A 71467-nucleotide genomic window follows, 5' to 3' on the forward strand; every position below is an offset into this window, starting at 1 on the left:
TGGGAAGTGTTTATTCAAGGAAAACAGCAGAAACTCAGTAAGAATAGAATGCAGTGTGTTTTACAATGCGTTCCCATCCCGCCTCTCAAGCTCCATGGGAGCCTCACGCACTAAAAAGTCCCCAATCACAGCGAAGAAACAGCGACCTGATCGCTACTGGAAGCGGCAGAATGGGGTTGGAGCTTTTTAAAACCTCCATTCCCAGAGAATTTTTATCATTATTTGTTCTGGCTGGTGGTTCCCTGGAAGACCCTGCTTGCAGGGCTAACTTTATTTGATCTTAGTCAGAGCTCACCCAGTGTGAAAGGTCTTTTCCTTGAGGGTGTTTGTTAAGAAAAATTACAGGAAGTTATCTAAATTTATAACTAATAGTTACAATGGACGTCAAATAATCTAAAAGGAAAAACTGGGGATGAGATGTTCACAGGGGCTTTGAAAAGCTCCTAGGAATCCAGAAAGCTACTAATAGCTAAGAATTTAAAAAGCAGAAAACAAACAAATAACAAGTCACCTCTCCCAGGTTTTACAGATTGATTCTGTGTGTGGGTATTCCTTTATAGCTTAGCCAGGCTATTTGCATTCTGCCTTCACCTTCACTTCCTGTTTGTACTGAGCCTGGAGATGAAAGCTGAGGATCTTCTCATGTCTTTTCTGTGTCATGTGTCATGCCCAGGTTATATACATGTCTTTCTAAATTACCCACTATACACAGGCACTTTTGAATGCCCCAATTTCCTAAAGAGACTCCTTAGCTTTTCTTCCCAGGTTTTGGCATGTTTATTATTTGCCTCAACTGTAATCTTGAACCAGGTTGCAGCAGTTTGTTCCTTTTCCTTACAACATTTTTGACGAATGCCCTCTATGTAGCCTATTTTCAGGTCTGAGAGAATTCCAAATGAGGTGAAACAGACAAGCACCTCTATCAGTCCCTCACGTAGTCTGTGAGAGGTCAAAGCAGACAAACATTTCATTGCAAATAAGGTCTTCTCTGCTCCCTCTAGAACCAGGGACTAGGGTTCCATGATGGGAATGCAGGCTGCCTTCTTCAAGACTGCTGCCGAGCTGACAAGGGGAGTCGGTCAAGTACAAGTAAAAATACTACAGTGCTTTCCTATCATTTTAAAATTTACTTTTTTTATTCGGCATTCTTTTAGTGGCTTGTAAACCTGTTTTCAGCAATTCTTACAATTTACAATGTTGATTCTTATAATTTTTGCTCAATTTTTCAGTGTTTCTGTAGAGGTATGGGGCTTGGGAACTACCTGCTCTGACATTTTTGCTGATACCACCCCTTTAGTATTCCTTGTAAGGCAGCTCTGTTACAAATGAATTCCTTCAGTTTTTGTTTAACTCAAAATATATTAATGTTCCTTCATTTTTGGAGGAAAGTTTGTTAGATATAGAATACTTTAGTTGACTGTGTTTTTTTTTTCTCTCTCAGCACTTTAACTATGTCCTCCCACTGCCTTCTGGCCTCCATGGTTTCTGATGAGAAATCAACTGTTAATCTTACTGAGGCTCCCTTTTGCATGATGAGTTACTTCTCTGTCACTGCCTTCAAGATTCTTTTATCTCTGGCTTTTATAATGTATCTAGTATGGATCTCTTTGAATTTATTCTTCTTGGAGTTTGTTGAGCTTCTTGAATGTGTATTTTAATGTTTTTAATCAATTTTGAGAATTTTCTTTTTTTAAAATTAAAGTTTATTGGTAAAGTTACATAGGTTTCATGTGTACAATTCAGTAATACATTATCTCTATCACATTGGGTTGTGTGTTCACCACCCAGATTCAGTTCTCCTTCCATCACCATATATTTGACCCTGTTTACCCTCTTCTACCACCCACCTCCTCCCTGCCTCTCTGGTAACTGCTAAGCTATTGTTTATGTCTATGAGTTTTTGTTTCTTTATTTGTTTGTCTTGTTCCTTTGTTGCTTTCAGTTTTATATCACACATATCAGTGAAATCATATCGTTCTTGGCTTTTTCTGTGTGACTTATTTTGCTTAGCATAATAATCTCAAGATCCATGCATGTTGTCACAAATGGCACTATTTCATCTTTTCTTATGGCAGAATGGTATTCCATTGTGTATATATACCATATCATCTTTCTCCAACCATCTGTTGAAGGACACTTTGGTTATTTCCATATCTTGGCCACCATAAATAAAGCTGCAATGAACATCAGAGCACATATATCTTTATGGATAAATGTTTTCATATTTTTTGGGTAAATACCCAGGAGAGGGATTGCTGGGTCATATGGTAATTCTAGTCTTAATTTTTTGAAGAACCTCCACACTGCCTTCCATAACGGCTGCACCAGTCTGTATTCCCATCAACAGTGTATGAGGAGGGTTCTTTTTTCTCCATAGCTTCCCCAACACTTGCTATTATTTGTCTTGTTGATGATAGCCCTTCTAACTGGTGTGAGGCAATATCTCATTCTGGTTTCTATTTGCATTTCTCTGATGATTAGTGATGTAGAGCATCTTTTCACATGTCTATTGGCTATCAAACTAAAAAGCTTCTGCAGAGCAAAAGAAACCATCGACAAAATAAAGAGGAAACCAACCAAATGGGAGAAGATATTTGCAAACAATGCCTCCTATAAGGGGCTAATATCCAAAGTGTATAAGGAACTCATACAACTCAACAACAAAAACAAACAATCCAATTAAAAAATAGGCAGAGGACCTGAATAGACATTTCTCCAAATTTGAGAATTTTCAGTCACTATTCCTCAAATGTTCTTTCTGCCCCTTTCTCTCCCCTGTCCTTCAGAGAATCCATCTGTGCATATGCATGTTATGCATGTGCTTGATGGCATTCCACAGGTGTCTCCAAGCTGTGTTCTGTTATCATCATTACTTTTTCATTCAGTTTCTCAGACTGGATAATCTCAATTGACATATCTTCATATTTTCTGATTCTTTTTTCTGCCACCTCAAGTTTACTATTGAACTTTTATATTGAATATTTCATTTCAGTTATAACTTTCAAATCTAGACCTTATATTTTGTTCTTTTTCATAATTTCTTTCTCTTTATTGATTCCCTCTATTTGTTGAGACATCATTCTCCTGGTTTCCGTAAGTTGTTTTCCCATGTTATAAAAGGCCTAGCTAAGTAATAAATGAGTACTCCAACACAAAGTCAATCTATGAAGAGTGGGGAAGTATTATTCATTCATTCATTCTTTCTTTCTTTCTTTCATTCATTTATTCAAATAAATATCTTTCAAAACAATAGTTGACCATAAATTAAAGGAGCAGAGGCCAGAGACTTCAGAGACCACACCCAACAAAAAATAGACTTTACAAAAAGTTTATAAAAGTCACTAAACAAACTACTACATCCCATAGCAAGTAACAAAAACATACCCTAATGAGGCAGAAGAATCTGGTTTCCAGAGTTACCATATTATACTATTTAAAATGTTTAGTTCTCAACAAAAAATTACCAAGTATGCAAACGAACAATGAAGTATGACCCATTTACAGGAGAAATTAAGAGCCATTTGTCCATGAGGAGGCACAGACATTGAGTTCGCTAGACAAAGATTTTAAATCAACCGTCTTTTTTCTTTTTGAGCTCACACCATGTTGTGTTGGGGAGAGTATTTATAGGGGCGGGTAGAAGAAGGTGAGTCATGGAGTGGAGGACATTGTGGGTACAAGGCAGACAAGGGTTTACAGAATGGCCTCTGCACCCACCCCAACCGTGGGAGGGGCAGGAGAGCAGCTGGGGCCCGGGAAGATGGGCTGGGAAAGGACCGTGGTGGGGACCGAGTGCCTGGGCTGAGGGGCTCAGGGGCTTGTAAACATTGACCACTCTCAGAAGGGGATAGGGTGGGGGAGGATGCCTCCTAAACTTCCTCACAGGGTTAAGGCCTCTTCAGGATCAAGGTCTCTAGCTAAGGGTATTGGGAAGGAAAAGAGGGAAAGAGTGTCCTCCCCCTTCCCCTTGCACTGGCTTCAGTAGGGGTGGAGGTAGTTACATTCAGTCACAACAGTACTGCCCCCAACACTTCTAATGCTGTCAAATACTAGTGCAAGGAAAAGGGGAGCTGGAGGGCCAGCAGCAGCAAGTCATTTCCCCCAGCCCTTCACCCTCTTACTGCTTGAGAGAGAATATTGTCTTTTCACAGATGCTAACACTGTTGAAACCATGGAGAAGCAGATAGAGGGAGCCCCTCCACCCTGGAGGCCAGCTTTATCCCCCAACACTGACCCAGTTATCACTTTGGTGCAAACACACACACACACACACACACCACCACCACCACCACCACCACCACCACCACCAACAGCAACAACAACAACAACAAGTGGTCTCTCTGGGAATGGATGGGTGGTGGGGAACACTGTGGCCTCTCCCCATTTTGCCAGGGTAGGAAGCATAAATACATTTGTGGGAGGGTGGCAGTGGCAGAATCCTGCCTTAATATTGTACTCTGAGCAATGAGATCAACAGGAGAAGTTAGATGAGAAACCCAAAAGACACAACAAACTGTTAAAATCAAACAAACACCCCACAAATGGAGATAAACCCAAGCAGGTGACTGGGGATAAGTTGGTGAGCAGTAGAAAGACCGCCTCCCCCTGACCCAGGAAAAACAGACATTTCTATTCTTGACCGCCCTCCCCCCACACACACACACCTTATCCAACGCTAAAAAACATGTCAGGAGTAGAAAGGGGAGAGGCCACTCACTCCTCTCCAGTTTGGTCAATGGAGGGGTCAGGGAAGAGCTGGGTGGTCCACATCCCATATACCCAGCCAGCTGTGGGGGGCCTCCCCTCTAATAGCCCCCCTACACACTGCAACCTGAAGCCCCAAGCTGCCCACTCCCTTGACCTCCCAGGCCGTTCCTCTTGTCTACTTCACATTCATTAAGTGGTGCCTCTCTCTCCACCTCCTGAGGGAAATTGCCCCCACCTCACTCCAGGTTGAGGCAAGGGGTGTTCAACTCTCTTACATATAGTCGAAGAGTTACAGGAAACCAGCAGAGAAAAATGCCTCAACGTAGAGTATTATATAAAGAAATCAAACATATTCTAAAGCTGAAAAGTACAATAACTGAAATGAAAAGTCCACTAGAGGGTTTTGACAGCAGATTTAAACAAAAGAGTCAGAGACCTTGACAATAGGATGATTGAAATTATCAAGTCCGAGGAGCAAACAGAAAAATAAACAAAAGAGAACAGAGCCTAAGGGACCTGTAGGACACCATCAAGAATACAAACATATGCATTATGGGAGTCTCATAAGTAGGAGAAAAAGAAAGGGGCAGAAAGAATATATGAATAATCAAAAACTTCCCAAAATTGATAAAATTCATGTATCTTCAAATCAAAAAAGCTAATGAACTCTAAGTAGGAAAAACTCAGAGACCCATACCAAGACATAATTAAAATATCACAAGCTAAAGAGAGAGTATATTGAAAGCAGCATGAGAAAGAAGTGACTCATCCTCAATAAGATTAACAGCCAATTGCTCAGTAGAAGATTCCTTGGCCAAAAGGTGGCATATTTAATAAGTGCTGGGGGAAAGACACTGTCAACCAAAAATTCTATATCTGGCAAAACTGTCCTTCAAAAAATGAAGCTCAATTAAGATATTATGAGATAAGCAAAATCTGAGGAAGTTTGTGGCTACTAGACATGTCCTTCTTTATAAATGCTAAAGTGTGTGTCCTTCAGGTTTACATGAAAGAACACTAGATAGTAACTGGAAGCCACATAAAGAAATGAAGAACACTGGTAAACATAACTACTGAAGAACAAAGGGAAGAAAGGACAATTTTTAAAAATAAACAGTGCTGACATAATCAGTTATCCATATGGGTACCCAAATTGTATGCAAGTATCAATTCCATGACATGTACAAAAGAAACTAAAACATTTAGAAGAGTGAACATATAGAATACTTTTTTACTGTGTGGTATGTGAGGGTTGCCTGAAATCAGAATAGACATACAGAAATCAGTATAATCATATTTTTGGCTTTTACTCTTTATTTTTTTCCTATATGATTTAAAATATGTGTAAAATAATGACTAAAGATCCATATTAATGGACACCAATGTATAAAGATGTAATTTGTTAAGCAAAAACATAAAAGGTGAGGGATGAGCTATATAGGAGGACAGTTTTTGGATACTATTGAAGCAAAAGTCTCCAGATGTCCCCAGAAAAAATTTTATGATCAAAACCTTCTTAATCCACTTTATATGTAATCACAATCTTGAATCTCATGACATTCATTGCTTTGCTTCATGGTTTTAGCCCCTATGTTTACATCTGTAAACAATACAATTTAGCTTTGCTTATTTTTGAGTTGTATATAGATGGAATCATACTAGATTTTTTTTTTTTTTTAAAGATTTTATTGGGGAAGGGGAACAGGACTTTATTTGGGAACAGTGTGCACTTCCAGGACTTTTTCTCCAAGTCAAGTTGTTGTCCTTTCAATCTTAGTTGTGGAGGGTTCTATTCAGCTTCAAGTTGTTGTTCTTTCAGTCTTAGTTGTGGAGGGCGCAGCTCAGCTCCAGGTCCAGTTGCCGTTTCTAGTTGCAGGGGGCACAGCCCACCATCCCTTGCGGGAGTCGAACCGGCAACCTTGTGGTTGAGAGGACACGCTCCAACCAACTGAGCCATCCGGGAGCTCAGCGGCAGCTCAGCTCAAGGTGCCGTGTTCAATTTTAGTTGCAGGGGGCGCTGCCCACCATCCCTTGCGGGAGTTGAGGAATTGAACTGGCAACCTTGTGGTTGAGAGCCCGTGCTCTAACCAACAACTGAGCCATCTGGGAGGCAGCTCAGCTCAAGGTGCCGTGTTCAATCTTAGTTGCAGGGGGCAGAGCCCACCATCCCTTGCGGGACTCGAGGAATTGAACTGACAACCTTGTGGTTGAGAGACCACTGGCCCATATGGGAATCGAACCGGCAGCCTTCGGAGTTAAGAGCACAGAGCTCTAACCGCCTGAGCCACCGGGCTGGCCCCTAGATTTATTTTTTTTGTCTTCTTTTGTTCAACCTTCTGTAAGATTCATCAGTGTTGTTTCATGTAGCTCTAGTTTATTTGCATTGTTTATTATTCCTGTTGTATGATTCTACCACAGCTTATTTATCCATTCTACCATTTGTGAATTTTGGATTGTTTCTAATTTGGGGCTACTATGATGCTTTTATGAACAGTCTTGTTTACATATCATGGTTCGCTTGTCAAGAGCTTCTCAAAGGTACAATTTTAGGAGTGGTGATAGAAATATCTCCAACTTTACTACTTAATAACAAACTGTTTTCTAAAGGGACAGAACAATATGCACTATCTCCAGTGCTGAATGAGTTCCTGTAGTGACATACTGAACAACACTTGTAACTCTCAAGCTTTTTTTTATTTCTTCCCAATCTGAGGGTATAGAGCGGTATCTCAGCATGGTTTAATATGCACTTCCTTGAATAATAATGGTTTTTAAGTAAAATTTCATATAATTTGGCCATTTTATGAAGCACACATTTTCTATTTTTTGCCTGCTTTTTTCTCATTGAAGAGACTTTGGAATATATTTTTAAATTTAGAAAAAATATACATATATACTCTACATTTTAATTCTTTGTTGTTTATATATGTTTCAAATATTTTCTGACACTTCTTACTTTGTTTTCAATTTTTAAATGGTACTTTTCATGTATAAAACTTTTAAATTTTAATTAAATTATAAATCTGTTCCTTAATGGGTAGTTCTTTCATGACCAATTCAAGCAACCCTAACATACCACACAGAAAAAAAATATTATTCTATATATTCACTCTTTTAAATGTTTCATAGTTTATTTTGTACATGTCATGGAATTGATACTTGGATACAACTTGGGTACCCATATGGGTAACTGATTATCCCAGCACTGTTTATTTTTAAAAATTATCCTTTCTTCTCTTTGTTCTTCAGTGCCATTTCCCTGTGATATCATTCCCATATATTCATGGGTCTGTTTCTGGGCTCTCTATTCTTTCACCTTGATCAGTCGATCTCTCTCTCTCTCTCTCTCTCTCTCTCTCTCCCCACCAATACGGCACTGTCTTAATTTTATTTATAGTAAGTGTTGATATCATACCTTAATATCCTTTTTTTTACTATGCCTTAGCTATTCTTAGCCTTTTGCATTTCTGTGTATGTTGTAGAATCATATTATCAACTTCAGAAGGAAATGTGTTGAGATTGCTTTGAATGTGTGTGTGTGTGTGTGTGTGTGTGTGTGTCTGAGGATATTAACATATTTTCACCACTGAGTCTTCTGATCCAGGAACATGATATTCTCTGTTTACTTGGGTTTTCTTTAATAGATCTTATTAGAGATTTATAATTTTACCTCAAAAGGTTGTGCACACATTTTGTTACATGTATTCCTAGGTATTTTGAAAATTTTTCTTCCATTGTGATTAGTATCTCTTTTATTTCATTTGTAAATTGCTGATATGTAAAATTGAAACGTGGTAGATTTTAATTTTAATTTGTTCATTTTGTATCCAGCAAAGTTACTAAAATATCTTATCATACTAATAGTTTACCAGAAGATTATTTGTGATTTGCTACATAAATTAACATCTTATTGTTGTTTCATCCTTTCCAATCATGATGCATTTATTTTTATTTACCTTGTTGCTCAGGCTCACTTCTCCAATAAAAATGTTAAACAGCAGAAGTAATGGTGGGTTGTTTTGTTCCTGATTATAAAGGGAACTATTTCAGTGTTGTACCAGTAAGGATGCTTTATGGTAGCTTTTATATAGACACATTTCTCAAAATAGCAGTTACCCTTTATTCCTTGTTTGCTAAGATTTTTTATCAATATAAATGAATATTGAATTCAAGTAAATAAATTTATGCATCTTTTAAGTTTATCATATGATTTTTATCCTTTAATCCGTTAATGTGATGAAGTACGTTGACAGATTTTCTAATATTGCAACAACCTTACATTCCTACGGTATTCTTATCTTGACAATGATATATTGTCTATGATGTATTATTTATATTATTGGATTTATTTTTAAATTTTGCACGTATGTTCATAATTGTCACTGGCCTGTAATTTTGTTTTAATGCCTTTGTCAGATTTTAGTATCATTTTATGCTAGCCTTATAAAATGTTGGGGAGTGTTCACTTATTTCTATTCCCTGAAAATTGTGTAAGATTTGGAGTTACTTTTTCATTAAATACTTAGCAGAACTAAGCAGTGATGCCTAGAGTTTTATTTTAGGGAAAACTTTTCTTTTCAAGTCAGGTTTACTGAAGTATAATTTATATGCAGTTCATTCACTCTTTATAGGTATACGGTTCAGTGGATTTTGACAAAGATACTCGTATACACATCATATGCCACAGGCCATTTCCATTAACCCCAAAATTCTCTTGTGCCCCTTTGTGTTCAATCTCCTCTCCTTACCCCCAGGCCCAGGAACTGCTGACTTGGTTTCTGTTTCTATAGTTTTGCATTTATTTTCAAGAATGTCCTATAAGTGGATTCATACAGTACATAGCCTTTGTTACTGACTTCTTTCACTTAGCATAACATTTTTGAGACTCATCCTTGCTTTTGCATTTATCAGAATTTTGTTCCTGTTTATTGTTGAGTAGTATTCCACTATGTAGGAAACCACAATTTGTTTACCTGCTCACCAATTGATGAACATTTGGGTTGTTCCTAGTTTCTGGCTATTACCAATAAATTTCCTATAAACATTCATGCACAGCGTTTGCATAGATGCAGTCACCCTGCAGAGGCAGATCTGCCAAGTTTGGTCTGGATGTCACGACTGATAATGCCACCCACACACAAGAAAAGACTTCTTACTCACATAATGAGGCTTTTTGGGGAGAGCAGGATGGCTACCAGGCAGGTGCCAAAAATGACTCGAAAGATCAAGGAAAAGAGGCTGGGTTGGGGTTTTTATGGTGGTTAGGGGGTGGGGCTAGGGTGAGGGCTCCTGAGCCTGGGCAGGGATTTGATGGTTTGAAACTCCCCTCTTCATCAAGGAAGGGAGCACCTGGGCTGAGCTCGTCTGCTTGCCTAGATGTGGGGAAGAGAGTAAGAGAGAGGTCTTAGGTTTAAAAACTGTCAACAAACTTTTTATTTTTTAAAGAATAAAATGCTAACCACCATCTGAGCCTTCAGCGAGTTATAATCTGTTTGCTGGTGGAGAGTCTTGCCTTGATGTTGGTGGCTGATAGATCAGGGTGGTAGTTGCTGAAGGTTGGGTTGGCTGTGGCAATGTCTTGTTTTCTTTTATTTCCTCTTCTCCGCCTCTCCCCCTCCATCCCCACTCAGGTTCAAGCCGTTGTTTCTCAGTCTAGTTGCGTAGGACACAGCTCCATGGCCCATGCCGGTATTATGAGCCTGGCGCTCCCCCAGCTGAGGCAGTCAGTCGCTGGTCATTGGTCGGCCACTCATAGCAGCTCACGGCAGCTCATGGCCTCACACAGCAGCCCACAGCTGCTCATGACAACCTTCAGCTGCTCACCGCATCCCAGCTCCAGGGAGAGCCGTTGTTCTTAGCTGTAGACGGCGAAGCTCACTGGCCCATGTGGGAATCAAACCAGCGACCTCAGCGTTAGGAGCGTGGCGCTCCAACCAGCTGAGTCACTGGGCCGGCCCAACATTTTTTTTTAATGGAGTTAGATTCTTTCTTACGGTACACATATCATTTTATTACTCTTGGGTAAATATGTGGAAATAAGATCACTGGTTCATGTGTAAGTGCATGTTTAACTTTACAAGAAACTGCCAAACTATTTGCCAAAGTGGCTGTGCCATTTTGCATTCCCACCAGCAACATGTGAGAGTTCCTGTTGCTCCACATCCTCATCAGCATTCATCATTTTTTCTCTTTAAAATTTTACCTATTCTAGTAGCTGTGGTTTTAATTTGCATTCCCCAATGACTAATGATACTGAACATTTTTCTTGTGCTTATTTGCCACCCACATCTCTGTTAATTTGAGGGGGAACACGCAACACTCTTCAATGCTATTTTTAATGAACATAAGACTATTCACTTTTCTTATTCCTTCTTGTGGGTAATCCTTTCCTAGGAATTTATTCATGTCAACGAAATTAAGAATTTATTTGTATATAATTATTCATAATACCTTCTGCTTTTCTCCTCTTTCACATTCCTGCTGTTGGCTTTTTGTGTGGTCTTTTTTTTTCATGTTTGTTAGTCTTGCTAGGGAGTTGTCAATGTAATTAGTCTTGTCAAAAAGCCAAATTTTAACGTTTGCTGTTCCTCTTTATTATGTCTTTTTTTTCTATTTTCTTAACTTGTTTTTATATTCATTTCAATTTTAAATTCATTTTTGTGTTCTCTTTTCTAACATTTTAAGATGGATGGAGGCACATTAATTTTCAGCCTTTCCTTTCTTTCCCAATGTAGGCACTTAGGCTATAAAATTTCACTGAATACTGGTTTAGCGTCACATTTTCATCATTTAGCTCAAAAATTTTAAACTTCTCTTTCAATGTATTCTTTGACGTGGTTATTTTATAGTATGCTTCTTAATTTTAAAACAAAATCTGATTGTTTTTGTCATTTATTTCTAAAATAATTTTATCGTGGTCAGAGAACATACTTTGAATAATATAAATTCTTTAACATTTACTGAGACTTGATTTATTTCGCAGTACATTCGTTTTTTGGTCAATGCTCTCTGTGTATGTGCAAAGAAAACGTGTTCTGTAGCTGCAGGTGTGATGTACGTATTGGGAAAGACGCTTTGTGACCTAATTCTTAGATTCTCTGTGACTTCTGCCTGTTTCTCTCTCTCTTGGTCAATGACCAATCTGAGATTAATTTCCCCTTTAGTACTTGATGAAGTACAATAACATGTCACTTTAGAAAAAGTAAATGACAGTCATCCTCCAATGTAAGGTATTCGCTGAAAGCCAGAGAAACTTGCCTTCTGCCACCACAGGGCAGACTGCTGAAAATCTGGCTGGCATCTTGTGATAAGATACCAAGCAGGGCTGCCAAGGAGACTAATGTACAGCCTCAGCAGGTCTCTTGTAAAAATCAGGCCCAGATACGGAAAGAATTGGGATATCTGAGTGAACAATCTGAGAATCTTGACTCCCTCCTTACCCTCCCCCCCCCAGTTGCCCTTCCTGATGGCAGAAACAGCCCCCTCCACATTACCAGGGGTATTAGCCTCTCCCGAGGGGGGTGTCTTGCACAGTGACGGTCTTCTCAGGGCCCATCCCTCACTCCTTATTGCCTCCGGTCTAGTGCCAAGAATCAGGGACCAGCAGAGCCTGGAAAGAGAAATGCAAACTCTGCTTTGGGAAGAAATGCCTACATAGCAAAAGAGTTATAAGACCTGCCTAATAATAGGGCATGGGGCATGTGTGTTAAAGGTAATCTTGGTGTTAGATGAGGGAAGGTAGAATTTAAGACTGGAAGGAGATAAGTTATTGACATGAGGCACTCACCTTTGATTAACGACTATTACTTGGGTGAAAACACCTGAAGCCACCCAGCAGAGTCCATCACGTTTGTGACAGAGTTCTAGAACTTTACTCAAGAGGAACTGACCTTCCTTTCAATCAGTGTGCTCTGGATCTGTAAGTTTAGAGCCGGGAGTTGGGTGTGGGAGCTTAACTTTCCACTGAGGTGGAAGACATCTAGTTCACTAATTCTCATGTTTTTTCTGTTTCTATAAATAAATAGCACTCTCATTGGTTCTCCATTTATATGACCCCTAGGGAACTATGGTGTATCAAACACCACCTCAGATCTCTGCAGGTCAAAAAGCACCTTGATCACCACTCCAACCTGCTTAGTTGGCCAGGGTCACCATGCACTGGGAACCTTCCCAAAGGCACGTCAGGACATTTCTCAGGTGAAGAGCAAGTTGCTGCACCTCAAATATCTCACCGATTATAAAAAAAGTTTTGGTGGGTCTCTTTGAAGTTTGAATTTGGAGGAAACAAGTACCAAATGGGACTACTGCTCTCATTCATTTATTAGCTAACCTTGGGCTCTCAGTGATGACAGGCCCGAGTTCCTGGGGATAGGAGTGGAGACAATTCTTTCAGGCGTCACAGCAATTTTCCTCTTAAGTAGAAGCTGCGATGACCACCCGACTACTCTGTTCTTTGTCAGTGGCCCAACAGGCAAAGAAAGGAGTGCCTATCACGACTGAGGTTATAACTGACAGTCAGGACTAGGACTGCTAGTACCGGTATGTAATGGGAGGAGGGTGGAGTGTGTCTGAAACCTAGAAATAACCGGGCTTTCTCTAAACTGAATCACCCAGCAATGTATCTCAGTGAGCACAGAAACAACCATGACCATCACCTTGGGGATGAAGGGTCACCCCACCAAGTAAATAGCCGAGACTGCCCAATGTACCATCAAACTGAAGGGAATCCAGCAGAGGGGACTCTCTTTTTCACTAACACTCTTGTAGGCTTCCAGACCAGAACTGGCCACCACCTGGGACTCTGATCACGCTTAGAGTGAGGATGCCTTCATTCTCCATGGAGGAGGCATCGTAGTGTAGTCGGAGGGGCATACATAATGGGAGGACCTGAGGGGTACAAAGTGTGGGCTGAGTTGGGACATATGTCCCTTCTCAAATTCCGCCGAACACTTCCTTCTCTCCCATCGTTGGCACCTCATCTGCACCAGGGTGCCCCCACTTTGGGGAACGACTGAGACACACACTGCAGCCACCTAGGTGCTGGATGGCATGACTAGAGGAGCACAGCAATCGGTCCCACACTGAGCCAGGACCTCAAAACCTGCACTCTCAGAGTCAAGGAGATTGGGATGTAAACCTACGCACCCCCACTGCCAATTGCAGGGAATGATAGAGAAGGCAACCTCGGTGTTGACCGGAATAGGAGATGAGCTGGGGAGCTGAGAACTGTGACCCTGAACCTGCTATAGACAGATTGCACTACTGGAACACATACCTGGGATTGGCCAAAGTCCTTCAGATTGTGACCCGGGGAAAGGCAGCCTCCATCCTTAGGCTCCTGTATCGTCATATGCCCATAAACACTTGGCATCATCTATCTAGCTTTCTCTACTTTTCCCTTTTATGGCCAGCCTAATAGTGTAAAGTGATGTCATTATTGTTTTATTTTGCTGTGATTACTAACAATTTTGAGAATTTTATCCTATACTTAGGGTTTGATTTGTTTCCTTCTGTAAATTACATTTCCTATTAGCTCATTTTTGGAGCTGCTGTCAACGGCATGTCTTTACTTTTGGTTATGGTGTCACTTGGACAAAGGATTTAAATTATAACAGACATTATTTTGTTACAGGTTTTGCTTTTGTATTATTCTGCTTTGCAGTCTTCTCTTTTTCTGAAAGTTTTCTCTGTAATTTTATTTTTTGTTTAGATCCTTTACACATAAGAAACTTATTTCTGTGCATGGTTATGATGAAGGAATCTAATTTTATATCATTTGGATAGCTAGTCCTTCCAACATAATTTACTGAAGCATTATTTTTCTACTCTGATTTGAAATGTCACCTATATTGTATACCAAATTTCAAAATATACGTGGGTCCGTTTCTTGATCCTCTATGCTGTTTGTCTATTCATGCAGATACCACTTTGTCTTCATAACTCACAGGGCAGGTCTCCTCATCCTCCATCCTTTTGTTTCTGTAGATTGTCTTGGCTATTCTTGTACCTTTACAGCTCCATATACATTTTATAATCATTTTCTCACATTCTACTTTAAAAACTGTAGCAATTTTATTGGTATTGCTTTCAATGTATGGCCACTTTAAAACAGTAATTCTTCTATCAATGAACATTTAATCTCTTTATTCTTCCAATTTTAGTATATGTGCTGCCGAAGCGAGCACAGGAATCTATTCTTTAGAAAAGCTTTCTTTTCTCCATAAAGTTTTTGTGTTAAAGATTATTCCATATTATAGTTTCTGCTGTTATTGTGAATGGGATACTTTTCCTAATTGTTGGTAGACTAATTTTAATATGTACCTACTCACCAAGCATGAAGAATTTTGCTTACTAATTCTAATAATTTTCTTGTGTTTCTACAGATAATACTGTTTAGAAATTATGGTAAATATACTTCTAATTTTTTAGAGCTTAATTTTGGTTTTTCAAAAAATATTACATTTATTAGCACCTCCAGGGCAATACTTAATTGTGGTAGTAATGTCACCGTTCCATTTTCCTAACGTCCCTGGAAATTTTTCTAATTATCATTAAGCATGTTTACTGTTTCTTTTAGATTCCTTTATCAGATTAAGAAAATTATCTTCCATCCCAGTTTCACTGAGATTTTATTTCTACTTAATCCATCTATCTTTAAAAAATGTTTTAAATCCTATGTATTTATGTATTCAAAGGGACTCTTTTTTAAAAAAAGGAATTTGAATTATGGTTAGCAATTAATATTTTGTGATTTGTAAAGATGTCACTCGTGGCCAAGCACTAGGAAGATTTTCTTCAGTGTTTTATATTTTATACAGAGTAGGTTGGGCTACATCAGCGGTTAGCTGAAGGATCTGAGGCAGGCTCGCAGAGGCCCACATGCTTCTGTAGGACTCAAGAGGGGCCAGTGAAGTCGTCACGTCCTCCAGGGGCATGGTACCCACTGCATGCTGTAAAGGAAGCCTTCAGAACTTGGATTTACAGGGCAAGAGCATACCATACTTCCTAAGTGTCTCTTTGCGGGGCCACGGCACCACACCTCGGTAGGCCGTGTTTTCCTGATAAGAAAACATCGGCCGCACAGCTCAGCAAGATTCACAGGCGCTCCCAGCACTTCCTGTGTTGCCATGAAGACTCCCTTCCAAGCCTCACGCACACCCACAGCAGGGTCCCTAAAGCTGCACAAGTTCTTGAGTAGGGCTTCCATACCAACACAACCCGACCCTAATGCGGCAGCTGAGGACAGAGTGCCTGGACCTGATTAGCTGCCTTCCCCTAAAAAATGACCAGGACTGTTTTCCTAGTCACCACGGATCAGGCGGACCCATACACTTGACTAACTTTCCCTTATCTGATCTCCAACCTCTTGCCAAAACCCCAGATCCTTTCCCTGTCTTCAGCAAAACCCCTAGTATCTCAGCTTACCTGAATTTTTCCCTTCATCTTCTGAAGGTAAAGCTATTTCCTTTCTTGCTGTGTTATATTTACTGCCGCTAATTTCTCCTCCCCTTTCTCTTTCCCCTTCTACTGTATTTAGGATGTGTTACTACTGCATCACAGCTCAGTGCACGAGTTTTAGAATATCAAGCAACATTGTGACAGAAATAAGAGAGATACACACCCCTAGGGAGCTAACAAAGACCTTGGGTTTTCAAACATACCAGTTATGTTTGTTACCACAAGGGGAAGCTGGGTAAGGAGCATACGGGAGTTCTCTGTATTGTCTTTGCAACTTTTCTGTAAGTCTAAAATTACCCAAAATAAACCTTATCTTAGCTTTAAAAGAAAAAAAAAAAAAGGCTTTGGATTTTCTTTTGGAGAAATGACTGCATTGGCTATGCAGCATACAGTTGCTATCTGTTAAGTAAAAAAAAAAAAAAAAAGGTTGTTAAAGTGCAAATATATAGAGTATATTGGGGTATTGGGCAGCCATAGCAGTAGTAGACTGCGGTAGAGAGCTTCGTATCCTTATTTTCTATTTTTGAGGAATCTCCTTACTACTTTTGAAGAAATCTTCACTGTGTGCGTCTGGGTTGGGAGCACCTACTACTGAAGCAGAGGGGGCCAGACTCCCCATTCTGGCCTTGATGTTGTGGGCATATGACCTCGTCAGCAAATTACACACACACACACACCCCTGGTATTCTGAGTCTTGAGTTGTCATACTCCCTCTGGGGCAGCTGGGAAGTTTACAGATGGTAGCAGTGACCGAAGTACAGTAGCAGCAATATGGTAGAGCCAGGGGGGCATGGTAGTGCCAGCAGCAGAGCTTGGATGGTCCAAGCCAGACCTCAGTGGAGCAGCTCCTTGCTGTTGCCTACTGCCCTGCTCCCTTTGGTTCCAAGCCTGTTTCTCTAGCCTTCTCATTGACTTAGTGAGCTACTCTTTCCTTCCAATAAATTTCTCTTTTGGTGTTACTTAACCAGCTGGCTGTTCCTCTTGCTTGCAGAAAGAACTCTGAGTGACACGCCTGACCAGCCAGGGCTTCTGCGTGGACCAAGTCCAGGGGCACCACTGTCACAAAATACAAGTCTCCCCACAGCTATGCGGCATGGTGCCACAAAACTATTCTACGTGACAGCAAAAACTATTAGTGTGTGTCTAAAGCACACTACACAGAATACGAAGATAAAAATATTTACTTACATATTTGAACAACATGAACAATTGTTACAATCCCAGCACTGTAAGTGTAAGCTTTCTAGCCCCCCATCAGGCATTCTCTCCTCTCTGTCACTATCTGAATAGCCCTGAGCAGGTTGCTAGGCACCTGGACCACAGCTAACAACTGTTAATGACTCTCCTGTTGCATTTCCTGTTCCTTGTCTGAAAAACAGACAATCATACCCACTACACTGGCTTGCTGTGAGGATTTAAAAATAAACTCACATAGCACAGTACTGGCCCCAGCAGTACTTGCGAATTACTAATTCCTTTCCCAACGTTGATAAAATAATCATGTTAGTCTTTGTATGTATATGAGCTCTTCGCCAAAGTGAGATGATCTTCAGTCCTCATCTCAGCCCTGTTGCACTTGGAAGTAATAGGACCTTAGAATACTCGTGCCGACACTTCTGGCTTCCACGCCTACAATGCTCATACTGTCACTTTGCACGTGGGTAAATCCACTGTGAAGGGAAGGACACGCTGTGTGTTAACTTGAGACAAGGACAAATGTTTAGGTAGTAAGGCCTTCGCAGGCAACCTCGTAACTCCTCCACCCAGCCCACCCGTTCGCATTCAACCTGGACTTGGACTCGAGGACTTACCTTCATTTCTAACAATTAGCAAACACCATCACGTTCTGCAGTGGGAATATCAGTTTGGACCCGTCTAATAGTAGCTGCCTGAATCAGTGACTCTGGCTATTCTGGAAACTTCTCCTGACACAGGAGGAGGGGTATCTAATCCAATGTCAGCAGGTGAGTCATTTCCCCAGAATTTAGAATCATCAGTTCCATCAGTCTCAGTGAAGATGTAAATACAGCAGCTAATGGGACCATCACTTTCCACGAGGTTACCTGTGTCTGCCTTGACAAACGTACTATGTGCTGCTCTGTGGCTTGAGAGAAAAATGAAGTAGGTGTGCAGAGAACCAAACCATGAAAAACTAGAGAAGGAACTTCCTGAGTGTCCTACAGAAGCCCAGTTTGGGGCTATAGATTACTTCTGAAATACTGCTGCTTTGGCCTTTGTGAAAAAAATTCCCTGCTGACTTACTGAGTTTCTTTAAGTAGCAACTAAAGTTCTATGTAACTTAGAAATTAATCACAAAAGTGGAATGTGGCAGTTTCCAAACTCTCAGAAAACTGCTCAGGGGCTGAGCAGGGGGCAGGGGAAGCTTCTCCCTGATAACCCAGCCAGCCAGTGGTCATCCTGCTTTTTTTGGCTAAGAAGGTTGAACTCGCATCTGTTTTCCTTTTCTCTTGAGAGAATTCCTCCTTTCTTCAATTGATATTTTAGTAAATTTACAGAGTTTGGCCCCTATCACTACGATCCAGTTTTAGAACATTTCCATCACTCCAAAAAGATCTGTTGTGCCTACCAGCAGTGAATCCCATCCTACTCCCACCCCCGAGCAGCCACTCGTTTACCTTCTGCACCTACAGACTTGTCGTTTCTAGATGTGTCATGTAAATAGAAGCCTACAGTACATATCTTACACATCTGGCTTCTTTCATGTAACACAGTGTTTCTGCAGTTCATCCATGTCGAGTGTGTGTCAATGTGCCATTCCTATTTATGGCTGAGTAATATTCCCTTATATGGATGTACCACAGTGCATTTATCCATTTACCTGCTGATAGGCATTTGCACTGTCTGCACGTTTTGCATTGAGTAAAGCTGCTAAGAACATCTGTGTAGTTTTTGTGTAGATGTGTGTCTATTTCTCTTTGCATAGACGTATGTCTTATTTCTCTTGGGTAGATCCTAAGGGCATGCTGACAGGTTGCTGGTAAGTTTATATCTAATACATTTTCTTTGGAGAATCAGAATACATATTCACAGATGACAACGTTTTAGGAAACTGAAAAGCTCCTAGAAAGTATTAGTTATCTCTTGTAGCATTCACTAAGGTGCTGGAAAAGAGATAAAATGCTGCCCATCTAAAAACTTACAAGGAACAGCATGAAGCAAGATTTCTGGGTGTATTATTGCCAAATGAAGCTCCCAAAGAGAAATTACCACTCAGTTAAGGATTTCTGGAGGAAGCTGTTGTGACTAGAAAAGGGGCATAATTTTAGGTCATGATCCATTCATTCCAGGGTCCTCATTAAAGGATGTTTTTGAGATGTTTCTAAGAGTGCTACTTACATGCTACAGTGAGAACAGTGTCATTTCAGTGAATGGATGCGTTTACCATTTTATAATGCCTGTAGTGCAGTGTTTGAAAACACATGTGAAATAGAAGATTTCATGATCATTTGCTTGCCGCGACAAGCACAGTGAGTGGATGTGTTGAGCTTTATGTGATACCTGAAATGCAGTGTTTAAAAGACATGTACAAAAGAAATTTCTAAAGTAGTACTTGCTTGCTAAGTTGAGAATGTGTTACTTCAGTGAAAGGATGTGCTAAGCACTCAGTAATAGATGGTATATAGTGATGCAGTGATGCAGTAAGGAATGCAGATGCAGTACAGAATTCTTTAAAGACACAGATTAAAAGACACACACACACACACACACACACACACACACACACACACACACACACACACAAAAGCACATTTGTGAGGCCCAAATCTAAGCACACTCCCGTGAAGGGCGACCTGGCCAAGGCAACAAGAACAGGTGTTTACAGGCATGTTTGCAGGCAGAAAGGTTTTCCTGCCACTGGAGGGAGGTAATATTACTGACAGCTACAAGTGGTTGTAGGGTGTATGGTGAGCACCTCCACTGCCTGAGGGGCCTGCCTCACAAACGCTGGCCTCTGACCAAAAGCAGACAAAGCAGAGCAAGGACTCGATGCCTCTCCCAAGTGCAGCGGACGTAGCTAGAACATATCAGAGTGCAAATTGGCAAAAACACAGCACTTCACGGCTTGCAGATGTGGACATGGGACGGAATGGCTCCCAAACACTTAGGTTCAGCCCAGGCGTCCAACTTCAGAGGAACTGAGTGAGGAATTCTGAGTGAAGAAGTTGTTGATGCAAATGTTTTCCAGAATGCAGAGCACTGAGTTGGCCTTTACGCTTTGTTTAGGAAGGTAAGCAAGGGTTAAAAACTACTTACAGGCCAATTCTCATAAAACTAATTTGAATCTCTCCTAATTCTTTATCTTTTCAGAAAGTTGAGTTCATTTACTGAAAAGAACTAAGATTCTTCTGTATTAGGAGTTTGCTTTAGTAATTATCTTCAAACAAATACTGATTTATAACTCAGAAATTCGGGAAGTTTGTTACAGAAATCTGTAGTTTTTGAAATATTTGGTTTGGGGCATTGTATTTTTTCATTCAAGATTGTTATGATGTTTGTCACAGGAGGTTGCATTTACCCCATCCCTCGTGACAGGTAACTGACAACTGTGAAGTCAGTGATGTCCCCATAAGGAAGCCAACTGGAATACGAAATGTGTAAGCCCTGCCCGCTTTGTAGAATTTACTCTGGCAAGAAAGAATGTAAGTGATTCCAAAATACTAATTTTAAAACAAATTGCAACATCACATTCTTTTGGACTTTTACAATCTTGCCCCCACTGACTCCCACCGCCACCTGGGTTTGGTAAATGAATTCAGGATTGTGCAGGTTATGAAGGGAGGGTCAGAGAGCTGGGCTGCAGGGCTGCATCAGGGCCCACCTCAAGCTTCACTGTGCGTCCCTGTGGGAATCTGGACAAAATATCCACATCTCTGAGCCTCCATTTAATCTGGGAAACCTGAGTGATGCCAACTGCGGGTGCTGGTTTTGTACATTAATGAAGACCATGCAGACGATGCATGGCATGTTTTTTTTAAGAGGAGGAAACAGATTCTGACCAGTGACTTTCCTTGGGTCCCCAAGTAGTAAGGGGAAGGCTGGGCTAAGACCCCAGGTCCCAGTCACATCCTTTCCAATGGTATCCTTAAAAAGGTACTGCTGGGAGGCCTGAGGAGGCTGTCTCACAGACACTGTGAAGGAATCAGAAGCAATTACCTGGCCCACCGGTGGGATCCCCCGAGCAAGTGGTAGCAGCTCTTGAGGACGGGAAATTTATTGTCCTTATTCCACATGTAGACTCGCAAGGAGAGGTCGAAGGAAGAGGTGATGACTCGGCTCTGGTCCTTGAAATGAAAAGCCACATGAGTTGGGGACGTGGGCTCCCAAGGCGGGGCTCCGAGCCATGGGCGGGATGGGTGCCACACTCACCACCCACATGGACGTGATGGGTTTCTGGTGGTCCTGGAATGCTGCCAGCTGCAGGCCGTGTATGGTGAAGAGCACCAGCTCCGACCCAGACCCCAGCAGGATCACCTGGGAGCTGTGGCCCTTCATAAGGTGAGGAGGCATCGTGGTGTCTGGCAAGACAAAACTTGCGATCTGTTGTACTTTATGAAATAAAAACACACAGATTGTCATGTCTCGATAGCAACAGGAGTCTGGAACAGACATGCCTCACCTAAGACGATGCAGTACACTGAAAAGAGCAATGGCTTTACAGTTACAGCTGCATTCAATCCTGACCCATGTGTTTATTCCCTAGATCTCCCATCCATTGGCTCTAACATATTGAACATGACTGACTGACTTACAAGGGAGAACTATGCATGTGGAGGTGACAGAATCTGGCACACAGCACCATCCAGGGAATGGGGCAAATGAATACCCTTCCTTCTACCCTTCCCCATCTATGAAAGAGTAAGGTCAGAAAGGGTCACATGAGAACTATGACATTTATGACACCTGCCAAAAACTAATGTTGAAGATATTGTTTTTTACACTATATAGCATTCCTTGTTAAAAAAAAAAAAAAAAAAAAAGGAAAGAAAAATTCAGTTTGATCACTTCCTAATTGAGTTAGCACCAGGAAGAAAAAATTACCTCTTTTGAAGAATTCATGCACTTTCTCGTATCGGACAAGGGATTATATAACACATCCTGTTTCCCCATTTTCCTTGGCTGCCAGGAAGCTTAGATTAAAATTTATGATCATATCAGTGAAATCACATGGTTCTCTGCTTTTTTCTGTCTGACTTATTCCACTGATATGTGGTATATAAACCAAAAGCAACAAAAGAACAAGACAAACGAGAAACAGATACTCATAGACACAGACAATGGTTTGGTGGTTGCCAGAGGGTAAGGGGGGTGGGGGGTGGGGGGTGGGAGATGAGGGTAAGGGGGATCAAATATATGGTGATGGAAGGAGAACTGACTCTAGGTGATGAACACACAATGGGATTTATAGATGATGTAATACAGAATTGTACACCTGAAATCTATGTAATTTTACTAACAATTGTCACCCCAATAAATTTAATTTAAAAAAAATTTATGATCAAATGATGTTATGAAAACAAATGAACATAATACAAAAGAAAAAATGCTAAGGACCATAGGGAAGGCCTATCAGAGTTGACGTGGGGTTTAGGAGACAGGGAAGGAGAGGGCTGTGTGTCTTATTTTCCTACTGGACTAGGAGCTCCTGGGGGAAGACAGTTGTGGCTTTTATTCATCTTTGTGTGCACTTGGTGCTGAGAACACTGCCTTTGACCCAGTCATGAAAAGAGACGTAGGGATGAACAAAGCAGGAAGACAAGTTAGGAGAAGGGAGACTGAGTGAACAGTAGGTAATGTCTGAATCTCAGGGCTGTGCAGAGGGCCTGACATGAAGCAGGTACTCAAACACCCAACTAGTATGTAAAATCACAAACAAGGAAACATTTGTTGGATCACTGTATTCACAGAGAGGAAAGAAAAAGTGCCCTAAAGGAAACATGAGGAATCTGCGCCTGAAGCATCATATGCAACAGTGGTGACAGGCAGACCCCCGGGTCCTGCCTGATACAGGATCCTTACCCAGAATGTCCACTCCATCCCTGGACTTCTTGGCCCTTAGCTCACAGGTGGTGACAACCAACTGTATGCCATTGTCACTTCTATGCATCACCACCAGCCTGGCTGCCTCATCGGGGGCCCAGCAGGCTCTGGAAGTCAGCCAGACGGGGAGAGTGGTGGAGACAGGAGGCACGTCGTCTGAGGGACACAGCAAGGAGCGCATGTGGAAAACCTGGGGATCACCACAGTGTCATCCCCGGTGGCGTCTGACCCAGGAACACTCTGAGAACCTCCCCCCCCCCCCGCCACACACACACACACACACACACACACACACACACACACACACTGTCCGGCTGCTCTGCCCAGGGACCCACACCCACAATGACCTCACTGGCCTCACGGGCAGCTGTGCCCGTCATGGACCCTCCTTTTCAGATGGCTTGGACCAGGTGAGCGAGGTTAATCCCAGCACGAGTCTGGCCCCTGTGAGGGCAGAGGGGTGAATGGCTCCAGTAAACGACTTGTCTCTGAGCAGCAGCACATCCTGCTTCTGCCTCCAGTGTCTGTCCCTGTGTTCCCTTCCTACCTTCCAGCAGTCTGGCTCCAAATGCCTCCTCTCAGTCCCTGGGACTGCGGTCCCCCCCGCCCCCCCTAACTGGTGGCTGCTGCCCCCCTCCCCCATCAGTCCCACAGCTTCTCTGCTCTGGTTGCCCCCTCCCTGACCTCTCCCCTTTCCTGGCTACCAGGTCCCAACACTGGCAATTCTGTCCTCTGCCCCTGCTCTCTCTTCCTGTCCTTCCCCATCCACCCACCCCCAGCATGTCTCAAGACCCTCTCCAGCTAGCTGTTCTTACTCTGGTCTCATTTTCCAGTTCGGTTCCTGGCATTCAGGCTGGACGTCTCTGAGCCCAAGGGTCACTGGAACCCTCCCCAGGTCATGGGGCACTGGTGCTGGTTGAGCCACCCAGTCACACAGGAGGCCACACGCAGGCCCGTGGCCCAGGCACTGCTTCTGCTGTGCCTCCTCCAGGTGACAATGCTGTCCTACACTGTCAGCATCTCCTCCTGCCTGACCTGGACACTCTCGTCCTCACTCTCACTGCAGCTCTGTTCTCAGGCCACTAAATGTCTTGTGAGCTTTTCCACAGGGATGTCCCTATGGCCCCAACCCCATTCAAAACTAACTCTGCCCTCTCCTTGGGCAACTGACCCCTTCCAGCCTGTGAGCAATACAGCAGCCTAGAAAGAGCAGAGACCCTGGGGAGAGGCAACACCACCACTACCCAGCCATTGGCCCTGAGCGGTCACAGACTTGGTCCTGCACAAGAAGCCCCCCTCTCAGACACATCCGGCAAGACTGGGCACAAAACTCACTACCTGCACACACAAAGCCAGGCCCCTGGGGCCAAGGACACGCCCAGCACTGACCTTGGGCCCCAGGTCTGAGTTCTGGGTCAATGTGAACACCCACTGGCGGTCAGGAGAGCAGAGCAGACTGGTGAGGAGGTTCGGGGACACGCTCACCCTTGACAGCAGCTGCAGCCCGGGCACCGTCAGCGTGTAGAGCGCTCCATCCGCACAGGCCGCCTGCATTGTGAAGGCACAGTGACCACCTGTGTCCTCGTGTCCTCGCCCGAGAAGCAGGTGGTCATTGCATAACTGCCTCCTCGCTGGGGTGCAATGCCAGTGATTTTTAAGTCAAAAATGAATTCACTCAAACAATACCTAAGTCTTCAGAGCAAACCTTCTCTTCCCTCCGTGCAGAAGGCCAGGTGTGGCTGCTAGCACCCTCTCTATCTGTCATGATCAAGTGTTGCTCTGAAGCCTGCATTGTCTGTTTTCAACTTAAAATACTCCTTGGAAATCTTTCCCCATCAGAGGACATTTCCCCAAGACTTTTACTTCCTCTCATTCTGATGGAAATTTAAGTTGTTTACAAATTTTATTAGGAGGAATAATGACGGTGACAATAAGCACTCCTACTTCCTAGTTTATGCAGCGATGCCAATTATTTCCTACTGAGAGAACCCTAGAACTGGAATTATCAGGTTAAAGAGTATGAGATTTAAAACTTTTAACAGGAAAAAAAAAAGCTTTTAGAAAGTTTCAATCTACAGTCTTATTTGCCATGTATAAAAATACCTATTTTTTGTCTTATTATAAAACCAAGCTTTTCATCCAGTAGGTGAAAAGCCTTGTTCTAATGTCACTTTCTTGATTACTAGTTGGGCTTCACACCTTTACATATTACTGGCTTTTTGTACTTTTCTCTATGAATTGACTATTCATAGCGCTACTTATTTTTCTACTAGATTTCTATGCTTCAAATAATCTGATATTAATGCTTTGTTAAATAAGATGCAATGTTTTCTCGTAATTTTTCATGTGTCTTAATTTTATAATACTCTAGCTCAGATGTTTTTAGTTTTTTGTGTGTTTGTTTTTTTTAGTCAGTCAATTATATATTTTTTTGTTTGTTTTTTTGTTTTTAGTTTTTTAGGTAAATCAAATCTGTGTATTTTTTTCTTGACTCCAGGTTGTATCTTGCCTAGCGAGGCCTTGCACATCCCAGGTTGATTTAAAAAACGACGTACATATTCCTCAGATAATTTTATAACTGTCCTTTACATTGAGTTTTTCATTATTGTAAATGTATTTCTACAAATGTAGTCATGTGGGAATAGCTTAGTTTCTCTTTCCCAATGGTCGAGTGCTCCGTTTCTTGAACAGCTTGTCCTTCACCTACTCTGGTAAATGAACACTTTTCCACAGACCCTGACGTATGGAACCTGATCTGGACTTTCTGTTCTGTTCTTACTGTCCAAGAAAACAGAGAAACTTCAAAACACACAGAAAATGGCAACATTCAAACAAGGTCATGAAAAGAGAAAGTGAGAAACAACACGTTTTAGCTTGTAAAACTATCCTCTGAAATGACCACCAGGAATCAGAGATCACACCCGACATGAGTAAAATATCATAAAATAAGCATTTGCAGATATGAAGGGACACCATGAATCAGAAATTCAACACTCACCAGAAATGGACAAAAAAAAACAAGATGTGAAATAAGAGTTAAATTAATTCAGGAAAGACATTGATGAAGATTAACAATAAGCCTAAGAGAGAAAACATTCTACTGAACAAGTAAAGGCACTAAAGAGGAGAAAGAAAACAGACAAGAGAACAGCAATGGAATAAAGGGCTAAAAAGAATCAGAAAGAGTCCGAGAAGACAGGCAAAGGTGATCTAATACACATGTGAATGAGTTCCTACAGAGGAAATATTAAATAAATAACAGACCAGTACTTAAAATTCATGACAGTAACACCTTGTGGAAATAAACGAAGTCTGAATCTATGTACTGAAAGGGTTCAGATGAGTCTAGAAAAGCTGACTCAGGATGATCACTGCAGATATGTCACAATAAAACTACTAGACTTTAAAAGATTTCAAGAAATCCTTTAAGGCCTTTGATTTAAAAAATTCGAGTGTCTAACAAGGAAAGTAAGTCAGGGTGCCAGTAGACTTTTCCACAGAAATGCACAGTGAAATAATATTGTCACACAAAATTCAAGAAAAGTTAGCAGGAATTTGGTACCAGCTAGGGCATCCTTCAGCATCAAGACGACAGAAAAGCGATGCTACACGTGCCTCACCTGCTCCTGGGACATCGGATACTAGACTTTCTCATGGATCCTTTAGGGCCTTGCTACTCAAAGGGTGGTCTATGGGCTGGCAGCACCAACATTCCCACGAAGCTTGTTAAAAGGCAGCACCTCAGGCATCCCCAGGAGCCCCTGAATCCGAATCTGTGTTTACACAGATGCACCGGTGATCCGTGTCCCATCAACAGCTGAGAAGCATGGGTCCAAATCTCTTACCCTCTCTTCTGCACTTATCACTCTTCATATCCCCATTTCGTTCTAGATAATTTTTTTATCTTTCAGTTCACTAATTCTCTTCTGTGTTCTAACTTTTTAAGTGATGTACATAACACACATATGGAAAATTGCACAGAACATAAACATAGAGCTCAATAAATTATTACAAAGCAAGTGTTCCTTTCGCCACCCAGGCTAAGAAGTAGAACGTTGTCAGTGGCCACGAGCTGCCCCACCCTCCCCAGCCTCTGTGTGGCTCCACTGTCCACTCTGCTATCAAATCCATTCCCTGACTCTTGACCTCTGTTGTTCAATTTTTCTGTTCTAGAATTTCTACTTGGTACTTTTCTAAATCCAGTATGTCCTTTTTTATAGCTTTAAGTTCTCTGCTAAAACCTATCTCCCTGATCCCAGCAACCATAGGTGTTTTAGTGTCTCTGTCTAATAACTGCAGTATCTGAAGCCTCTGTGTCTCTCTTAACACTGTCTGCTATTTATTCTGCTAGGTCTAGTTGGTACTAGCTTATGTCTTTGTGCGCCTAGTTAGCTTTAGGCACGTGCTGAATGCTGTGTTTGAAAACAGAAATAATGTGAGGCCTGGGATGATGTTTTCCGTTTCCAGAAAGGGTTTCCCTTCACTCCTACCAGGTGTTGAGCTGCAGCAGGTACAAGGTCTGTGAGCTTCCAGCAAAGCCTTATTCTCAGGTTGCAACACTTGATAACCCACCCAAAGCTCCAACCTTGTGTGGCCCCGCACTCCAACTTTTGTTCCCTTGGCTGGGAGAGGGCTACCCCCCACCGAGGCTCCTGACAGCCGGGTCACTCACCAGCAGGACCGGGCCCTCGGTGTGGTCGCAGGCCTCCAGCGCAGACGAGTGTGTAGGCAGGCCGAAGGAGGCTGACTCCCACCCATTCTCTGCTTCCCACACTTTGATTAGTCCCCGCTCGTCCACAGTGACAACCAGCTGCAGCCGAGGGTAGGCCACCAAATTCACCAGAGCAGCAGGCTGTAGAGGGCTTGACCAGATCTCTGTGCCCTAGCAACACCAAAATTAAAATAAGAACTTATATAGGGCCCATTTATTTCATAAACACACATTCTTTTCATTCATTCTGCCATCACCCAGTGCACAATGGAGACATTCAAGTGAAAAGGGTGCAATTCCCACCCTCAAGACAAACAAATGAAGAAAGAAAAACTCTTGGACATAGACAATAGTTTAGTGGTTACCAGAGCGTAAGGAGGGAGGCGGGTGGTAGATGAGGGTAAACGGGATCAAATATGTGGTGAAGGAAAGAGAATTAACTCTGGGTGGTGAACACACAATGTGATATATAGATGATGTATTACAGAATTGTACACCTGAAATCTATGTAACTTTACTAACAATTGTCACCCCAATAAACTTCAAAAAAAAAAAAAAACAGAAATTATATGATGAAAATATATTATTTTCAGGTGATATAATTATAAATAGTGAACACCTAAAAATTACCATAAGAGATTTTATTAAGCTGGGTAATACAAGATACAAATACAAAAAAGTCAGTAGATTTTCTTTATACTCACAGTATCAAGATAGAAACAGAAATAGAAAAATATCCCATTCTTATGCTGTTACTAGCATATTATTTAGCAACTTACTAGCTATTATCAACAACATAAAAAGCTAAGAATAAGTTTAGCAAGAGGAGTAAAGAGTATTCAAAGACTTTATTCGTCAACATAAGAGCCAAACAAATACAAACAGCCCATGTTTCTCAATGGGAAGATTTAATGCATTATAAAATGTCAGTCTTTTCCCAAAGGACTTATAAATGTAATGCATTTCAATCAGACTTCAAATTTCATTTGTTTTAGACCTCAGAAAAATGGTTCCAAAGTTCATATGGAAGAATGACTATGAGGGAAATTTTGAAAACAACTATAAAGAGGATCTGCCCTACAAATATTCAAAACTTTATTAAGCTAAACTACAACTATACAAATAACACAATTCTAGCACAACAACCATGCAAATAAATAAAACAGAAAAGAGGTCAAACAGAGGCCCAAATACAAATGGGAATTTGTCAGTGCAGAAAAGACGGTTTATTCATTAAACAATGTTGAGACAGTTGGCTATGTAAGAAGAAACTACAGGCAAATTCTACTTCCAATCATATGCAAAAATAATTCTTGATGAATTAAAGATAAAAATGTAAAAAATATATATAATTGTTCCATTTTATTATTGTCATTAATCTCTTACTGTGCCTAATTTATAAATTAAACTTTATCACAGGTGTGTATGTACAGGAAAAAACATAGTATATATGGGGTTCAGTACTGTTCATGGTTTCAGGCATCCACTGGGGATCTTAGAAGGTATCCCTGCAGATCAAGCAGGATTACTATAAACGCATATTGCTAAGTAAAAGAAGCTAAGGCTTGAAAAGGCTACAAGATGTGATAAAAAAAAAAAAAATACGGTGAATGTTTACATTAAAAAAAAGTATTACAGTAAAAGACACATTCCCATTAATCCCCCTCAAAACACCCCTCCTTGTTTCGAACACACTTATCCCATCGTTCTTGCCATTTTCTGAAGCAGTTCTGGAAGTCCTCTTTCATGAGTGTCTTCAGTTGCACTGTTATGACTGCTTCATTTTGACTTTGGGGAAGAGCCAGAAGTCGCATGGTGCCAGATCCAGTGAATAAGGTCAATGAGGACACACCGTAATGTTTTTATTTGACAGAAATTGCCATACCAGAAGCATTGTGTGGCATGGAGAGTTGTCATTATGGAGGATGATTCACAGCACACTTTAAAACACTTTCTCTCAACCGTAGCTCACACCTGACTGACTGCAGCAAACAAGTTGAAACTTGTCACACACTGTTACTAAGGTTCAAGGTTCCACTTCCCGTATTGAAGATCCCTGCCTTTCCATTAGATGGCACTCAGCAGCAGCATTCACCGTATTTTGTGATCACACCTTGTATCTACTACATGATTCCAACCAAATGACTGAAATTTTAAAAAATAAAGTTGAAGCAAATACTCATAAAGGGCATTAAGGCTGGGACCCAGGCAGAAAGGTGTAGAGGACTCCACCACTCTGAATCTCAGTCTGCAAACAAACCTCACCCTAAAGTAGCGTTCAGTAAATTATGGCATGCAGCCAAACCCAACCCACTGCCCATTTTGTATTTTAGTTAAAAAAAAAAGATCAAAAGAGTATTTCATGATGTGAAAATTACATGAAGCTCACATTTCAGAGTTCATTGGATCACAGCACTCTTTTGTTTACTTGTTGTCTATGGCTGTTTCTGCATTGCAATTTGGGCAAAGTAAGATATTTGCTATCTAGCCCTTACAGAAAAAGTGTGCCGACCCCCGCACCAAAGTTCTCTCTGTCCAAGTTAGACCTTTTATTTTTTTCTTCCCCCTTCTTCGGCCTCTCCCTCCACACTCCAGTTCAAGCCATTGTTTCTCAGTCTAGTTGTATAGGACACAGCTCTTGTGCTCCTCCTGGCTGAGGCAGTTGGTCTGCCGCTCACAGCAGCTCACTGCAGAGAGAGAGCTGCTGGCCGCTCACGATGGCTGCCAGCCGCTTATGGCGGCACATGCCAAACTCCGGCCACCCACGGCAGCGCAGCTCCAGGGAAAGCTGTTGTTCACAATCTTAGCTGTAGAGGGTGCAGCTCACTGGCCCATGTGGGAATCAAACCGGGGACCTCTGGTGTTAGGAGCACGGCGCTCCAACCACCTGGGCCACCAGGCTGGCCCAAGTCAGACCTTTTTGTTTTGGCAACTATGGAACTGCCCAGCCATCAGAGCTTCCTGCCCAAGATCCCCTAACCTAAGCCTGCCCGTAGCCATGTGTCCACAACCCAAGACAGGTCTTTTCCTGAGAGGCCTGTGGGGAAATGGGGAAACACAACTGCAATGAAAAACAAATCGGCCACCTCCATCAATCAATCACCAGAGATCTCCACTTGAAATTACCGCGTCAAACATCATTGTGTACATATGAAAAAAAAAACAAGCACGTGACAAAGAAAAACCAAGATAAACAACTGAAAAACTGACCATGGAGGAAAGAGAAATGATGCAGATAACTGTATCCTTTAAACAAAAAAAGAACAATTGGAGAATATGAAAGAGTTCCTAGAAATTAAAAATGTTTCTATAAAGCAGGCAATCAACAGACACTCTCTAAAGTATACAGATGAAGAAAAAGAATGTATTAATCAAATATAAAAATTGATAAATTGATAGCTACCAGGAAAACTAAAATCAGAAATGACTGAAAAGTAGTTGCCTCTGGAAAAAGAACCTGAGAAAAGTCGTAGGAGGGCAGTGTTTTTTTACTTCTCACAAAGTGTTGTTTAGTCCCATTTATCCTTTTATATAAAAGCCTTGACAGTATTTCACTATCAAAATAAATGATAACTAACCATAACTCATTCCAAAACTTCTCTGGCCCTCCTCCGCCACCCCCCGGTCCCACTGATCCTCCCTTTCCAAGGCTACCCTGGTTTCTGGAGTCCCTTACAGGACCTGGTCTGTTATCCTGCATCTGTCTGGGACCTTGGCTGGAGCCCAGGTAGGACTTTGAGACTCACTCACACACCGGCAGCCACTAGGCCATGCTCTCAGTAGGCCATTTCAAAGCACCTCCCCCCATCACCAAACACAATTCACACTCCTTCCCTCTCATGGATTCTAATGTAAAGTCTAGGCAGAGCAGTGACCCCAAGTGTGGGGACAGAGCCCCAGAAAGTAGTTTACAGGCTCTCAGCCTCACGTGGAGGGGTGCTGGCTCAGGTAGTGGATGGCCGTCGGCTGTGGCCAGTTAGCCAATTGGCCGCTAATATAACTGCTGCGGCTACGGAGGAGAGCCGAGGAGAGCAGAAGAGAGTAGAGGAGCAGAGCAGAGGAGAGTGGAGGAGAGTCGTTGGTCAGTTGGCAGAAAATGGACAGCAGGTCGGCATCCAGTGGGACCAGCCTCCAGTGAGACCATAGTGGTATGACTCCCCTACCTATGGCTCCGTGGGTGTTCCTTTTTGGCCTCACCATATCCTGCATTCTTATGTGGGGAGCGGGAGCAGAGACCCCGCAGGCCGCCGCCCACGACAAATGGCGCAGCGAGCAGGGGCTCCCGCACGACACCAAGGTTGGCACAGGGGTACAAGAATGCAGCTCCCGTTACCAGCTTCCTGCGCAGACTGAGAAGGCAGGCCCAGGTCATAGTCTGAGGTGGCTGAAAACCAGGGTGCCCTCTTCACAGGGGCCAGAGGAGGGGTGATCTATAGAGTTAGGTGGAGCCTCCTGGAGCCCTGCTTAGGGACTCCTCTATGCTCTATGTGCACTGCGTTCATGTGAAAGGCACCTGTCACTTCCAGCAGACCTGAGCCACAGAGATGAGCACCCATCTCACTTGAGGCATTGGAGGTACCATTGCTTGTCTAGGGCATCTGGAAACATGAAGTAATCAACAGTTTTCCAGGAAAACATCCACATAGGAGGTTGGGTTCCGCCTATGTGTGGCCCAGGCAGAACCCTGGATTTTCACAGGGGACAACAGACTCAGATACCCCCTTCTAGGCTCAGTCTATACTTGTATAAAATAAGGATAATAAAAACGCGAAGTCTGCTTGGCTACTGCGAGAATCAAATTAGAAAACGGACAGGATTGTTTTTTAACTATGAACCCCGACAATGTGTGAAATACTAATCAAGTTATCAATGGGGGGGTGACTAAAAGCTGCAGTTCCCTGGGCACAACCGCCAGGGGGCCGGCATCAGCTCCAATGTGGAAATCAGCACTGAGCGTGGCAGCTGCCACCCCTTGGTGCAAACCTCCTCCATCGGGAACTGTGCAGCCAGAAGTCAGGGGCCTGTCATCTGTGATCAGTCAGACTCCAGTGTCAAGCGTGTCCTGGCACAGCGACTGAGCCTCTGCAGCTCAGATTTCTCACCTGTACAATGGAGCTCCCACGCCTTCTCAGAAGTTGCCTGCGATGGTTAAATGAGACTGAGGGCACTCTACTTGTCCTGGCCCCTCCAGCTGCTCACCTCATGCAGATCCCAGGCACGCACGGTGCCATCCGACGACACAGTGCACACCACGGACTTCGCCTGCCCATCAAAGCGGTACTCGTTGGTGGAGATGTAGGCTACCTCATCTATCTCTCCTGAAAGAGAACAAAACTTGCCTTGAATGTGCACTCAGATACCTGGAACTTGTACACTCAACCTGGTAAAGGGCAGGTAAGACAATGCCTCCTCTTCCTGTCAGCAGCACAACAGGTGCTGATTTGGGGACAGTGGCAGACAGAACAGGGAGGGCTTTAGACTTACATCTTGGGTTTCATGCCCAGGACTGCCCACACCTACCAGCCACATAACCATGAAACAGATGTAATGATGCCTTCCTCACAGGGTTCGAGTGACAAGTAAATGACTTAACACAAACATAGAACATGGCGTGGTATGTACCAGTCAAGTGGCATTTTCAAACTTACTGGCTGAAACACAAAACCGCATGAGACTCAACCAGGAAGACTGAGTGCTGGGAAAGAGCACAGCTACCACACTCCCCACCCCATACCTTTGTGCCCGGCAATGACTTTGCAGACAAAGTCCTTCTCTGGCCGCCCAGATTCCATTCGGAACTCCAGCTCCGATCGGCAGAGATAGTACTGTTTCCATGTTTGTGTGCCCAGGGTTATCTGGGAGTCTTTACAAGAGGACCAGCGTCTCAGACACAGCTGCCTGAAAAAGACAGAAAAAGACACAGTCCCAGACAGGACAGAGCAGACATTAGAATGCATTGTGGTGTCACCAGGCCTGGCTTTGATTCTTGGCTTCACCACCTACATATTGGGTTGGACACCTCACTTTGCCTACGCAGGCCTGTTTCCTCGCGGTTAAATGGGGAAAATGATGATGACACCAGACGAGTGCTCACCATGTCAGGTGTAGTGCTTTTTGTGTATCCAGTCAATCTGCGTATAGCAACCCTGTGAAGTAGGTCCTGATCCCCTTTCTACACTTATGGACAGAGGCAGAGAAAGGCAAACAACTCACACAAGGTTATGCAGCCTTGGTCATGCAACTGGAATCCAAGGGTCAGCAATTTTTGAAGTACCCAACTCTTATTGTTGGACTGTATTTCTCCCTTCATTTCTGTCCTTCATGTATTTTGTTGCTGTTGTTAGGTGCATGTGTTTGTAATTTTTAGATCTTGATGGATAAACCTGTTTGTTATAAAATATCCTTGTCTTTAGTAACACTTTTTTTATTGCAAAAAAAGGAAATTTAATTATAGTACATACCACATAGGGCAGTCATGAATGGCATAAATTGGTTAATGTACATCGTATGTAAAGACCGCATGCTTATGTATGTCACCTAAATTATAACATATTTATACTGGAGAAGGTAGAAATGCACGTGAGAGAGATCAGGGCAGAAAAAGAAAGATAACTCTTAAATAATTGGTTTTCATATTCTTAAGTCAACAGACAATGCCGAAAACAGAAAAATCAAGATTTGTAACACTTATCTTAAAGTCTATTTTGTCTGATATTAGCTTGGCCATTCCAGCTCTCTTTTGGTTACTGTTTACATGGTGTTTCTATTTCTGTTCTTTTATTTTCAACCTGAGCCTTTGAATCTAAAGTGTGTCTATTGTAGACAACATAAAGTTGGGTATTTTCAGTCCCTCCTGCCAACCTCTGCCTTTTATTGGAGAGTTTAATTTATAGACATGTGTCGCATCCAGCGCAACACAGGCAGTGAGGGTGCGAGAAGGGGCGGTTTGGGTTAAGTTCTTAAGAAAGAAACAAACAGAGACTTAATGCAGTTAAATCTCTCTGAAGGCCAGGGATCTCTCAGTCTCAAAGGACTGGAGCCCAGGATAAGGCCGACTGGGGGTTTTTATTGAATAGGTGTACAAAAACAAGAGAAAGCAACATTGTTTCTTACACGGTCTCTGAAACTCACACATCATAACAGAAAAATATTTATCTCAATCACCCTTTGTCAGTCAACAGCTGAAGCACAAGGTCCCACAATGTCTTAATTAAGGTATGTACCTTCTCAGGGTCAAGTCTCTCATTTTGTAACAGTTCCATTGAGCTAAGTGGAGAGAACTGATCTTTACTGTTTTTGTAACTTCTCTCACAAACAGGTGTCAGGGAAAAGGCAGAGCCGGCAACAGCTTTTCCCAGGCAGGGGGAAGGGGAGGCAAGGCCCCTTCCCATATTTTTCTAAGGCAGCTCATTGGGGTCCCCACTCGGTTCCACCTGGCTTAGGTTGTATCTCCCGTGAGATATCTTACCCGTCTTTGGCTGCAAACCATCTTTTGGAGACCAGACAGAGAGACATAAGGTGTAAACACAAGGATGGAACAGAGTCCCAGAAAGGCACAGTGTCGTGCGGGAGACCCTGCTTGCTGCACCATTTGTCGTGCGGGGCGGCCGGCCTGCGGGGTCTCTGGTCCCACTCCCCACATAAGAACGCAGGATATGGTGAGGCCAAAAAGGAACACCCACGGAGCCATAGGCAGGGGAGCCATACCACCACGGTCTCACTGGAGGCTGGGCCCACCGGACTCGCGACCTGCCGTCCGCCTTTCCGCCAACCGACCAACGACTCTCCTCCACTCTCCTCGACTCTGTTCCTCTGCTCTCTTCCTCTCTCCTCGGCAGTCCTCCGTAGCCGCAGCAGTTATACCAGCGGCCAATCGGCTAACCGGCCACAGCTGACGGCCAATCAGCCACAGCCGACGTCCATTCACCACCCGAGCCAGCACCCTTCCACGTGAGGCCGAGAGCCTGTAAACTACTCTCTGGGGCTCTGTCCCCACACTCCACCCCTACAGGGTCTCGCCTCACAATCTACGCGACAAGCGTCTTCTGCGAGGGTCCCTGTGCCATATTAGCCTACTGACACCTACGGACGAAAAGAAACAGTAGTCTTAGGAACCAACAATGGCAAATCCCTTCCATCTGGGAGGATACATGCTAGCTTTTTGTCCTGGGAAAGGAGGGTCGCTGCCACTGGCACCTTTCCTGGTTTGTGGTACCAGACCTTTATGGCAGTGCTTGGGGTCCCTTGCATAGTTTCAACATGTAACAGAACAGGGGACCCCATAATAGGCCATAGTGAGAGCACATAGTTTCCTCGCAAAATCATCCCGGTATCGGGACCTCTGTATACTACAGTCACTTGCGGTGGCCACTCAGCCACCACCCCTGGTGTCGCTTGCAAATCATGAGTCAAACCGGCCCCCCATGGGGCTATCAGGCCCAACCACCGACAATGGGGGCGTTTGACCTGCCAGGGCGAAGTCCACTACATAGTGATATGTCCCCAGGCGGACAGTCAGACGATCCATTAAATCATGAATTGAAGGCACTGCAGCGTGCAAGGGTGGCGTCACCTTATTTAACTCCCTATAGTCTACAGTCATTCGCCAGGTCCCATCTGGCTTCTTGACAGGCCATACTGGGGAGTTAAAGGGACTGTGCGTTGGCCTCACAATATGTGCCTTTTCCAATTCCAATATTGTACGACCAACCTCCTCCTGTCCTCCTGGCAGGCAGTACTGTCGCACTGTAACCACGCGCCAGGGCTGTGGCAACACTTGAGAAGGGTGGTGAGCATGCCCGCGTGTCACCACTTTCACCACCCGGATCCGGAGACGGAACTCTCCTACCGACGTCTGTAAGCTGACGCCATGTAGCACGTCCACCCCTAGAATATACTCCGGAACGGGGGAGACATAAACCTTGTAGGTACGAGGAGGGAGCCTTCCTATACCCAGTGGTAAGGAAACGGCTTTCACAGTCACAATCTTTCCCCCCGTAGCCATCAATGCAGATTGCTTGTCCAGGGAACAGTTCTGGGTTCCCATAAACGAGACTGCAGTTGGCGCCAGTGTCAACTAGAGCCAAAACCCTCTGTACATTCGAAGGGGACCAATGTATGGACAGTTCCACGTGGGGCCTCCGGTCCCCGCTCGTCCCCTCTGACCGGGTACCTTGGCCCCACCCCTAATCAAGCTGAAAGGAGTCGGCCTCAAGCGGCTGCATGAAGTCCTGGAGGGACACGGGTCGCGCTTTGCCAGACTCCTTCTTTATGCTTCTCCGGAATTGTTGTTCCGGACGCAACTGTTTCCAAAGTTCCAGCAGGAGTGCATTGGGTTGTCGGTCTATTTTCTTCCTATCGACCCCTGCTGCCACAAGATCGCGCCACATCTGTGCACATGTTACTCTCTGAGGCCCGCGACCTCACCCCTTTACCTTTGGTTTGGGCTTCCAGGTCTCAACTGTGTGGACCTCCTGTCTTAACTTCCTTCGCCTCCAGCTTTCAACATCCCCTAGGGTGGCCATGGCAGTTGTAACTTCATGGATCCGTCGCCCTACATACGGTGTAAGAATAGCAACCAAGGATCCAAAAGCACTCGCAGGTGCAGTGTCCAAAACCAGATCTCTCATGCTGGCTGTAAAAAACTCGTCATCTGGGCCCTGCATGTTGAGGTTAAAAATAGCATGTCTCATACCCATTTCATGGATGATTTGCGTAAGTTCTGTATATGACTGCCATTGACTCACAGTGTCTGGCAGCTCACCAGCCTGTCTCACAGTCTCACAGACTCTTCTTTCCTTAAGGAAAGACACGGGGGGACAGTTGGCTAGGCTGTTGTGTGACTACAGACATGCTATGTCACTACTGACAAGGTAGCATTTACATATGTCATTTTGCTTATTTCTGTATTTCTATGCATTATTCCTTCTCTTCCTCTATCACTGCCTTCTTTTGTATTAAATATTTTCTAGTGTACTACTTGAATTCCCTTGCCGTTTCTCACACAATATTTTTCTGGAGTCCTTAATGGTTGCCTCGGGGATTACTCTTAAAATCTTAACTCACAACAATCTGGTTTTGATTAATATCTACTTAATTTCAATAGTATTCAAAAACTTTGCTCATATATACAAGGTCTAATAATTAAGTTTGTGAACTTCTTGAAACGATGTTGCTAATCTTGTTTGATATCAGAGGGATTATTCATTATGAATTTGTACCAACTGGACAGTCAACCAAGTTTATTATTTGGAAATGCTGAAAAGGATGCATGAAAAAGTTAGACGACCTGAACTTTTTGCCAACAATTCACAGCTCTTGCATCACGACAATGCACCAGCTCACACGGCACTGTCTGTGAGGGAGTTTCTGGCCAGTACACAAATAACTGTATTGGAACACCCTCCCTACTCACCTGGACTTCTCTCTTTACCTGAAGATAAAGGAAATATTGAAAGGAAGACATTGTGATGACATTCAGGACATCAAGGGTAATAAGACGACAGCTCTGATGGCCATTCCAGAAAAAGAGTGCTAAAATTGGTTTGAAGGGTGGACTAGGCGCTGGTGTCGCTGCATAGCTTCCCAAGGGGAGTACTTTGAAGGTGACCCTAGTGATATTCAGCAATGAGGTATGCCGCACTTTTTCTAGGGTGAGCTCGCAAATTTAATTGTCCAACCTCATAGCTCCATTTCATGCCCCCTCATTCATGCTGTCATTGTCAGATTACATGTTTAAACATTATGTACCCAACAGAGATTTATATAGTTAGTGCTCTGTGCAGTTGTATTTTAACTCACATTGGAGAAAAAGTTACAAAAAAAACATTTTATACTGCCTTTTATACATGCCTATATAGTCACTTTACAGCGCTATTTCTTCATGTGGATTCAAGTTCCTGTCTAATGTCCTCAACCTGAAAGATTCCTTTTAGTATTTCTTGCAGGGCAAGTCTAACAACAAATTCTCTGAGCTTTTATTAATCTAGGAATGTCTTAATTTTCTCCCTCATTTTGCTAGATACAGAATTCTCGGTGACAGTCTTTTTCTTTCAGTAAGTCATCCCACTACCTTCTGGGCTCCGTGGTGTTTTTTTTTATGAGAAATTAACTGTTAATCTCGTTGGAGGAGGAAGGTCCCTTTTACATGATGAATTGTTCTTTCTTGATGTTTTCAAGTTTCTCTGATTTTGACTTTTAAGTTTGATTATGTCTCTCAGTGTGAAACAGAGTTTCACTACTTGCAGTTCATTGAGCTTTTGGATGTGTAAGTTAACACTTTTCATCAAATATGAGAAGTTTGGGGCCATTACTTCTTTAAATACTTTCTCCTCTCATTCTGGGACTCCTATTACACATTATTGGCACGGTTGATGGTGTCCAACAGGTCTCTTAGGCACGATTCATTTTTCTTCATCTTTATATTCATTCCATTTCTCAGACTGGATAATCTCAATCAACCTAACTCCACGTCCACTGATTCCTTCTTCTGCCTACTCAAACCTGCTCTTAAATTTTTAATTTGATACTTTACTTTTCTATTCCGTAATTTCTAGTTATTTTTCACAATTTCTCTTGATTGATATTCTCTATTGAACGAGACATTATCCTTCTACTTTCCTTTAGTACATGGTTTCCTCTAGTTCTTAGGACATACAGTTGACTCTTGAACAACATGGGTTTAAACTGCAAGGGTCCACCTATAAGTGGATTTTTTTCAATAAATGTGTACAATACTGTAAATGTATTTTCTCTTATGATTTTTTTCTCTAGCTTACTTTATTGTAAGAATACAGTATATAATATATGTAACATGCAAAGTATGTATTAATCGACTGTTTATGTTATCGGTAAGACTCCTGGTCAAGTGTAGGCTATTCAGTTTTTTGGGAGTCAGGAGTTGTACACGGATTTTCAACTGTATGGGGAGTTGGTGCCTCTAAACCCCACATTGTTCAAGAGTCAACTGTACTTAAAACAGCTGATTTAATGTCTTTTGTCTAGTAGGGCCAATGTCTGGTCTTCCCTGGGGACAGCTTCTGTTTGTTTTGTTTCTTGCATTATTAGCCATACTTTAATTCTTGGTATGACTTGTAACTTTTGTTGAAAACTGAACATTTTTAAATGACATAATGTGGAACTCTGGAAATCTGATTCCCCTACTCCATGTTTGTTGTTTTTGCTGTTTGTTGTTGTTTAGTGATGTTTCTAAACCAGTTGTAAAGTCTGTATTCTATTATGTCTGGTCACTTGTCTCTGCTCAGTTAAATTAGTGCTAATGACTTAACAGAGATTTCCTAAACATCTAGAACCACTAAGTCTCTCGGTCATTGCCAAAGGCTCTGTGCATGTTGGGGCATACGTTCAACACTCAGCCGGGCAGTTGACTACTCTGCCTTAGCCTTCACTTCCTGTGTGCACAGAACCTCAAGGTCAGTCAGAGGTGAGAGTTTAGAACCCTCTTCGGTATTTCCTGAGTTCGCACAAAGCCCTTCATGTACTCGTGGCCTTTTAGATTTCTAGAAGTATGTCAGAGCTTTCCAAAACCCCTAAGGACATCAGATTCCCAGCTTTTTAAGTGTTTTGGTTAGACTATTGTTTCTGTAACTGCCATCCATCAGCTCTGAAAGCCACAAAGTTAACCAACTATCTGTAATTATTTTGACAAATGTCCCAAGGTAAAGGCTTTTCACACTGGGTGAACTCCGTCAGGCAAAATGAAGAGAACCAGTATGTGGGGTCTTCCAAGAAACACCAGATAGGTCAAATAATGACAATTCTCTGGTAATGACACTCTGAAGACTCTCTAATCACATTCTTCCCCCTCAGTGACTGTCAGGCTTCTGGTTTTACTGTGATTGTGAGCAGTTGATATTCAAGGCTAACACAAAGCTGGAGGGCGGTTACAGGAATGGAGCAAATAAAAGCTTGCTGTCTTTACTGAGCTTAAGCCATTTTTCCTTGAATAAACACTTCCCAGACTACTGCAAGTCTCTGGTTAATTTCCAGAGTTCTATAAAAGTTGATTTTGACAATGTGTCAGTTTCTTCATTACTTTTATGGAAAAAAATTCCAGGGATCGTTAATCCACCATTTTCCAAGAGTCTGCATCCTTAACTTGTGACTACTCTCATAAGATTGTTGAGGACAAAACATCAGCTCATCCACACTGTAGAGAATACTAAATCCCCACCTACTCTGTGGGCATGAAAGTGAGTGAGACATGGCTCGTGCCCTAGGGGCACTCTCAGCTGGTAGTTAGAAGGATAAGAAAAAACTAAAATTAAGGGGAGAAATGCTAAGTTTCACATGGGGCAGCTATGGTGCCACAAGACGTGAGCACGAGTGGACATCTGGCTGGGGGAGAATGAGGGAGGCTTTATGGACAGAGGCTTTCAGTATTTCCAGTCACCAGAGCTGATGTGGCATCGCAGGGCTTGAGTCCAGCACTCACGTCTCACAGGGGAGAACGAGGTCAGGTGGGAAATAACTAGCTAACAGCCCATGGCCCAAACAAATACAACAAGGAGTCTCTATCCACCATAGCCTGTACACTCACTGACCACGTACGTGCCAGGCTGTGTGCTGACAGAAATATACTTACTCATGTCACTCAAATGGAAATTCCTGTTCCAGTTTATCAGCAAAGATGAGAACAAAGACTAGGGTTTAGAGTTGGCATCCTACCCATTTTAACAGGTGAACGTTGCTCTGCAAAGGCTTCCACAAATACTCACACCAATGCATAAGTCAATTCATTTATTCCTAGTAACACAATGTCTTTGAGAGTCACATTTGGCAAGACGTAACCTTGTCCATTTACCTACAGATAAATCAATTTCCGGAACTAAATGTTATATCTAAAGTATATTCCCCAAATTGTTGAGATACATACAGACTGAAATCCAATAAAAGTTCTCTTACTTCAAAAGTGACTAAAGAGATTGACATTTTTCTAATATTAGCAATAAAAAGTGAAAGAAAAGCAACAAATACAACAATGCTATATGATACTGAAAACTAAATATGGCAAGATTGGCATTCCGCAATTCTAAAATACCTTAATGCAGTTATCCTAAAAATAAAAACCATCAAGCAAAGATTCCCTCTATGTTTGGAAGAACCTTCATGTGTGAACAGCTGTTTTCCATCATGAGTGACAAAAACTCTAAGTATAGCTCCTAGTTGACAGTCAAAGCTATAATCTGTCCTATATTCCACAAGAGGCAGAAGATCTGACACATCTTGGGGCAAAAGAAAAGATGTCAGGTTCCAAACGAGAAATGAATAGGAAAGAAAAATTCAATGATTTAATGATTAAAGTATTTATTTTCAACTTTAATTTTTTGAGTTTTATTTTTTAAGTTCTTATACCATACATGCTTTTATATAGCTAGGCTGTTACATCAGAGTTGAAGTAAAATAAAAGTGGTTTATTTGACTGTTGATTTGTCTTCCGTCAGCCAGTTGCGATCATTAGCCGTACATTTCTGCCCCTAAGTTTGGTACCTCTGCCTTATATCAACCTCCCATTTGATTAATAAAATCTCTTATGTTTCAATACACTATTACAAAACAAACAGTCTTATGCTCCCAACCAGGGAACAGTTTCCTGGTGGTAGGGGCTGTGGATTGTCCCTTCTTGTGTACTCAACAGAGCCAGAAACACAGTGAGTTCTCAAAAAACCTATCCATGCACCGATCTCTCCTTTGCAGGACAGTCTTCTGACAACATTTGGCTCTTCCTTTACTCACCTCCACAATTCCTTGGTCCTTGAAACCTCATTCCAGACCTAGAACAAGAGGGGAGAGAAGAGAGTCAATATGAAATTAGCACCTAGCCTGCCAGGCCCTGTGGAGAGGACAGAGAGGTAAATTAGACCCAGTGCCTACATTCAAGAAAACTTACCCTGCGGAATTAGAGACATATTCAGATAAATAAAAATCACTAAATGAGTGAGGAAGGAGAGAATGACCAACTTAATGGGGTCCCTTGGCTGATTGCTGATCAAGTCCCAAAGGATGGGTCATTGTACCCTAAGAGACTGGCTGAAGTGTTCCAGGGAGAGACAGAACCGCCTCAGCAGATTCAGAAAGGTGAGAAAGATGGTGAGTAATTTGCCTTACTTAGAAAATAAGGTTCTAGGAAAGGAGCTGGAGACTGGCTTACACCAATTTCCAGAAGTTTGTAATGGGAAAAACAGTGAAAAGCTACTTGAAAATTGCAAATGGAGGAGTGGTGGGTCAAACTGTGGTTAGGAAAATCACTCTGGCTGCTGTGAGGACTGGAAATGAGGGCTGAGCAACAGGCTACATAAGAAGGCTGCTACAATGGAGTAAATTAAGTCCTAGAGATGACAAGATGGAGGAACGGAACAGCTGCGGGGCGGGGGTGAGGGGAGGGAGGGAGAGGGCACTGTGCCAGCCCTGCTCTACAAACTGCCTTCTGAAGTATTTGGAAGAGGTTCAGGTGGTCTCTGGAAGGCCCACACCTGCAACCTAGAACTTCCTGGCCTCTCCACCTGGGCTACTCTGGATTCTGGAGCCTACATAGCTTCAATGGAAACCACCCTGGAGCATTCTGTGGCCCAGCCCCACTGAGGGTCCCATCCCAGAAACATGGCTTTCCAGGCTCTGGCAGACCAAAGGACCATCCTCTCTGAGCCCAGGCTCTCACTTCCACAGCCCTCGCTCACCTTCTAGATCAAAGTTTCTCATCCCATAAGAAGTCCTTTTGACTGGTACAAACGTAACGTTTCTGAATGACATTTTGCAAAATCAAACCAGGCGAGGAAATTTATTTCCTTTTTGTATAGTTCCCAGTTCAAAACCCAACTGAAATCTTGTTTACCACATATAGAATTATAATACGTAATACAACCTGCAAAATAAATGCTACCCACATTTAAGGATCCCTCTGTTAGATTCTGGCCTTAATTATACATGGTGACACTGGAATTAACTGACTTCATTTCACCTAACAGGGAAACTAAAACCTGGAGAAGCTGGTGACATCAAAAGGTATAAGTCACCTCCCTTTCAAACTCTGTCCCTGTGCTATCCCTAGTCTGCTGCTGTGAAAACCAAGGATCCAATTCCAACCCTGCTCTGGACTACCTGGGTGATCTTGGACAACACATTCACTGAATACCTTCCTTACTATTAAAAATGCGGATGAAAACCCAGTATTTTACTTGACACATTTAAAAATTATAATTACAGAATTCAGGTAAGGATCTGTTTATTAATTTTTTTGTAAAATTATATAACAAAGAATTTTGAAAGTAAAGAAATTCATTTAATCAACAAATATTTACTGAAATTACACTAAATGACAAGCCATACACAGGGTGCTAGAGACACAGTGATATAAAAGACTACATCCTTGTTCTTAGGATTGAGTCTAGGAAAAGCAGACATTAAACAAATGCACCCTACAAACGACCGTTTAGTTACAGTTGTTCTGAGTCCTAGGAAGAGCTCAGCGCAACAAGGGATGATGCGCAGATGACACTAAGGCACTCAATGGGCACTTAGCACATAAAGGACGAAGATGCCAGCCACTGGGAGGGTACATCCCTGAGTCCGGAGGAGGAGGTCGCCGCTCAAGGGGGTTGTCGGTGTGACTTTCCGGGGAAGGGCCGCGAGAGAAATTCCAGAAGTGGGAGGAGAAAGAAAACCGATCTCAGGGGTGAACCTTGATGGCTGGGCGCTTGATTCAAGGGCCTGCCGCAGACCAAGCGCGCGGGCGCTCCAGACGCGGAGTGTCAGGGGGCTTTCAGAGAGACACCTCCAGAGGCCTCCGAGGTCATCACCCCCGAGGGCCAAGAGCGCCCTCTGCTGATCACGGATTCAGGGCCGTCGAACGCCCCCTCCCAGATGGGGAAAATGGGGCCCAGGGCAAAGGGCCGGCTTTGGACAACCAGTAACCATGAACCTAGCCTTGCCTCCCTCCTGGGCGCGCTACCTTGTCCACCTGGGCGGCGCAGAGCAGGTCTCGGGCCTCTAGGAAGGAGAAGACGTGCAACAGTTCGTGCAGACCCAGCTGCGGTTCCATCTCGTCCGCCGCCCCAGCTCCGCCACGCCTTCGCAGCGCTTCCGCCCCGCAGGCGAAACTCCGGCCAGCCCGCCGCCCCTCCGCCCCTCAAGCCTCCAAACCCCGCCCAACCCCCCGTACTTCCGCCCCGCAGGTCAATCCCCACCTAGCCCAACGCGCTTCCTCCCCGCAGGCAAAACCCGCCCAGCCTGCTACGTTTAGACCCGGTTCAACCAATCCCCGCCCAGCGCGCCGCGCATCCGCACCGCTTGCCGAGCTGAAGCCTCATGCGATAGCTCACCAACCCGGCTTCTCCGTAGCCTTTGGTTTGCTTCTGACTTTACCCTTGGACCTCGCCTTTGTCCTGACCCTTGTCCTAACACTCGCCCATCTCCTCATACTGACATTCACCGTCGCCCTGATCTTATTCTAACACTGGCACCCCCTGTGCCCTTGCGGTGGTGCTGGCTTGCTCCTTGACCTCACCCTTGCCAAATATACATGCCTTTGACTTGGACCTCTCACCTGGCTCCTGCCTGGCCTTCGCCCTGACTCTGACCCTCTTCTCAGCCTCGTCCCGATCATCACCCTAGTCCTTGCTAGCATGTCATTCACCCCTACCCTCACTTAACCCTGATCCTGACACTCACCCTCACCTTGAACTTTGCCGTGGCCCTAACCCTCAGCCTCCCTCTTATATTGGCTGGCCCTGGTCCTAACTAAACCTGGTGTCTCTCTCACCATGGTCCCTAACCTGGCCCCCACCCTAGCCTTGGGCCCTGACCCTGGACCACACTCTGGACTTGGTCCTGGCCAAGTTCAGATCAGTTAATGTAAGAGTGAGAGTCATGATCAAGTTCAAGGTCATAGCAAGTCAGAGTCGCAGTCAGGATGAGGGTAAGGTCAGGGATAGGATGATAAGGGTCAGAGTTAGAGTGAGGGTGAGTGTCCAGTTCAGGGTAAAATTCTGCATCAGGTTAAGTAAAGGCCTGTATGAGAGAGAGGTCAGTGTCATGGTCAGTGCCAGAATTTGATTCAAGGTTAAAATCAGTGTATGGGAAATTTTAGGCCAAAGTTATGTACATGATCAAACTCAAGATCAGTGTGACAGTCAGGATCAAGGTCACGCTGAGGATCCATTAGAGGATAAGAAAATATGAAGGTCAGGATGGTTATTGTCAGGTGAGGTAAATTGAGAGTTGGACGCAGGTTGACAGTGAATGTCCAATTCTGTGTAGGATTCAGAGTCAAGGTCAGGGTGACGTTGATGTTCAGGATTAGGGCCAGGTTCAGGTTCAGGGTCCAGATCAATGTGAGGATAGAGTCAGTGTCACGTTCAAGTCAGTTTTCAGCTTAGAGTGAGCATGATGTTCATTGTCAAGGTCAATTAAAAGTCAAGGTGAAGGTCGTTTTCTATTGCTGCTGGAAAGTGTTAAGACCTCTCCCCATACCTCTCTTTCTCTCTTGAACGCACACCCACCTGGATATTCTTTCCATTTCAAGGTTTGTACCCTTAATCACATCCGCAAACTCCTTTATTCATAGGGTAGAACATGAACATCTTTAGGGGCAGGCCTTATTCCACCTACAGCAGAAGGTCAGAGTTAGGTTTATAGTCAAGGTCAAGGATGGGTCAAGATGTGGGCTATGACCAAGCTGAGGATAAGAATCACCATAATGATGAAGGTTAATGTCAATGTGAAGTTTGATTTCAGGTCAGGTTCAAGGTCATGATGGGATTAGGGTGAATCGATGACAAGCCTAGTGTGAGTTCAGGTTCTGCTCAAAGTATTAGAATGTGGACCAAAATCAGGGTGAAATTGAGGTCTGGGTCATGGTCAGGTTGGGGGTACAGACTAGTTTCAGCTTGAGTATATGGTGTAATTGAAGGTGAGGCTCAAATCAAGTTCAGGGTCAGGGTGGGTCAGTATGAGGGTCCTTGTTAGGGTAAGGATTCAGTCTAGGGGCAGAGTGAAGTTGAGAGTGAGAATCAGACTGAGGGTAGAGTCTGATTTATGCTAGTGTTCTGGGTCATGACCAGTGTGACAAATTCTCATTATCAAGTGTAAGTCAAGATCAGGATGAGTGTGACAGCCATGTTAATGGTCAGCATTGGGATCAGGGTCACGATGAGCATCACAGTATGAATGTCAGAGGGTTAAGGTGAAGGTGATGATGGCCAAGTTCATGGACAAGGTTAAGTTCTAGGTTAAGTGGAGTCAGAATTATGGTGAGGGTGAGGGCAATGCCAAAATCAAGGTCATGTATGGGTGGGTAAGGGTCTGGCAAAGAATTGGGTGAGGGTGAATATGTATGTCAGCGTCAGGGTGATGAGTAAGGGTCAGGTTCAGTGTAAGCCTTAAGGTGAGGGGGAAGGTCAAGGTCAGGATGGGGTAAAGTTTAGGGTCTTATGTGAGTAGGGTTGGTTGAGAGTCAGTGGTCAAGGGTGTGGGTACAGGCTCCCATGTATGTGGAAGTGAGAGCTACCACAAATTGAGCTAGACTGCAGCTTACAGATGTGGCTGGAGAAACAGGCAGAGGCCAGATCCCGAAAACATCTTTCAAGACCTGAGACAGTCAGACTTTTCCCTGAAAGCAACAACTAGAGTTTACTGTTTTATATTCCCTCTAAAAGCAGTGACTGTGGCAATGTTAGTCACCTCTGCCCTCAGTGCTTACAGAAGTTTATCCACATAGAGCATAAAACAAGTCTTTTAAGAATAAAGATTACTATGAATAAATTTCTCTAGTCTGTTTTTATCTATTCCCGAACCAACACCACTGTCTCAATTATTACAGCCTTATGATATGTCTTGGTATCTGATAGGGTTTAAGTCCTTTCATCATTTTTCTCTTCTTCGCTTCTGTTTCTGCCACTTCCTCCTCTCAACCCTTTTATTTCCATGTATATTTTACATTCACCTTATCAAATTATTAAATAAGAAAAACAAGAGCCAGATGGAATTTTATTGGGATTTACAAATGAGTTCCAGGAATGCCTGTCTCCTTATTTGCTCGGTATCTCTGTGTAAGGAGGTGGCACATCTGGTCCTGGCTCACCCTTCTCCTGAGGTGTTAAGTCTGCAACCTGAGCCATCCCTGGGCCTTGACTTTTGCCACCTCAACTCCAAATGGGAGCTCCATCATATGAAGCCCCTAATACTAGAGTAGCCATGAATGGGGCCACTTTCCCAGTGACCACAAAGAAGTGAGGGCCAGATGACGCCACTTCCCTTGCTAGGAATGGAAGAGAGGCAGAAACCAGGTAGAGCTACTTGGGGTTTTATAATAAATCTCAAAACTGAATTATTGTTTAATGTCTCTGAGAACAAAAGCAAACCAAAGCTCCCTTCCCAGTTGGGTTTCGACATGAGGACATCCTACTCTATGGCCCCACAGATGGCTCTACCAGGACCCTCCCTGACCAGGAAGCAGCACTACGGCGGGCACAGCAGCGGACTCACTGCTCACTTGGTACGTCAGCAGCACACAGATAGGAGGCCAAAGGCACAGTCACGGTCTCCTGCGCTGTTGGGGCTGGACATTCTCATCGCCTGCCTGGGACAGGACCAGGTATGGAGTGAGCCTAGGGTGGCCATGGGGAGGTCGTGGGAGGTTCCTGAAGCAGAGGAACAAGAGGCCCGAATGGCCCTGGGGGACAGGCTGGTGGGGCCGGGCCTCACGGCTTAGCCCTCTGGGATGAAGGGTCGAATAAGCTCCGGGTTCAGCAGTGACTCCTCGAGAGGTCGGTCCACGTGGAAGTCATGGATGTGGGGGGGTCCTGGGTGCGCCTTGGGAGCCGGTCCCCCTGGGCGCTGGGGAATCGGCAGCTCCGAAGGATGGGCAGGCAAGGGAGCTGTGAAGAAGTACTGGTGCAAGAGGGCCTGAGGGTGGCAAAGGACAGCGGAAGGAAACCAGTCACCTCCCCATCCCAGCCTCAGCTCGCTTCCCTGATGGGGAGACTGAGCACTGCCCTGCAGAGGCTCATTCCTCCATTTGCTTATCCACTCAGCTGACTCACATCTCTGAGTGCTGACTGTCTGAGTACTGCTCCAGGGACTGGGGACGCAGCGGTGAACAGAACCTTCCCCAAAGCCTGGGGTGGGGGACAATAAACAAGGTAAAGAGGTAAGACAGTCAGTGTCAGATGACTAGTGCTGGAGAGATGGCCGGTCTGAAGAGTGGTGAGAGGAGGCCCCCTGGGAGGTGGCACTTGAGCAGAGACAGGACAGGTGGGTGAGTGAGGTCCAGGGACAGAAGTACACAGACCCCAGGACATGGAGGGGGCCCTGGGCCCCGAGGTACAGGACATAGCCCTGAGTGTGTGATACCTGTGGGCCACTAGGACCTGGGCCTGTCCTCTGAGGGAGCCACAGGAGGGCCCTGCAGAGGAGGGTGTGCTGGCAGGCCTGGACGCAATCACACTCTCTGCCAGGTGGAGGAGACACTGGATGGGCAGGAAGAGCAGACTCTGGGAGGCAGTAGGAGTGTGGCGGTGGCTTAGACTGGGGGCAGCAGCAGGGGGCTGAGAAGTGGTCAGCTAGCCTCAGTATGGTCTGAAAGGCCCTGGACATGGCTGGTCACCAGATGTGTGCATAAACACACACTGCTAGTACCCCAGGCGGGGAGAGGAGGATTGTACACCTGACAGAGGCCATCAGCCCATGGTCCTCCCCTCCTGCCCTGCCACACCCCACCCTCCTGAGTCCTCCTCTCCAGGCCTCTGCTCATTGTCTCTCTTGGGGAAATACCTCCCGTGCCTAAACCTGCCCTCCTCCAGGAAGCTGCCAACTCTCATAGCCTGGCTGCCCTGCTCACCACAGGGTGGAGACCTCATGGGGAAGAGGCTTCCTCGGCTTGTTCACTGAGCCAGGGCCCAGGAGAGTGCCCAGCACATGCCAACGCTGAGTAAATACTTCCTGAATGAATGAAGGGATTAAAGAGCAAGTCACCAGTAACTGGCGGTGTGCTCTTCTGCCGGTCGGCATGCCCTTCTAACAGGCTACCCCTTCCCACCTGTGCCCCTCTGGGGCCTGCTCAGGACAGGCATACTGGCTCCTCTTCCTCCACCACAAGTTCTAAGTGACCTCAACGTCCTGGGACACATGGATATGAGAGAGGAGATCAGGACACCGGGGGGTCACCCTACCTGGGAGGCTGAAATGCGCTGGCGTGGGGGGTAAAGGAGAAACCGCCCCAGTAGGTCCAAGGCCTGGGGAGATGCGTCGGGCAGCACCTCCCCCAAGGGCACAGGTGCCTGCTCCTTGAAGGAGATCTTGTTGTAGTCGGGCAGCTCTGTGATCTCCTGAGGAGAAGGGGGTGCCTCAGGACCAGCAGCCTGCCACCTCCCTCTGTTGTCAGTCCTCGCTCTGTTGCCCACCTGTTCATGCTTACTGGCTGCTCCCCCATCCATGTGCCCTGCTATCATCCCATCACTCCTGTCTGCACACTCACTCCATCCTTCAGTCCTTCATGCCCCTACCCTCTCGGTCAACTGCTTCATCCCCAGCTTGGTGACAACTGCAGTGTGCTAGGAGCAGGCAGGAAGGGACAGGGGACAGGACACAGCCCTCCTGCCTCCAGCATGATAGGGGAGGAGGAGTCCCCAAGCTGGACCAGGACAGTGGTCTGGGATTTCAGGGAGGCACCTTCATGAGAGAAGGTGCAAGAGAGGGGAGCCGCCAGCTGTTGGGGGAAATGGAGGACACCAGCCCCCACCCCTCCCCACCATGGGCCCCTGCAAACCGGCCAGACTTGAGGACTAGGGGTGCCCAAGATGCGAAGCACGCAGCAAAGCTGTTCGATGTCATTCTCCCCGGGGAAAAGCGGGGATCCATTCAACAGCTCCCCCAGGATGCAGCCCACAGCCCTGCAGATACAAAAACCCAAACAGCTCACAGACTACACATGGACATGGATCTCCCCACACCAGCTCCATCACTCCCCACTGGGGACACAGGTCTCCTCATATCAGCACCCACCTCACACTGGGGTCAAGGCACCCACAAAGTAGCCTAGAAGCTTCATAGCCAAGAATACAACCCCCAAACAATCAAAGACTTCAAGCCTAGAACACAGAGCACAAACCCCCTTTCCAAGAATCTCTCAGGCCTCAACTCTGGAACACACAGCAGCCCCTCAACAATACTGAGAATTCTTAGAGCCTCACACTCTGGGACACACAGCCACCTCCTCACATTGGCCAGACCTCCAAAACAGCCCCCAAATCTCAAATTCTTAAGCATGTACAAACCATCCTACCCCAAATAAAGGCTCAGAGCCGTCATATCCAGGGACCCAGGACCCTGGATAGCTCCGGGACTTTGCATCCTGGGTTATAACCCCTGCATAGCAACGTAGACTCCCCCCACCCAACTCCCGCCTCAGACCACCACCCTCACTCCAGCCCAGAAGCTTCCCACTGGGACAACCACTCTGATCCCACCCAACCCCCACCCAGCTCAAAAATGTCAGAGAAAGACTGATCCCAAACTCTTCAGAGATACCCTAACTGGGGAAGACACCCCAAGGCAACCTACAGCTCACAGGAGGAAACCCCCAAAATTTAGACCCCAATACCCAGGAGGAAGAGGTGACTCCATGACCCACATTTCCCCTTACCACAGGTCGACGCCCTGGTCATACTGGCGGGCACCGTACAGGAGCTCAGGGGCTCGGTACCACCTGTGAGAGGAGGGCAGGCGGTCACAGGCAGCTCACTGGTCTGACAGGAGGCTTACCCAGGTCACCTCAGCCCCCCATACCAGCCTCATGAGCAATGTCTGGACAGAAGGTCCAGAAGCATCTCTTCCCCAGTGGGAAGGTTGGGGCCTGTCCGCTACAAGGTTTTGCTTGGGAGCCAGCCCTCCCTACCTGGTGGCCACCTGGTGTGTGTAGAGGCGGCTGCCATCTGGGGAAAAGACCCGGGCCAGGCCAAAATCTGCTATCTTGAGCTGGCCCGAGGCACTGATGAGCAGGTTGGCCGGTTTCAGGTCCTAAGGGCACCAAAGGAGGTGTCAGTTCCTCCAGAGCCCCCAAAGGACCTTGGGACAGCATCACTTGGAAGGCTGAACAGCTGGGTCAGCCCAGGTCCCAAACCCTGCAGTACCACACTCCGACACTTACTCTGTCCCACCCCTTCCACCCCACACACCGAATGACCATGTGTTTTTCAAGGGCTGGCCCACCCCTAGCCCAGCGGGTCCCCAGGCCCTGCCCCGCCAGCGCTGGGACTGACCCGATGCACGATGTTGTTGGCATGGCAGAAAGCAACACCTTTAAGCAGCATCTGCAGGTAGCTCTTAACTTGCGCCTGAGCCAGCGGCCTCTGGGCGTGGCGTACCACCTCGGCTAGATCTGACAGCATGAACTCGAAGGCCAGCACGAAGCCTGCCCCATGTGGGAACACGGCCTTCAGCTGCACCACCTGCAGGTAGGGCATCCTGTCAGCTCCCGACTCATATGACTCAGACTCTCTGGGACTCCCAGCCCTGGCCCAGGCAGAGGACAAGGCAAGCAGAGGAGGTGACATGAGATCTGAGCTCAGGACCAAGGAGCTGGTTCCCTCTTGTTGCTCGCCTCTCGAGAGAGAAGGCGGGTCCCCACTCCAACACTCCACACACACTCAGGGAAAAGGTTTAAGGGAGGCCACTTAGGACAGTGTCTGGTCCCCCACCCAGCCCACAAACTGGAAAATCACCTGGACACACACACACAGAAGCCCAAGTCTCCTCTTGTTTCCTCCACAACACTGAGAGAAGGCACTGGCCTTCTCTCAGAGCTCCCCAGCACTGGGACAGCTGGAGACACATCGTATGTACTTCCTGAGGGACCATGGGGCCACAGGGGTCGGGCTGCACAGCAGTGAGCAAGTGCAAGGGCTGGTGGGTCCTTCAGGACCTTATGGAGCTCACAGCACAGAGGACAGACGACTGACAAATGCGTGAACAAACCTATAGGGTAGGTCCAGGTTGTAATGAGGACAGAAGAGAACAGATGGGGTGGTATCAGTTATGCAGGGAGCTTGGAAGGAGCTCCGGGCAGGGGGACAGCAAGCACAAGACCCCAAGGCAAGAACAGGAAGGAGGCTGGAGGGACATGTTGGGTCATTTAGGGGAAGGCCGCCTGCTCTGTTCTGTGTTCCCAGAGCCTAGACAGGGCTTGTCACAGAAGAAATACTTAAGAAGTTGTGTTGAATGAACAAAAAGAGGAGCTGGAAGAGGGCAGGAGCAGATGGTAACAATGCTCTTGGTATGAACAGAGGCCGCTAGGGCTTTTCAAGCTGGGGAATGAACAACTTTATCTATGTTTTTTGACTGTGGGGTGAGGGAAGCAAGGGGAGGCTGCCATAGTTGTTCTGGTGAGAGGTGATGGTGGCCTGGGTCAGTGTGAAATCTAAAGATTTCTTTAAAGATAGACCCTTCAGGCCTGCTTACCCACAGGAGGTGGGACCTAGTCACTAGCCTTGTGGGTCCTCCACCTCTGCAATGTACAGGCTGTCAATAAACCCTTCTACTTTCCTCAAAAACCAATAACGGCCTTATTGCTGTTTTTCTGATTTTGAGAGTAGTATACACTCATTTCACAGATCAAAACAGACACAGACATTCAGATAATACACAGATCAAAACAGACACAGACATTCAGACATTTAAATAATTTTTAAAAATTATTTTAAAAAAAGGAAAAACCCTACCACCTACATTCCACCAGACTTTACAACAGACACACACACACACACACACACACACACATATATATCACATATATACATACTCGTATCATATTTTCATACAAAACCAGATGACACCAACAGTTCTATAATGTGCCTCTGTCCCCCAATATACCATGGACATATCCAGAGATAAAAGAACGAATCACCCACCCAAGGTCGACCCAACCTTATTACTCCCCAGGAAGTTAAGCACATTCTGTACTCCTGATATGGACAAATGAGTGAACAAACCTATGGGGTACGTCTAGGTTCTAATGAGGACAGAAGAGAACAGATGGGGTGGTGTCAGTTATGCAGGGAGCGAGGAAGGAGCTCTGGGCAGGGGGACAGCAAGCACAAGACCCCGAGGACAAGAGAATGAACCACGAAGAGAATGAAGCTGGGGTGTAAGTCATCCCTCCTCATGTGCCCACAGCCCCTCTCAGCTCTGTCACAGCACAAACCACACCAGCTGGGCCCTGTAGCTTCTGTCCTTCTCCCCTACCACACCTAAGTTCTCAACAGCTGGATGAAGGCCAGTTCCTCCCAGTGTTGCCAGTGCCCAGCACAGGATAGGGCTTACAGGAAGCCTCAAGGTTAAAACATTTTGACTCCTCCATCAGACCTGGGCGAAAGCCCCCACGGACAAGCTGAGCCCCTGTGAGCCGGTGGCTGAGCCTGATCCCCTGGCCTGACAGAGGGAGATCCTGAAACCTGCCTTGCAGAGTAATGGAGCAAACTCAGAGGGACAATGTACGGAAAGCACTTAACTTAACGCTGCCTGCAGAACCTAACAGCAGCTCAATAGGTGGCAGTTATCATTACCATTAGAAATCGCTAAACATTTTGAGAAGTCATAAGTTACTGAATGAATGAATCAATCAATCAATCAATCAATGAGGACACAAAGAAGTGGGTGAACAAGAGAGTGAATGACTGAGGAATGAAATAATTGGGTGAATAAGTGGCTAAGAAAGGAAATGAGGGCTGAGGAAGCAGATGGGGGACAGAGTGGGTGTGGACCTCCCCAGAATGGGAGTGAGTGGAGGAGGGCAGGAAAAGGCGTCCCAGGACCCCAAGCCCCACTCACATACTGATTGTCCTCCATCTCCTGCAGGGCCTTGATCTCCCGCAGCGCCTGGTTGGGGATGCCGTCCTCCAGCCTCCGCAGAGCCACCTTCTTGAGGGCAACGATCTCTCCAGTCTGTGAGGGACAGTATGCAGTCACTGCCACCCCACCCCCGGTTGGGAAAGGGGCGACAGGACGAGAAATGTGCCATCTGGGTGGGACGCAGAGGCCTGAGGACACCATGGGGGTGGAAAGCGCCTCCGTTCAACCCCCTCCTGGAGGGAAATCACCGCCAGCCTGGGACCCAGCAGTCGCAGGGCTGGTCAAACAGCTCAGGAGCATCCACCCCACGCCTGTAGGGGACACTCGCGGGATGCCTACTGTATCATTGCTGGTGGTGGGCAGCTGGCCGCAACCTGGACGACCTCCCTCTATAAGGGGTTAAAGGGATGAACACACGCCAGGAAGACCCACGCCTGGGTTTGGAAAACGGATACATCTCACAGACAGAAATGAACGGTACCCAAGGAGGAAGACCTGGGCGGCCCACGCGGGCCGGCTCACCTCCACGTGCTTCGCCTTGAAGACGATGCCGTGCGCGCCCTCCCCAATGCGGCCCAAGATGCAGTACTGGTCCATCGCCCGCCCCTCCTCCCGCGCCCAGACGCGCTGCCTAGCAACCGAGCTGCCTCCGAGTGCCGGGGCCGGGCGGCCTAGTGCAACTGGGGACGGCGTGCGGGTCTCTTCTGCGCCCTCCTAGGCCCCAGCCACCATGCCACTGGGTGCTTCATTTGGCGGAAGTCATCCGCGAGTAGACAAAGCCAACGCCCGGGCCAGGAGCAACGGAAGCCGCTTCCGCGCACCGCCCCAGGAGCCACGTAACGAGCTACGCTAGGGCACGCAGCGGGGGCCGGGGGCGGGGCGGCCTGCGTGATGGGGCGGAGCCGGCTCCTCCCCCGACAGGCCAGCCTCCCCAGCGGTAACTGGAGGTTCCAGCTTCAACAACGCTCAGGTGTCACTTTTCCACCTATGCGACCTTTAGCCGATGATGATGAAGGGAGACGGGCCGGGGCTGAGTTGTGGAGGGAGCATTAATGGGGTCTCCCTCCTGGAAAGTCAGTTGGCAACATATAGATACTTTTTAATTAAGAAGTTCAAACTCTGACCCGGAAAGTCCATGTCTAAAGGTTTCTCATGAGGAAACATTTGGAGAAATTTGCAGCTTGAGTAATTTTAAGAAATGCATGCCATCCGTCAAAGGATGTTGATAGAAAACACAAGTAGCTCTTAAATTTCTGAAAAGATTCTCAATTTCGCACACAAGATAAAAGCAAAATAAAGTACAAATTTTCACCTATGGGATGGCTAGATTCCAGATCTAACAGACCCTTGGCCAGGTTATGGGAAAACAGGAGCTTATACAGTGCTGATCAAATTACAAATACATATCCCCTTAGACTCAGCAAGCCCACTTCTAGAAATTGCCCCAACAGGTATATTGCACACATGTGAAATAATATGTGCAAAGTTATCAAATGAAACATTGTTTGAATAGTAAACTATTGGAAATACCATACATGTCCATCAGTAGGAGACTAAATTGTGATACACTTATCAAATGAAATTAAGCAGCCTTAAAAGTGAACGAGGACACTTTTTATGTACAGTTATAGGAAGATGTCTAAGATACATTAAGTTAAGAAGGCAAGATGCAGAACAAAGCATATAAAAGTACCACTAGCTGAGTAAAATGAAAAGGAGTAAAGAAGATAAATAAGGCTTGTTTGTGCTTTACAAGATATCTGGAAAGATAACCAAGATTTCAGGATTGTGGTTACCTGGTGGAGGAGGGACTAGAAGAGTTGGGGACAGGGTAGGAGTCAAACTTTTCACCGGGCCTCTTTGTACTCTTTGGGTTTTGAACCATATAATTTATTAATTCTTCAAAAAAGTAAATATTTTCTGGCTCAGAAATTCCACTGTTTTAACAATTGCAGAAGAAGGCCTTGATGTCCATACAGTGATGTTCACCCTGTTTGATGATAGCAGAGGCCAGATAATAACCCAAATATATTTTGGCAACTCGAAATCAGAGGGATTATCTTCCCTCGCCAGAGTTTGTTGTTGTTGCATTTTGTGTTTTATTTATTTAGTATATTTTCTGTCCTAATTGTGTAATGTTTGTTTTCTTTATCATATGTGGCCTCAAAAATCTCTGTTCAGTTAGCTTAGTTGTCAGCTGATAATTGGAGAGAGGTTTTCAGTATGTTTCCCAGTCTTTGCCAATGGGCTGTGTGTGTGTGTGTGTGTGTGTGTGTGTGTGTGTGTGTGTGTGTGTGTTGAGGCCCACCTGAACACTCAGCCAGGCAGTTGACAACTCTGTCTTAGCTTTCACTTCCTGCTGGTGCAGAACCTCAAGGTCAGCATTTTTTATTCCCCCCTTCCTTCGCCTCCCCCCTCACTCCGATTCAAGTCGTTGTTTCTCAGCCTAGTTGTGTAGGACACAGCTCCCTGGCCCATGCTGGTATTATGAGTCTTGTGCTCTCCCCGGCTGAGGTAGTCAGTCACCAGTTGTCAGTCAGCTGCTCACAGCAGCTCATGGCAGCTCTCGCTGGTGGCCAGCTGCTCATGATGGCTGCCGGTAACTCACACTGGCCACCGGCCACTCATGGCAGCACACGGCAACACACAGCAGCCCACGGCTGCTCACGCTGCCCACTAGCCACTCACGCTGGTCACCAGCTGTTAATGGCAGCACAGGGCAGCACACAGCAGCCCACAGCCTCTCACGCTGGCCACCGCCCACTCACACTGGCCATTGGCAGCTCCTGGCAGCACAACAGCCTGTGGCAGCCCACAGCAACTCACACCGAAGGGCAGCCTTTTCAGGCTTTCCTGGGCACATGCACAGCCCTGGGCATGCACACATCCTTACATATGCATTTCACCTTCTAGAGTCCCAACAATATGACAGAACTTTGCAAAGCCCCTATAGGCATCTCATTCTTCAGCTTTTCCTTTGAAGCTTTTTGGTTAGCCTGTTATTTTCCACACTGTCATCCTCTCCATCACATAGCCACAAAGTTAATCAATTGCCTCTAATATTTTTAACAAACACCCCAGACTAAAAGCTTTTCACTGGGTAAGGTGCAAGCCAAGTGAAATAAAGATAGCCTTATGAGTGGAGTATTCCAGGGAACTACCAGATAAGCCAAATAATGACCATGCTCTGACATTGAGATGTGGAAGGATCTCCAATACAGTCATAGAGCATTATGGTCCCTTCATTAGCTGCCATGCTCCTGGTTTTCACCTAGATTGAGAACTGTTTGCTTTCAAAGCTACTGTGGGGTTAGAGAGTAGGAAATAGGAACAAAATAAGTGAAAACATCACAAACCTTGTTGTTCTTACTGAGATCCCATTGTTGTCCTTGAGTAAAGACTACCTGTATTGCTGTACATTTTTGTTTAATATAGAGTTTTGAAAATGTTAATTCTGACCATTTTTTTGCCAGTTTTCTTATTGCTTTTATGTTGGAGGGAATTTTCGGAGATTTAGTTTGCCAAGTTTGCTGATATTTTCCCTCTCCAATCTATTTTTAACTTTTATTTTTATTTCATTGCACATAACTTCTCCCGGTCAATCTAGGTGCAGTGTGAATTCCCAAAAACAGAGGATTACATAGATCCAAAATGTCCTGCAGCAGGGAACTCATTGGAATGGCTAAAGTCCAACAATATGTCACTTTTAAAGTTTCATTTGTAGTTTGTTTCTTTTTTTCCTTTTTCCATTCTTATTACCATTCAAATCAAGTTTAGTAGAAACAACCTTAGTACATACAGATGAGCAAAAGGACATGACATTCCTGTAATCATGTCCACCTGGGGATAGCCCCTGCTGCAACCCAGGTATATATCCTGCTAGATTTTTACTCTCACTCTCTTTCCTATAGTAAACATTTATATACTTACTCTCTCAAAATATTAGGTTGGTGCAAAAGTAATTGCGGTTTAAAAGGTTAATAATTGCAAAAACTGCAATTACTTTTGCACCAACCTAATAGATTTACATCATATCTATTCAGTAAATTTGGGCTCATTCTTTGATAGTGTTTGGTGGTTATCGTAAATTTTAATTTTGATATAAAATATTTGAAAAATTAATAAGTTCATCAATTAAAATATAAATATTAGCACAGATATACAGTGAGGAGGCAGGCTCTTTTCTGCAGCCAACATGGCCAGTGTCCAGTGGTTCTTTCTTGACAGAAGTGGTCTGTGTGAAAGTGAAGGAATGTGAGTGAATAACCAACCGCATGCCCTGATGTGAATTTGAATCCCCAGGCTGAGGTAATGGCAGAGGAGTCAACATAGAAATACTTCAGCCTCAGACCTCTGCCTTCCCTCACTCAGCCTCCAGCTTCCCACAGTCAAAAACTTCTTTGCTTATCTCTTCCTCTCTGGCTCCACTGACAGTTTGATTCCCAGTGATTTGATCAGTTCAGGAGCCTAAGATTCATCTGATACCTTCTTGTCCTTCAGCAGTAATGTCAATAGATCGCTCATTTCTGGACTTCATTTTCACTTACTTTGTATCCCTTTCCTCCTTCTCCTCCTCTTATTTATTATATGAATGTGGGCATGCCTTAGCACCTAGATCAATGATGACTGTCCATCTCACAGAGCTGCTGTGGGAATGCAGTGGAATAGTGTGTGGAATACTCTGACCAGCACTCAACAGTGACTTTTCTCTCAGGAACTGGTAGGTCTCATCTAATCATAGAGAGCTCTGTGGAACCCTATGTTATTCTGTGTTTTCACTTTCTCAGGCGATTTTCAAGCCCAATGGCAAACAAATGAGAATCAGAATATAAACCCTCTTGGCTAGTTACTCAAAATGGGATCTGCAGACCAGCAGTCCTGGCATCTCCTGGGAGTTCGGCAGCACCCCAGACATACTAAATCTGCATTTTTAATAAAGTCCCAGGATGACTCAAATACATGTTAAAGATTGAGAAGGACCACTCTATAAATTCCCCTGTGTGAAAAGCAGAAATGTCTACTCCAGTGCCTGTTGTTCCCTCAGCTAAGGAAGAAGCAACAGCTGTCATAAAGGATCTTTGTTTGGAGTAAGTATATTATTAGCCAATGTTTTAAAAATATAACTGATAGTAAATCTTTCAGCTCCCCTCCATAGTTGTCCATCTCCCCAAATTCCATATTTTATCATGTACTAAAACTGAATTAGTGGGTTCCCACCATTCTTAGCATCCATCAAGTAATAAACCAATAAACCTCTGTGAGTGTCCATGATGTGGCATCCTCAGAACAGGGCTACCAACTGAGGATCCAACTTTAAAAAGCTGCAGTTGTTCTTATGACATTGGTTTCAGGTGTACAATTCTGTATTACATCATCTATATATCTCACTGTGTGTTCACCACCCAGAGTCAGTTCTCCTTCCATCACCATTTATTTGATCCCCCTTACCCTCATCTACCACCACCACCACCACCATCCCCATCCTCTGGTAACCACTAAACTATTGTCTGTGTCTATGAGTTTTTGTTTCTTCATTTGTTTGTCTTGTTCCTTTGTTGTTTCAGTTTTATATACCATATATCAGTGAAATGATATGGTTCTCTACATTTTCTGTTTGACTCATTTCGCTTAGCATAATAATACCACATCTTCTTTATCCATTCATCTATCGAAGGACACTTTGGTTGTTTCCATGTCTTGGCCATAGTAAACAAAGCTGCAGTGAACATTGGAGCACATATATCTTTATGGATAAATATTTTCAGATTTTCCGGTTAGATACCCAGGAGAGGGATTGCTGGGTCATATGGCAATTCTATTCGTAATTCTTTGAGGAACCTCCACACTGCCTTCCATAGCGGCTGCACCAATCTGCATTCCCACCAACAGTGTATGAGGGTTCCTTTTTCTCCATAGCCTCTCCACACTTGTTATTATTTGTCTTGTTGATGATACCCATTCTGACTGGGGTGAGGTGACATCTCATTGTGGTTTTTATTTGCATTACTCTGATGATTGGTGATGTTGAGCATCTTTTCATATGTCTATTGGCCATTTGTATGTCCTCTTTGGAGAAAAGTCTATTCAGGTCCTCTGCCCATTTTTTAATTGGATGGTTTGTTTATTGTTGAGTTGTATGAGTTCCTTATATATTTTGGATCCTAGCCCATTATTGGTGGTGTTGTTTGCAAAAATCTTCTCCCATTTGGTTTGTTGCCTCTATTTTGTTGATCGTTTCTTTTGCTGTGCAGAAGCGTTTTAGTTTGATATAGTCCCATTCACTAATTTTAGCTCTTACTTTCCTTGCCTTTGAAGTCAAATTCATAAAATCCTCTTTGAATCCAAGGTCCATAAGTTTACCTATGTTTTCTTCTATGCAGCTTATTGTTTCAGATCTTATATTTAGATTTTTGATCCATTTTGAGTTAATTTTGGTACACAGTGACAGATTGCAGTCTAGTTTCATTTTTTTGCACGTGGTTTTCCCATTCTCCCAGCACCATTTATTGAAGAGGCTGTCTTTTATCCATTGTATGTTTTTAGCTTCTTTGTCAGAAGACATTTTTTAAAGAAATTGAAGAAGACACAAAGAAAAGCAAAGATATTCTGTGTTCATGGGTTAAAATAGCCATATTATCCAAAACAATATACAGATTTAATGCAATCCCCATAAAAATCCCAATGGCAATTTTTAAGAAATAGAACAATAAATTATCAGATTTGTACGGAACCACAAAAGACCCTGAATAGCCAAAGCAATCCTAAGAAAAAAGAACAAGAACAATGCTGGAGGTATCACACTCCCTGACTGCAGTACTACAGAGCAGTAATAATCAAAACAGCATGGTATTGGCAGAAAAACTGACACAGACCAATGCAATAGAACTGAGAACCCAGAAATAAACCCACATAAATATGGACAGATAATTTTTGACAAAGAAATCTGTCCTTTTTTTTATTGGAAGAACTTACTGTAACTTATGAGTGTGTACTTCCTTTATCATATTATTTGTAATCAATTATTCACTTACACTGTTTGTGGTGTGGTACAGGGATATACTTTTTCTACATGGACAGTCAATCTTTCTAATGAAATTTAATGTACAATACATTCTTTTTTTTTTTAACAGGACTTTATTGGGAAACAGTGTGTACTTCCAGGTCTTTTTACAAGTCAAGTTGTTGTCCTTTAAATCTTAGTTGTGGAGGGTGCAGCTCAGCTCCAGGTCCAGTTGCCATTGTTAGTTGCAGGGGGCACAGCCTACCATCCCTTGCGGGAGTCAATGAGTTGAACCAGCAATCTTGTGGTTGAGAGCCCACTGGCCCATGTGGGAATAGCACCGGCAGCCCTCGGAGTTAGGAGCACAGAGCTCTAACCGCCTGAGCCACCAGGTGGTTCCCCTACAATACATTCTTTATCACATAGTAAATTATACAGATGAAAAGTTTAATTATAATATATCTTTGCATTAATTAATTGCCCTTGGTTCATGCTGGAATAAAATATAAAAGATTTATACACTAAATGCTCACTTTGTTGGAGTAAAAAAGGAAACATTTGGAAGGGCTTTGTAAAACATTAAATGTTTTTCCTGTGTCTGGCAGTGGACCCCCAATAGTCTAAGATTTGAGAGGCAAGCTTGGTCTCCTGATGCTAATACTTTAAGTGGTGTCATACATTTTGTTTCTGCTTACTCCAAATTTTCTCAGCTTCATCATCAGTAGGAGAGAGAACAGAAAGAAAACTTATTATCGGCTATGAAACTTACTCCCAATCAACGAGCCATTCTTAGTAATATGTTTTAAAAGAATCCTTACCCTGGTCATCCTAACAAAGAACTAGCTAACAGTGATGACGGTGAAATGTTTATAGGCTTTGTGCTTCTTTAGAAAGATCCCTGATATTTATAGTTGCAGTATCCATATGTCACTAAGGGTCCACTCAGAAGATGAAAACTATATAGTAATTTGAATAGGAAAAGTTTACTGTTGGCCCTCAGGTGGTTTGTATTCCCCTGATATGAAGTCTCTCCATCACGTGGGTGTGATTCTAAGGTTTAATGGTACAGAATGCATTTTTCCATACTGCATGGCCTCAGAATGAAGCCGACTCTTCTTACTCAGGGTTGCAGCAAGCTAACGCAATTTGTTCGTATGGACTGAAGGTCTTCAAGGGGTTTTCACGAAGCATATATCACAAAAGGATTTCTGACTAAAAGTTATTGTCACCTCACCTCCTTCGAGTCTCACATGTCACATCTCACCCTCAGACCAGCCCAGGTCACCTTGTTTAAAAGTTCTGATCATAACCTTGACCCTCACCCCTACATTCACAATATCCCTTCCCTGTGCTATATTTTTCTTTTTCACATTGCACCTTCTAATATACTATCTAATTTACTTATTATATTTATTGTAAGTTTCCACTCACAAAATGCAAGTTCCATGAAGGAATATTTGTTGTTTAATTAAAAGATGTATCCCAAATACCTGGGAGAACGTCTGGCTTTCAGAAGCACTTAGTAATATTTGTTGAATGAATGCATGTCGGGATTTTCAAAAGTGATATCTTTAGAACTTCACCACTGGGTAAGCTGTGACTCCTCTATTAAATGTTAATAAGCACTTGTGGCAAATGATCATGTTTCCTATAATTGTTTTCAATCAATGTTCTTGTCTGAAACTTATCCTTAATGTAATATGAAAAATTATAGTCAAAAGAAAACCTGCAATATATCATTCACTTTTTAATCTTGATTTTTTAATTTGTAAAAAGAAAAAGAAAAGAAAAGAAAAAGTTTATCATTAACTATAACAGGGGATAGGAGTAATGAGAGAGATATTGGCGAGTAAGAGGTAGAGAGGACTTGAAAGAATACAGGAATAACAGATGTATGGAGCAGCCACTACCCTAGGACTGAGGTAGAATGCCCTGGTAGAGGTCCCCACATTCTCCCCTCACCACCACCACCCTTTCCCCCATTCCAGAAGAGGGTCTGACTGTGACCCACTGAATTGCAAGGAAGTCACTGGAGTGCCATGCTGGTGAAACTTGCCAGGATCCGCCCTTTGAGTTTGCCATAAATCCACCCTCTAGGTACTAGGGGAGGTATCTCACCAGAGACACTTTGCTATAAAACCATCGAGGACGGTGTTGGAGGAAGCTGTGGGCCGCTGGGTGTAGGGCACTGCAGGAGCCAGATGCTGGAGAAGCCACCACATCACATGCGCTGGACACTGGAGAAGCTACCTATGCTGCAGGAGCTGGAAGCTGGAGGAGCTGGGTGTGCTGGAGTAGGTGAGCACTGGAGAAGCCTGGCAAGCAAGCACACTGGAACCAGGAAGGAAAACCCTTCCTCCTTCCATGTCTCTCCAGCTCCCTCTACTGACAGAGATTGCTACCATCATGCCAACAGTCAAAGGAAAAACAACCAAGTCCGTTGTCCAGAGAAAGCAATGAGGGTGAATTTGGAGTGGAGAGGCAACAAACTAATAACTGGCAAGAACCCTGAGGCTAGAGAAAGGGACAGAGTGGTTTGATTCCAAAGAAGTGAACACAGTAAAAATCAACAATCTTATCACCCAGAGAAAAAGTGTTATTATTATTCTTTTTCATTTCCGATCCTTTAAACTGATAGGAATATGTATTTTATGTGTATGCATAACATGCTATATGAGATATAACAGTAAGATGGACATTTTAAACATTTAGGATATTATTTACATATAGATACAAAATCTCATTTATATAATATTATTTATTTAATGTAACTCATTTTCTTTTCTGGATGAGAAAAATGAATTTCACAGCTATTAATTGATTTGCCTAGAGTCCTGAGCTGGCTGGAAAGTATAGTGATTAAAATCCAGGTTTCCAGATTTTTTTCCTGTGACCTTAGGAACATCCATCTACTCATATCTAAGGATGAGGGCAGCCAAGAGCAGGAAGCAAACTGGTATTTCCAGCTGAGGGACTAGAGAAAGTTCAAAGACGGAAGTGATAGAATTGATTTTCACTTGATTAAGGGCCTTCCCTGCAATGGGAAAATTTGAGTAAAGATTAAAGAGTCAAGGTGTGGGCTATAGGGTCCCACGGTGTGCTGTGGCTTGGATAGTAGAAACGTGGGCTTCTTGCTTTGCCTTGTAGGGGCGGCAAAACCAGCTCTATCCATCTTGGGTTTTCAGCTGGGGCTCTTTAACAAAGACAGATTAACAAGAGAAAAACAAACAGTTTATTAACATGTGCAGCAAACATCACATAGCAGAAACCTCAACCAATAAAAGCAACACACAATGGTGGCTTAGAACTCCAGCTTACACAGCACCATCAACAAACAATAATACATTTTTAGAGAAATGACAGGACAAGGGAAGAAGCTTTCAAAGGTGGCAAACTATGGGAAGGGTAAACATATGGGATGGAACTGAGGGAGAAGGTTTTTTTGCAGATTCCTCTGGTGCCATTTTTGGGCTGATAAGAGTCTATCTCCAGTAGAAGGAGAATTTATTTCCTGCCTTTAGGCAAGGGAGGAGCTATTTCTGGGTTTGCACTTCCTAAATGCCTGTAGCTCAAAATAATTTTTATGTGAAAGGCATATTTGGGGATGACATACTCTGATTTTCTTCAGCCTTCTTGGAATTGTTACTTTATTTTTCATTTTCCTTCTCGAAGTTGTCTCAAATCAGTAATAACCTTAGAATTGGGTCTTAAAATAACCACCTTACTTTATGAAAAAGGAAGTGATGGGACTGGAGACAAGTGAGCAAACCCATAAGATCTGGTTCCCAAGTAAAAGGGCCATACTCCCACTGAAGAGAAGTAAGAGGTCATGCTGTTGGGAGGCAGTGGTACCACTGAGAAAGGCCTACCCCAGCTGGAGGTGCAGGGCTTCTGGCAGGATTGGGGGCGCCCCGTCCTCCACCCCACATAACCTAGACACCACCCTGTAGGGGCAGGAAAGCAGTCTTGTGGTTTCTTTAAAAATTAAACAGAATTACCACGTGATACAGTAATAATTCGATTTATTATATACCCAACAGAATTATATATACCCCAATATAATACCCAATAGAATTAAAAGCAGGCACTCGAAGAGATACTTGTACACACATGTTCACAGCAGCATTATTCATGATAGCCAGGAGCTAGAAGTAACTCAAGTGTCCATGCACAGATGAATCAATAAACAAAATGTGGTATACACACAACGGAATATTATTACAGAATATTCAGCCAAAAAAATAAGGGAATTTTGACACATGCTACAACACAGATGAATTTTGAGTACATTATGCTCAGCGAATGTCAAAAGTTTAACTAAAGTACTCTGTGGTACTGCTGCCTCAGCACCATTTTGAGGCCAAGCAAACTGCAGGGGCCTTGTACAGACACTGGGCCCTCCCACGAGCCACGCTTAAACAGCCTGCAGAGTCACAAGTGTGGAGAAGTCCCTGACAGAGCTTCCCTTTGAGCAAGTCTCCATCACCTCCAAGGGATCCTCTGTGTACACTCCTTAGAGAAAACCCTGTGGTGCTTACCAAAACTGTGCTCATTTTTGGTTTGAATTGACCAGTCCGGCCCTAGCCAGGGAACCCAAAAGCACTCCACCCACGGACCCTAATAAAGGTATGTGTGGCAGTCCTGCAGCACCCTGCCTTGACCTCCTCCAGTGGCCCCTCACTTCCTTTAGGACCTGTGCGTAATAAACTTCTCTATAGCATACCAACACGCTTGTGGCCTTTTGTTGAACTCTGGTTCACCATCTCACATGCTGGGGCTCCACTTAACAAATGTTAATTTAAAGTCACCACAGTGAAATAAGCCAGTCACAAAAGGACAAATACTGTAAGATTCCACTTATTGAGGTCCTTGGAGTAGTCAAATCCATAAAAACAGAAAGCAGAATGGTGGGTGCCAGGGCCTGGAAGGAGAAAGACGGGAAATTAGTGTTTAATGGGTACAGGGTCTCAGTTTTGCAAGATGAAAAAATCTGCAAATGGTGGGTGGTGATGGCTGCACAGCAAAAGTATCTAATGCTGCTGAATTGTACACATAAAAATGGCTCAAATAGTAACTCTCATGTTATATTTCACCACAATAAAATTGTTATTTTCCTTGACATGATAGTCCCCAGTCCCCAGTCAAGGCCACAATTTTACAGAGCCTGTGGATTTATGGATGGCAAATGTCGGTTCCCATTATGGCTTGCCTTTTTCTCTTTAATCTAGTTTTTATGATGAATAGAAGTTCTTAACTTTAATAAAGTCAAATGTATCATTGCTCCTTTTCATGTTTGTGTCAGAGCTCTTTGCCTAGCCTAACGTTTGTAAAAAAGCAACAGGAGAATTGGCAGGTGGATCTCTTGCCCCAGACTAGAAGTGAGAGTGAATACACAACCAGGTGGGTGTTAAGGTTTGGTTGTATGAGGGCTACAGGTTCTGCTCTAAAAATGTCCCCCCTCTCTAATGACTTCTGAAGATTCTAATATCATAATTTGTGACCAAATAGCTAGACCCTTCTGCAATTTGGTCTCTGACACTCCTTGAGTGACTAAGTTGTTTTGAAGTTTAAACTCTGTCTACCAGACAAATTTCACTCCCTGCATTGTCTGTTTCAACACAAAATTTGCCAGTTTATTTTGCAGGATCTAAGGGAAACTGAGGCATTGGCCGCTGCCTTCTGACCCTGCACCCTATGTCTTATATCTCCAACCATTGGCCATATTTTGCAACTTTACCTGCTGATCAGGAGTCAACCGAAACTAACCGTTGTTCTCATCTCTCAACCACTGAGTTAGCCAACCATTGAAAGTCCGGTTGCCCCCACCAATCAGAAAATTAATCATGTAAGTTTATGGTCTTGTATCCCTAGCAACCCATCCCTTTGATCGTCAGCTCCTGGCAACTCTCAACTTTAAAACCCTTCTTATTTTTCCCACCTCAGAGCTTGGTTTTGGTTCATGTAGAAGGCTACACATTCTCTCTTTTGCAAATCGTATCAGAATAAAACTCTTTTTATTCACCAGAAGAATCTTGTGGAACTTTTATTTACCATGCTTTCCCAGTTGCAGCCCTTTCTCTGATAAATTCAAACAGGGGCAAGCTCTTTCCTGACTGCTGAGTGCTTAGTAGATGGGACCCCCTTCTTCTCCCGGGACCCTTGGTCTGTCCTTGGGAATCTTTCCCAAAGGGAGCTGCCCTTGCAGGCCTTCTGGCCATCCAGGCTGTGTGCAATGATCCTGCTCAGCTGTGACCAGTATCCTGTTCCATACAGCTCACTGTTGGAATCTTGCCAGCAGAAAAAAGTCCCTGCAAGGACATTCACTGTAGCTCCAAAATATTGAAAAGAATGTACATGGCTATCAGTGGAGGCAGGGTGAGCTAAAACAGAGTAAATCCATACAACTGAAGGTCTGCAGCCATTATATGCTGCATGCATCTCTGCTGAGAAGAAATGATGTCCAAGAGAAGGAAACACATTTTGCAGTCTAACAGGTTTAGCATCCTTACGTTTTCATAAAATAAATAACATCTTATGTGTATAAATACAAGAAAATTTTGGAAGAACAATGTAAATGGTTACCCCTGGGGTTGCAATTGGAGGGGTAGGTATTGGGAGTAATGGTGAGGGGGATGTCTTACTCTAATTTTATATCATTTGTAAATCTGTGTGGGATTATTGTTGGTTTTAACTTCATTTGTATTGTATATTTTCCTAATGAAACCAATAAAACAAAATTAAAATGAATAGGAAGGGATTTGCTTCAGTTGTCTGTGTCCTTACCTTCAGACCCCAGGTTTCTGGTGACATAGAATGAAATGTTATATGTGTGTCAGAGTTGGATGACTTCTTGAAAATCATGATTCAGCGTCCCCCTTATCCAGGATCGTGCATGGGTGCAGGCCTATACCCAGACTCTGAAATTCATTTTAAATGATTGGATCTGCCCAAGACCTATGGTAATTTATGGTAATTTTCTGATTCATAGGTATATCCTCTCAGGGAAAGAAATCTGGAGAAAAGGCACATCAACAGTTTGGAGGAGGTAGTGCAACCTGTCTTACTGGAGTCCTTAAGTACTTGGGTGGTGCTCAAAGCAAGCCATCTATTTGCATGTCAAAGGCTTTCAGAGATGATCTATTGTAGTCACCTTATTTCACTGTGCAGAAAGTGAGGCCCAGAAAGCAAAATGTCTTACCAAAGCCACATGCTCCATCCTTAGGCAAGTTCCCTGACAAGGATGGGGTGAGAGTTGGTTCTCTCCCTACTAACGAAACAGTTCACAATCTCCAAAATGCATCTCCTTTTGGGAACTTTATCTATACACCTGGGAAGCCAGCAACTCTCCAGGTGTTCTGGGTCCTGGTTGTCTCTTCCGGAGAGGTGGGGAAGGGGCAGAGGATCCAGGCCAAAGATTGTCAACTGTTTCCGAGGGTAATTTGGGGAAAAGATGAGAGGAGGAAGGACTTAAACATTTGTATATAAATGCAGGAACCTTAGCATCCCTCTATGTGTTGCCATGGAAACACAATGAAGGCGCCATCCCGGGGCCTGAGCTGGTACCTGGCTGTACTGCACAGATGCACAGGCTGCTGGCAGCTTTAGCGCCCACCGTCGGGGCTTCCATAAGGAGCTGCACTGCCCAGGAGAAATACAATGCAAGACACATATGTCGTTTTAAATTTTATAGTAATCACATCAAAAAGGTAAAAAGAAATAGGTGATATTGATTTTAATAATTTATTTTACCCAATATGTCAAAAACGTTACCATTTTGACCATGTAATGGATATAAAAATCACTGAGCAATTTTATATTCTGTTTTTCTTGCTGAGTCTTCAAAAAGCAGTGTGAGTTTTGTGCTCACAGCACATCTCAGTTCGGATTTGCCATGTTCAGGTGCCCAATGCCACAATATTGAATATAAATGCCCTCACAGCCTGTTTCAAGGGAAGAAACAGGGCAGCAGTTCATGGCGAAGACTGGCTTGAATCCCAGGGCTGCACCTTCCAAGGTGCTGCTTCGGAAGGGCCTGACCTCCACTCTTGAAAAAATGGAGATGAGGACAGTGGTGATGACCAATTCACACCGGGTAGGGTTTGGGACAGGGCTTGGCCCAGAGCAGAGGTCCAAACAGTCAAGGCCTTGAGCTCTGGACTCATCCTTCTGTGGCCTTTCCCTGTCTGCCATCTGGTCTCCGCTTTGATCCATACTTTCCTATCAAAACCCTTGAGTTTCTCCCATTCTAACACAAGTTCCCCCTAAAACTCGTGTCCACCCTTGGGTAGGGCTCCTTCTGTTCCCCTGAAGACCTTGGCACAGGTCATGATATACTGGCTTTCCTCACTTCTGCGCTGCCCAGTCCTCTCTCTCCTCCTGTCAAAAAGCTTCACTCCCACCACTCTGCAAGTGCACTTAGTCTTCTCAAACGTAAGAATTAGGTCTTCAATGTAACTCTTGGAGGCAAGAAACAAAGCAAGAGTTTTCAAGGGTAGAAGATGCAGTGGTGGTCTTTGGAGGTTGTATTCTTAACCTAAAAATAAAAGGCCCAAGTGAGAGGTAACAATAATTTATCAAAGATCAAAAGAATGGCTATTTGGGATTCAGGCAGAAGCCTAAATAATGTTCCGATTAGGAGACAAAGGCAATGGGTATTTGTATGAGAAAAGAAAGGGGATCAATTACATCAATAAAAGGAAGACATTTTTATTGGTGCAGACAAGCTAACATAGTGATGCCAGCTCTACTTAATGTTTTTAATTTTCAGTCTGGTAGTCATAACATTTGCTTTATCCTTGCAAAATGGTTTTTTGGGATACGATATTGATTTAGGGCCAATCCAAAAGTTACTTTGCCCTCTTTTAACATTCCAAGGAATTGAGGCATAAAGACATACAAGGAAGTTTCTCTGGGATGGCAGCTCCAGCTCTGTTTTAAAGTGGTTCCATTTATTCATTTATTCATTTATTTATTTATCTAACAGTGTGAAGTGATGTAGAGTCATGTTGGGTCATTGTGGTGTTGTTTGGGGTCTTGCGGGGTTAGTGGGGGCACGGGGTCCTATGGGGTGAAGTGGGGCACAGAGGTGGTTGTGGGGTTGTATGGGGCCATATGAGGTCACATGGAGCCATTACAAGGTGGTGTAGTATCATATGGAGTGGTGTGGGGTTTCATGTGGTCATTGTCGGATTGTTGTGAGGTTGTGTGGGGCCATGTGGGGTCACTGTAATGTTAAAAATATATATATATATATATACCCAAAGTGGAGTCACTTTTGCTAAGTCCACCGAGACTTAATACCTAACCTAACTGTAGTTTCAGCCTCTCCTGGGAGTGGAATTTTAAATCAACCAGTCTGTAATTTCCTGATCAACACTAACAGCTAATCTGCCTGATAAGACCCCTTGCCTTCTCCTAGGAGAAGGTGAACTTGCCTGAAATAATCCGCAATATAGAACACAAAATGGACTCTAATATTCCTATAATTATGTCAGTCACAAAGTGACAGTCATGCGAGAGACTCAGGTGAAAGGTACACCAAGTGAACACCCTAACCAGATAACTCTAGATGTAGGGTAGAGTGTGACCATCTGGACAGCTTTATCAGACTGCAGATGAGCTTTATGGGACTGCAGATGGGTGCATCGCTACCAGTCTTGAGCGTAAAATCAGAA

The 71467-nt window shown here is 44.2% G+C and overlaps 2 protein-coding genes across 6 annotated transcripts; both read right to left on the reverse strand.

The window, feature by feature from the left end:
* Nucleotides 1–5901: 5901 nt before the first annotated feature.
* LOC109441014 (F-box/WD repeat-containing protein 12) lies at nt 5902–45093 on the reverse strand. Of its 3 annotated transcripts, none has more exons than XM_088793376.1 (11): nt 44901–45085; nt 42689–42726; nt 33669–33832; nt 33134–33252; nt 27896–28105; nt 24613–24771; nt 23203–23413; nt 21553–21701; nt 21340–21467; nt 12201–12316; nt 5902–10584 (listed from the first exon to the last, which is right to left on the reverse strand). In XM_088793376.1, exons 1-11 carry the CDS (start codon nt 44988–44990, stop codon nt 10562–10564), a joined length of 1407 nt encoding a protein of 468 aa, XP_088649502.1. In that variant the 5' UTR covers nt 44991–45085; the 3' UTR covers nt 5902–10561. The 3 variants fall into 3 exon arrangements, with proteins under 3 accessions (XP_088649502.1, XP_088649500.1, XP_088649501.1); XM_088793374.1 differs by having other exon boundaries at nt 5911–10584; nt 21553–21731; nt 44901–45084; XM_088793375.1 differs by lacking the exons at nt 5902–10584; nt 12201–12316 and adding an exon at nt 17328–17834 and having other exon boundaries at nt 21553–21731; nt 44901–45093.
* Nucleotides 45094–47922: 2829 nt separating this feature from the next.
* On the reverse strand, nt 47923–55632 carry CDK20 (cyclin dependent kinase 20). Of its 3 annotated transcripts, XM_019721234.3 has the most exons (9): nt 55316–55632; nt 54773–54886; nt 52207–52395; nt 51843–51964; nt 51591–51653; nt 50715–50838; nt 50119–50274; nt 48991–49065; nt 47923–48853 (listed from the first exon to the last, which is right to left on the reverse strand). In XM_019721234.3, the coding sequence occupies exons 1-9, from the start codon at nt 55388–55390 to the stop codon at nt 48656–48658; spliced, it is 1116 nt and encodes a 371-aa protein (XP_019576793.3). In that variant the 5' UTR covers nt 55391–55632; the 3' UTR covers nt 47923–48655. The 3 variants fall into 3 exon arrangements, with proteins under 3 accessions (XP_019576793.3, XP_074186333.2, XP_088649503.1); XM_074330232.2 differs by lacking the exon at nt 48991–49065 and having other exon boundaries at nt 55316–55630; XM_088793377.1 differs by lacking the exons at nt 48991–49065; nt 50119–50274 and having other exon boundaries at nt 55316–55631.
* Between the last annotated feature and the right edge of the window lie 15835 nt (nt 55633–71467).

Source organism: Rhinolophus sinicus, chromosome 16 (genome assembly GCF_057876585.1).
Source record: "Rhinolophus sinicus isolate RSI-liver-muscle chromosome 16, RSI-T2T, whole genome shotgun sequence".
Taxonomy (NCBI): Eukaryota; Metazoa; Chordata; class Mammalia; order Chiroptera; family Rhinolophidae; genus Rhinolophus; species Rhinolophus sinicus.

Coding starts and splice junctions, on each gene's coding strand:
- LOC109441014 (XM_088793374.1), bottom strand. CDS start 44,990: ATGGAACCGCAGCTGGGTCTGCACGAACTGTTGCACGTCTTCTCCTTC. Junction 33,833..42,688: donor AGGACCAAGGAATTGTGGAG/GTGAGTAAAGGA, acceptor TGTCTTTTTCAG/GCAGCTGTGTCTGAGACGCT. Junction 33,253..33,668: donor AGTCATTGCCGGGCACAAAG/GTATGGGGTGGG, acceptor GTTCTCTTTCAG/GAGAGATAGATGAGGTAGCC.
- CDK20 (XM_019721234.3), bottom strand. CDS start 55,390: ATGGACCAGTACTGCATCTTGGGCCGCATTGGGGAGGGCGCGCACGGC. Junction 52,396..54,772: donor AGATGGAGGACAATCAGTAT/GTGAGTGGGGCT, acceptor CCCTACCTGCAG/GTGGTGCAGCTGAAGGCCGT. Junction 50,839..51,590: donor GACCAGGGCGTCGACCTGTG/GTAAGGGGAAAT, acceptor TTGTATCTGCAG/GGCTGTGGGCTGCATCCTGG.